This window comes from Poecile atricapillus, chromosome 6, assembly GCF_030490865.1.
Source record: "Poecile atricapillus isolate bPoeAtr1 chromosome 6, bPoeAtr1.hap1, whole genome shotgun sequence".
NCBI lineage: Eukaryota > Metazoa > Chordata > Aves > Passeriformes > Paridae > Poecile > Poecile atricapillus.
In genome coordinates, this window is record NC_081254.1 from 37,367,553 (window position 1) to 37,438,570 (window position 71,018).

Sequence of the window (71,018 nt, forward strand, 5' to 3'; positions counted from 1 at the left end):
CCCCCCCTTATTCTGAGTTTTTCCGGATTTTGTAGCAACAAGGGGTGATCAAACAGATTTACAATAGTCGGTGTTTATCACCCTTCCAGAGGCGTTAAGTGGCTATAAATGCATATGAAATATCTGTGGTGGATCCCTCGCCTGCTCAGCAATGTGTTCTTCCTACGTTCCTAATTGCTAGCAGGAAAAATAGGAGGAATTTGTTTACCAGCTTCCTGCATAATATTCAGACATCTGGAGCTGCGAGGTCTGGATGGCGTTCCTGGGGGACAGAAAATCCATCAAGGACAATTAGACAAGCGGGGAGCTGCAGCCGTCAGGGAATTTCCCATCCATGGGAAAGGGCTCCGAGCAAGCCCCGGCACCCACCCACCCTCCCTGGGCTCCCCTGCTCTTCCTCCTCTCCCTGACAAGTTTTTCCCTGCTCCTTTTATCATCCTGGCAGTGCTGGGAATGGTTTGACTCCATGATCTTAGAGGGTTTTTTTTTTTGTGGAATGATTTCCTGACCTGCTGGTTTCCATGGTCTGCATTGTCCCCATCCCTGTCCCATTCCTGGGTGAATTGTCCCAAAGCAGGGATGGCACCCTCAGGAAAATCAATTTTTTTTTGTGGATTTAATTGCTGTCTGTGCCTCTTTAGGGTGATTCAGGCTCTTTTTAGGGGGTGTAAATACCTGGTGGCCACCCTGTCCCTGGCTCCTGTCACACCCCTGAGGGGACAAACCCCTCTGGGCTCCTGCCATCCCTCAAAAATCCAGATATTGCCATATGAGAACCAGGGAGCAACAGTCCCCGTGGGGCTGCTCCTCATCTGTGACACAGATGGGTTATTGATGATTTTCTGTTTCTTATTTAACAGCTTGAGATCAGCAGAGAGAGACTGTGTGCTTTGATTGAAATCAGCCAAGGAACTGCTTTTAATCACGATTTCAATAAAAAAAAAGAAAAGAAAAGAAAAAAAAGGTGAGAAACGTTGGTTTAAGTAATTGATTTTTAAATTTGCTTTGCATTTGGGCTTTTTCTGTTGCCTAAATAAAGGTCTGTCCCCTTTGGTGGTGTCCTGGAACCAAAATTCTCTTTTTAGCACATTAGGGCCAAAGACTACATGGTTCCCACTTGTGTATTTTGTGAATTTACTTTAATTTTTATACAAAACCCACTCCTCTGCTGTATTTTTATTCCTTTCTCTGTTGCCTGTGTTTTATAATTCCTGGTACCAGGCTATGCAGGAGGTGACGGGAAGGCAGCCAAGGGTCACTTTTTCCTGGAGATAATACTTTTCCTTCAACACAGACATGAGAAAAGATGTTTAAATATATTTGGCAGCCTGACCCGAGGCTGGGGCAGCCTTTGGGAGCGCTCAGGTGTGCCCAGGGGGGGTTTGGGAATGGATGGGGGTCCCTGGCAGCCCCAGGAACCCCCCAGGATCTCCCCTGACCTTCTGCTTGGTAGAATCAGCAGATCTCATCCTCTCACGTCTTTGGGCAAAGATGGGTGCCCAAATCCTGCCCAAATTTGGTGCCCAAATCCAGCTTGGACAGGGCTTGGAGCAGCAGGGGACAGGGGAAGGTGTCCCTGTCACAGCAGGGGTGGCACTGGCTGGGATTTAAGGTCCCTTCCCACCCAAACCAGGCTGGGATTCAGTGGAACCACGAGCAACAGGGAGGGGAAGCACAAGGGGACCCCTCGGAGCACCCACAGATTGTTAATTTAGGGCTAATTGCATTTCATTGATCCCCTTCCATTTCTGAGCAGTCCTTGGGGCCAGGCTGGGTCAGGCTGGGTTGGGCTGGGTCGGGTTGGGTTTTGGGGCAGGCTGGGTTTTGGGGCAGGCTGGTTTGGGCTGGGTTTTGGGGCAGGCTGGGTTTTGGGGCCAGGCTGAGTTGGGCTGGGTTTTGGGGCCAGGCTGGGTTGGGCTGGGTTTTGGGTCAGGCTGGGTTTTGGGGCCAGGATGGGTTTTGGGGCAGACTGGTTTGGGCTGGGTTTTGGGGCCAGGCTGGTTTGGGCTGGGTTTTGGGGCAGGCTGGGTTTTGGGGCAGGCTGGGTTGGGCTGGGTTTTGGGCCAGGCTGGGTCAGGCTGGGTTTTGAGCCAGGCTGGGTTTTGGGGCAGGCTGGGTTTTGGGTCAGGCTGGGTTTTGGGGCCAGGCTGGGTTTTGGGTCAGGCTGGGTTTTGGGGCCAGGCTGGGTTTTGGGGCTGGGTTTTGGGGTCAGGCTGGGTCGGGCTGGGTTTTGGGGCCAGGCTGGGTTTTGGGTCAGGCTGGGTTTTGGGGCCAGGCTGGGTTTTGGGCCAGGCTGGGTTTTGGGCCAGGCTGGGTTTTGGGCCAGACTGGGTTTTGGGGCTGGGTTTTGGGGCCAGGCTGGGTTTTGGGCCAGGCTGGGTTTTGGGCCAGGCTGGGTTTTGGGGCTGGGTTTTGGGGCAGGCTGGGTTTTGGGGCAGGCTGGGTTTTTTGGCTGGGTTTTGGGCCAGGCTGGGTTGGGATGGGTTTTGGGCCAGGCTGGGTTTTGGGGCTGGGTTTTGGGCCAGGCTGGGTTTTGGGGCAGGCTGGGTTTTGGGGCAGGCTGGGTTTTGGGCCAGGCTGGGTTTTGGGGCCAGGCTGGGTTTTGGGTCAGGCTGGGTTTTGGGGCCAGGCTGGGTTTTGGGGCCAGGCTGGGTCGGGCTGGGTTTTGGGGCTGGGTTTTGGGCCAGGCTGGGTTTTGGGGCAGGCTGGGTTTTGGGGCCAGGCTGGGTCGGGCTGGGTTTTGGGGCCAGGCTGGTTTGGGCTGGGTTTTGGGGCAGGCTGGGTTTTGGGGCAGGCTGGGTTTTGGGGCCAGGCTGGGTTTTGGGTCAGGCTGGGTCGGGCTGGGTTTTGGGGCTGGGTTTTGGGCCAGGCTGGGTTTTGGGGCAGGCTGGGTTTTGGGGCCAGGCTGGGTCGGGCTGGGTTTTGGGGCCAGGCTGGGTTTTGGGGCCAGGCTGGGTTTTGGGGCAGGCTGGGTTTTGGGTCGGGCTGGGTTTTGGGCCAGGCTGGGTTTTGGGCCAGGCTGGGTTTTGGGGCAGACTGGGTCAGGCTGGGTTTTGGGGCAGGCTGGGTTTTGGGGCAGGCTGGGTTTTGGGGCTGGGTTTTGGGGCAGGCTGGGTTTTGGGGCAGGCTGGGTTTTGGGGCAGGCTGGGTTTTGGGGCAGGCTGGGTTTTGGGGCTGGGTTTTGGGGCAGGCTGGGTTTTGGGGCAGGCTCCATGGATGGTTTGCCCGTGGATATTCCCAGTGGGGGTGAGAAGCTGAGCTCCTGCAGAGGCCGGGAGAAGCGATGGAGCTGATTCCAGCCCGGCTGCCGCTGCTCCTCTCCTGGACACTTCTGGAACGCTGGAGTCTCCATCCCTGGAGGTGTTTAAGGAAGGGCTGGAGGCAGCACTCGGTGCCGTGGTTGGGCTGAGCTGCTGCGAGGGCACGGCTTGGATCCATCACCCCAAAAGTCTCTTCCAACCTGGGGATTTGGGGAATTTCCCCAGATGAATCCACTGAGGATTCATCCGGCGGCACCGCCCGGGTGAGGCTGGAGCCGTGCCAGGAGCTGTCCCTGCTTCTCTGGAGGGGTGATGGATATCGGAGCTCACCCTGCACACACAACACAACACCATGTCCTCTTCGGACGGGCCAGAACCAAATCCCGGCAGTGACACCCGCCGGGACACCCGCAGGCAGCTCCGGAGCGGGGTCTGGAGCAGCCGAGGTTTGGAGCAGCATCCCGAGCATCCCGGGAGGAGCAGCCAGGGATGCTCGGGAGAGCGATCGGAGCTCCAGGAGCGGTGCTGGAGCTCCTTCCTGTGGCGGCAGGGATGAGCTACGGCTCAGCCGGCATCGCTGGGCTTCGGATAGGAATGATCCAGCCGGGGATGCTCCAGCCGGGGATGGTTCAGCCCGGGATGCTCCAGCCGGGGATGCCCCAGCCCGGGATGCTCCAGCCGGGGATGCTCCAGCCGGGGATGGTTCAGCCGGGGATGGTTCAGCCGGGGATGCTCCAGCCGGGGATGGTTCAGCCGGGGATGCCCCAGCCGGGGATGATCCAGCCCGGGGATGTTCCAGCCGGGGATGATCCAGCCCGGGGATGCCCCAGCCGGGGATGGTTCAGCCGGGGATGGTTCAGCCGGGGCTGCTCCAGCCCGGGATGCTCCAGCCGGGGATGATCCAGCCGGGGATGCTCCAGCGGGGGATGCTCCAGCCCGGGATGCTCCAGCCGGGGATGGTTCAGCCAGGGATGGTTCAGCCGGGGATGCTCCAGCCGGGGATGCTCCAGCAGGGGATGGTTCAGCCGGGGATGCTCCAGCCGGGGCTCAGCCCTGCTCTCACCCAAATAACGCCGTGTCCTTGGGGACAGGGTTCAGCACTCACCTTCCCAGCCGGGAATGGGCAGGGATGGGGGAGAGGAGCAGGACACACCCAGAGGACAGCCCGAGGAGCTGGGGGGCTCTGGGGAGCTGTGCCCGGGTGTTGGGAAGGTAGAATTAGAAAGAAATTAAAAATATGACTCTTTAGCCAGAAAGGCTAAGGAAGAAATACAAATGAAAGCACGGTTTGAATAATTCAAATAGACCAGTCTGATATGCCAGAACACATTCTGTCCCCCAATAAAACCAGGCTGAGACCCCTCATCCCAGCCTCATAAGGAAAGGTCTGAAGGACCCTGAGATAACTAAAAATATGCAAAAATAGCGATTTCTATAGGTCACACACAAATGTTACTGTATTAGTATAGTTAGAAAGATTGGTTAGTGAAGGAATAGAATATTCAATGTATAGGTTATATAAGTAATTGTAAAAGAGAACTCTCTCTCTTGCTACTCTCTTGCTATGCTCTCTTAGTTCTCTTGTTTTCTCTTGTCTCTCTTACTACGTTCTCTTGCTGCTCTTTCCTGCTCCTCTTTAGCTCTTTTTCCCTGGCTCTCTCACTTCTGTTCTGTTCCTCTCTTTCTTAGCAATTTTAAGTCTTAATCTCATATATTCATATTTTACTCTCTTTTGTATTGTTCCCTCTGAGCCCGCTTTGAGCTCTATCTGCTGGCTCATAGCAGAGCTCCCTCTCTCTCTCTCTCTATCCCATGCCCTGAAATAAACTCCTAACCCCTAACTCGATTATAGAGGTCTCTGCCGTGTCTCAGACTGTCCCCAGAAAGTGGGAAACACCAGGAAGGGTCTCCTACAGCCGGGGGTGCTGCCCGCTGCCCTGGCTCAGGGACAGCAGCAGAGATGGGCAGGTGGAGCCTGCTGATCTTCAGGAGAACAAAATTCGGCCCTTAATGTTCTTCTGATGTGTGTTTTGTATGCAAATAAGGTTTAATTTGGGAACTTTGAACAGTTTGCAGAAGAGTTTATCAGAGTGTTGTGTTATTAAATTGATGCTCCCGGGGTCAGAGCCAGGAATTGGGAGAGCACAGCAAACATTATTTATATAGTTAAACAAAGTCAAGGAACTCAGGCATTCACCAGGAAAACAGACAATCAAAGCAAAGCCATATTTGTAATCATACTCAGTAGTCTTTTTAGGAGAAGTAATTACTAAAATAATTGGCAGACATGGATGGGATTTTTAATGCCAGTGACAGCCTGGAATATCCAGGAATATCCAGGAATATCCAGGAATATCCCACCTTGCAGAGAGCAGCTGGGGGTGGAATGAGCAGCTCTGGGGCTGTGGAATGGCAGAGCTCACACCTGGAATTTGTTGTCTCAGCTGAGGGGAGCAGGAACAGCCCCGCTGGGGATTCTGAACCCAGCCCTTTCCTATCCCCAGCACTGATTTTGCTCTTTCTGCTCTGAAGAAACTAAATGTAAGTTATTAATAAATTCCTTTTAATATGAGCATTTATGTGGGTGGAGCTGGGTGAAATGGGAGCTCAGGTGGAAACATCCAGGCTGCATTAGGGTGGGGATGGGACACTGGGGAGGGAGGGAGGGAGGGAGGCCAGTGGGAGCCTGCACTTCCCTGGGGCCAGGCTGGCATCAGTGCCTGGGTGGACGGGGCTTGGAGCAGCCTGGGGTAGTGGGAAGTGTCCCTGCCCATGGCAGGGGTTGGAACTGGATGGGTTTGGAGCTCCTTTTCCAGTCAAACCCTTCTGGGATTCTGTGATGTCTGTGGTGATGCTCCTGCTGCTCTGCAGAGCTTCCCCAGCCCCATGTGCTGAGCTGGGGAGGTACAAACCTGCTGCAGAGAGAAAACAGAGCTGCTGGGGCACACCAGGTCCAGCTGCAGCTCCCTGAACCCCCCTGGATCCTCATTCAGGGCAAGGCTCTGCGCTGGGAGCCAAGGGAGGAGAGCAGGACGGGGAGGAGGTGGGAGCAAACCCCTTCCACGCTTCTGGAACGGGAGCAGCGGGAATAAAATGCCACTTTTCTGGCACTAATGAACGTGTGGCAGTGCAGGAATAGCTCTGTGCCCATAGGAAGTCTGGGTTTTCAGCTACTGTTTAAGTTCCTTTTCTTCTAAAAGTGCTGGTGAGGCTCAGTCCTGTCATCCACTTCCTCTTACAACCACCGCCGACTTCAAAGGAAATCCTGCTGGCAAAATAGCTACAGAATTGTGTCAGGAGTTTATTTGCTCCCAAGATTAGATAATTAATGAAGATAGAATATTAAAATTGCATTTACATAAAGCTAAGGGTAATCTTAAAGCGTTCTATTATTTTGTAAATGACCTGAAGTTTGTAACACATTTATAATGATGAATCAGGAGACGAGGCCTTTCAAATGAGGAAATACGATTTATAATCTCACTTTCCTTCATTATTTATTCATCCTGCTGTTGAATCATCTGCTCTTCAAAACCTGAAAAGCCACGGAGCTCCCTTTACCTGCCACTGTTATTCCAGGAGGAAACCAAGTTTGTGTTTGAGTCAGTCCCAATCACATCGTGAAGGGAGCTCCACATGGATCCTTTCCTTGGGCCCAGTCAGTCTGAAATTCAGACAATTCCAGCCTGGTTTGGGCTGGAAGTGACCTTAAAGCTCTTCTTGTTCCCATCCATGGCAGGGACACCTTCCCCTGTCCCAGCTGCTCCAGCCCCAATGTCCAGCCTGGCCTTGGGCACTGCCAGGGATCCAGGGGCAGCCCCAGCTGCTCTGGGAATTCCATCCCAGCCCCTGCCCACCCTGCCAGGAACAATTCCTGCCCAAAATCCCATCTAAATCTCCCCTCCTTCAGCTGAAGGCCACGAATTCCACAGAACTTCTGCTGTCTGGCTTTGCCTTCAGGCCCAGACTTTGCTACACCTGAATTACTGAAGATGTAGTGATGGTAAAACCAGACATTTTCTATTTTCAGCATAAACCCACGGAAATATCGATTCCTTTCCACTCTGGTCCTGTATTTGTGGCAGTGCCCTGAACGATTGCCACTGTATGAACTCCTTGTTCTGCTCCTTTCAAGCAAGCCCCTCACCCAGCAGAGCTTCATTTAAACCCTTGAACCTGACCCTTTGCCCATTCTGGGAAATTGCAGCAATTTCCCAACCCTCAAACCAAGGAGGAACTTTCAGACACAAACTGGGCTGCCCTGGATCCCTGGCAGTGCCCAAGGCCAGGCTGGAGCAGCTGGGACAGGGGAAGGTGGGATTTGGGTGGGATTTGGGGTCCCTTCCCACCCAAACCAATTTGGGATTCCAGGTAATGAAGAGGTAAATGTTAATGGTTGGAGGAGGAAAAGCTTCCCAAGGAGCTGGGTGGAGTTTGAGCACGGCTGGAAGTGGAACAAGCAGAAAGGGGAAGGAACGAGGTGTCCAAATCCCGATAGAATTTCACTCATCAGTGACCTCAGTGCCTGCTCAGAGCCATCAGAGGCCAGCACGAGGTGACAGCACAGCTGGTGGAGAGGGATTCCACGCTTGGAATTCCATGGAATCTGCAGGTGGGGAAGCCTCAGGTCGATTCCACAGCTCTGGCTCCACAGATGAGGAAAAACCTTGGTGTTCCTGTAGGCCCATGCTCCATCTGCAGCCCTCCTGAAACCTCACAGGCCTCTCACTGTGCAATTACTGGAGGATTTTAGTCTGATTATACATTAAAAACTCCCCTCTCCAAAGAAACTCAAAGATCAGAGACATTTCCTTTCAAGTATTACACTGAAATTTGAACGCTCCTGCTGCTTATTACAAAATGTTTCTGCAAGGCACTGTGGAACTCTTAGAGTTGATACTTTTATTGTTAGAATTGTTTTCTTTTCCCTATAAATCCCAGCATTTCGCTTCCATCCACTTCTTTTTTACAGAAATGTTGTTAGGGAAGTTTTAGTCACAGCTTGAGCAGGATGCACAGTCACAAGCCACTGCTGTGGGTACATTAACAGGACCACAAGAATCACAACCAAACACAAAATAAATGACATGTTTGTCCTTTAGCTGGGTGAAAATGGGAATGCAAAGTCTAGAGTCTTATTTTTCCTGATCCCCACGATTCTCTAATCTTATCAAATACACATTCCCGTATTCCAAGGCAGCCTGATAAAGCAGCTTGCTAGAAATAAGTTGCATTAGATTGTGCAGAGCACATTTTCCTAGGAAATCCAATTTCACAATCATGTTCTGGTGACATTTAGCCATTGCTTAGTACAGCAAGGGTTCCTTGGATATTTGAAACGCTGAGTCCTGTGGCAGCAGGAGCAGGGCAGGGATTGTCCCCCTGTGCCACCACAGGGACCTCGAGGGCTCACTCCAGCTCTGGGTCCTCACCCCAGGAGAGCCCTGGAGGGGCTGGAGCGTGGCCAGGGCAGGGAATGGAGCTGGGAAAGGGCTGGAGAATTCCTGAGGGAGCTGGGAAGGGGCTGGAGAATTCCTGAGGGAGCTGGGAAGGGGCTGGAGAATTCCTGAGGAGCTGGGAAGGGGCTGGAGAATTCCTGAGGGAGCTGGGAAGGGGCTGGAGAATTCCTGAGGGAGCTGGGAAGGGGCTGGAGAATTCCTGAGGAGCTGGGAAGGGGCTCAGGCTGGAGCAAAGGAGGCTCAGGGGGAATTTCTGGCTCTGCACAAGTCCCTGGCAGGAGGGGACAGCCGGGGGGATTTGGGATCTGCTCCCAGGAACAGGGACAGGAGGAGAGGGAACGGGCTCAGGATGCCCAGGGCAGGCTCAGGGGGGACAGCAGCAGGAATTTCCCCATGGAAAGGGAGCTCAGGCCTTGGCAGTGCCCAGGGAGGGTTCAGTGCCCATCCCTGGAGGTGTCCCAGGAATTGCTGGAGGTGGCACTCAGGGCTCTGGGTGGGGACACGCTGGGGATGGGGCAGGGCTGGGAGTCCCTGGGCTGGGAGGGATTTTCCAGCCCCAGGGATCCTGCCCATCCTTTCCCCCATTCCTGCTCTTCCCTGGCTCTGCAGCACGCTCCCTGCTCACCCTCTGGAGGGATCACTCCCCACTCCCAGCCCAGATTCCCAGCGAATCCCAGATTCCAGAGGCTGCCTGGCCAGGCACAGCTGCAGAGGGAGCCGTGGCTGTCCCTGTTTGTCTGGGAGTGGAGGTGCCTCCAGGTTCATAAATCTGTATGCAGTGGTAGGGGTTCTCTACCAGCAATTCATTTTAATTATGTGAGACATAAAAAGACCACCTACAGATGAGACAATACAGCTGTAAGATTCTCAAGGTTACTACGGGGAATACTTCATAACTGAAGTGTGTTTTCCCCGAGGAATTTGACTACCATTTGATTTAATTTTTAATTTTTACATTTTAATCAAAAATAGATCAAATGGTGGTGTTCTCCCCTGGGAACCATACTTCAGACACGAAGCAGTCCATGTTCCTTTTAAATATGTAAAGCTGCCATTTATGTATAACTCATGAATGACACCCTGTGTTGTAAGCAAGGATCAGGTGGTGATTTGGGGGTTGTGGCAGCACCACCACCATCACCACACAGAGATACCCACCTGGGGAGGGCCTGGGAGCTGTCCTGCCCATCCTGAGGGGAAGGAAGAGCCCCAGGGATGGATGGAGGATGCCCAGGGATGGATGGATGGATGATGGATGGATGGATGGATGGATGGATGGATGGATGGATGATGGATGGATGGATGGATGGATGGATGGATGGATGGATGGATGGATGGATGGATGGAGGATTCTCAGGGATGAATGGAGGATTCTCAGGGATGGATGGAGGATGCCCAGGGATGGATGGATGGATGATGGATGGATGATGGATGATGGATGGATGATGGATGATGGATGGATGGATGGATGGATGGATGATGGATGGATGGATGGATGGATGGATGGATGGATGGATGGATGGATGGATGGAGGATTCCCCAGGGATGGATGGAGGATGCCCCAGGGATGGAGGATGCCCAGGGATGGATGGAGGATGCCCAGGGATGGATGGAGGATGCCCAGGGATGGATGGAGGATGCCCAGGGATGGAGGATGCCCAGGGATGGATGGAGGATGCCCCAAGGATGGATGGATGTGCTGATCCCACGTCCTGTGAACCAGGGGAGGAGCTGGGTTTGGCAAGGCAGGGTCAGGAACAGAGTTTGGAACATCAGAGCCAAGCATGGACTGCAGAAAACCTTTGCCTGAGGATTCTGTGAGCTCCAGGCTTGGGAGGAGGCTGGACAGGGACTGGGGACAAGGGATGGAGGGACAGGACACAGGGAATGGCTCCCAGTGCCAGGGGGCAGGGCTGGATGGGATTTTGGGCAGGAATTCCTGGCTGTGAGGATGGGGAGGGGCTGGGATGGAATTCCCAGAGCAGCTGGGGCTGTCCCTGGATCCCTGGCAGTGCCAGGCTGGACACTGGGACAGGGGAGGGTCCCTGTCCATGGCACTGAACAGGCTTTAGGGTCCTTCCAGCCCAAACCATTCTGGAATTCTGCGACAAGAAACAGCCTCAGGGGCAGGCTCAGGGTGGATATTGGGAAAATTCCTTCCCAAAAAGGGCTGTCAGCCCTGGGAGGGCAGGAGTGCCCATCCCTGGAGGGATTCCCAGCCCTGTGGCACTCAGGGACAGGGGCAGGGGTGGCCTGGGCTGGGCTGGGCTCGATGGTCTGAGAGCCTTTAACAACCTAAACAATTCTGTGATCCTGTTGCACCTTCCTGGGATTCTTTATTTTTCTGTGTTTTTAACCACTGTGATCACTGCTGGTTTGGAGTGCTGATGTCCCCAGGGCAGGGGCAGCTGCTGGCCAAGCCACTTGTCACCTCTGGGAAATGTGGGAGAGAGGGAACAAACCCTGAATTCCCAGGAAAAGTCACTTTGCTCAAAGCTCCATCCCCAGCCCAGTGGCCACACAGAGTTTGATGTGGAAAATGCCCAGTGTGAGCGTTAATTTGGGAATTATCTGCAGCAATCAGGGCAAGCACAGAGTTATTTATGTGTGCCTACAAGTCTGCTAACACAGGGTATCACACCACGCTCCCAGGGGAGTTGCAGAGGCTTTAAGCAGCTAATTTAGACATAAACACCACGGATTTTAAATCTATTCAATAAATCATAATATTTAAAATAAACAAAAATAAATTTAAATATATTAACTGTATTCATTTCAACACATAAGTCTTGGCTTGTCAGAATCCAGGTTGTCTTTAAACCCCACTTATCCCAGTATTTTGATTTTCCACCTTTTTTTGGCAGTCAAGATGCCAAGTGGACTTGTAATTACCAGCAAATAAATAAAGTGAGCAACTAAACCTGCTACAAAGATTTTACACGACAGAAATAATGAATTTCTTCTCCTCATCAGAGGTTTTATTTACCTTTATTCCTCAGCATCCTCAGAGATCATCCCTGGAATAACACAACCAGACAATTCCATGCTGCAGCCAAAGTGCTGTTTAATGCTTCTGCTTTTGTAAGGAACAATTTACAAAACACAAAGTTAAAAATAAGAATTAGATCCTTTAAACCTGAATTAAAAACAGGCCAGGGGCCTTTCTCTCTATGTACAGGTAAATAAAGCATCACTCTGGTTATTCTGTGTACAAACCACAGCAGTAGGAAATAGAAACTTTCTCTATTTTTTCATCAAGAAAACAAAATTTCAGAGTTCTACAAGGCATAGAAAAATATCTCTGTGGTTCCACTGCAGATTTGACACAAATCTGCTTTAAAGGAATATTCACTGCCCCAGCCTGTGCCAGCTTTATGATCCTGGAAAATCCCAAAATAAATTACAAACGCATCTATTTAAAAAAATATCACCATTAAAAGCCTTCAGTGGAGCAGACAATTAAACCCCAATTTGTTTCCAGCCTGACTGGTTTGAAAAAAGCTCTCCTTGCCCTGCTGGAAAACACGGAGCAAGGAATCACATCCAGGAGGAAAAGTTGGCTTTGGAATTTATCCAGGAGCGTCTGATTCCCATTTGGGACAAAACTGGGGGAGAATGAGGTGTCTGTGAGAGTTAAATGTGGTTTTTATTCAGCTGGAGAGGCCAGGGCAGCTGTGGGAACAGCTGGATGTGAATGCAGGGAGCAGCTCCAGGGGTTCCACCCGGGGCTGATTCCCACAGAACGGGGCTGAAATGTGAATTTCTGCAGGTGCAGGGTGGGCAGAGCCTGGCACAGGTGCCCAGAGCAGCCCCTGGATCCCTGGCAGTGCCCAGGGCCAGGCTGGACACTGGGGCTGGAGCAGCTGGGACAGGGGAAGGTGCCCCAGGTGGAGCTGCTGGAACAGCTTTAATTCCCAATCCAGGCTGGAATTCTGCAAGGAAGAGGTGATTGGGATGGCTGGAGATGAGGGCAGTTCCCTTTCCACTGGCTGATCCCCTTTTTGCAGCTCCTTCCCAACACAGATGGGATTAGTAGAATAGATTTCATGAATTCAAATTTCATGAATTCAAATTTCATGAATTCAAATTTCATTAATTCAAATTTCAGCATAGGCTTGCTGTGCTTTCCCCTGTTCCTGGGAGAGAACCCTGCTTGGGATCACTGCCCTCAGGGGGAAACATCTGTCTGGAAAACACCTTCAGGAATTCCCAAATCCAGCCATCCCAGCTGCAGGTGGCATTTGGGATGGCTGGAGGATGTCCCTGCTCACCTGCAGAGCCAAAGGCAGGACCCAGAGCTCCTGAATTCCAGAATTCCTGATTCCAGAGCTCAGGAATCCCCAGTGCCCACTGCCAGTGGGAAAAGTGACCCCAAAAATCCCATTAAAATCCCCCAGCAGCTGGGACCAGCCCTGGGATTCAGCACCACATCTAAAAAATGCTGTAAAAGCAGGAGGATTTAAAAGAACGTGGCACCAACCCCAGCAGGAGCAGGAGGAAAAGCAGGAAGGATCCAGCTGGCTCCTGGCTTGACCCCAGGGCAGAGCAGATTCAAGTTTAAAGCAGAGGAAATATTGACACAGGTACCTGTGAACCCCTGAACACGATAAAAATGGAGTTCTTGAAGGAAAAAACACTTCTTTGGTTTGACAATCCAGCTGCTCCCTGCGTTCTCAGCTTGATCCCACACTTTGGCCTGATGAGTTCTGGCAGAAAAATCTCCTGTCACAGAATCTGAGCCCAGTTTTGGGATTCCCCTCTCTGAAAACCTGAAATTTTAACTATTTTTGACCAAATTTTGACTATTTTTTACCCAATTTTGACTATTTTTGACCCAATTTTGACTATTTTTGACCAAATTTTGACCAGTCCTAATTGTTACTCGTCACACTTGAGATTCTGAGTGATTTTGCAGGAACTAAACCCATTTAGCACTTCACATTCAATCAGATATTTCAGCTTTTGCAGCACAGAAACTGCTGTTTATCCACCTTTTCTTTTAAATACTGCTTTGATTTTAAAAAAGGCAAAGGAAAAAAAAAAATTAAAAGGCAAAGGTTAAATGTAAAAATGTAAATTTTACATTGTAAAAATGTAATGTAAAACAGGGATGTAAAAATGAATTCCCCACGAATTCTGACCCACCAGATCTTGGTATTTATTTATTTGTTATAATAAATAATATTTATATATTATAAATAAATAAATAAATATTTATTATAAATAAATATTTATTTATTTATTATAAATATTTATTCTTAATTTAACTAAAATTTTTATTGGCTTGGAGGAAAGTTATTTATTTTAACCAAAACCTGAATGCCAATTAAGTGCAGATTGGACTAATTTCCTTATGTGTTACTTAATTAAATTCAGTATTGATGTGATATTCCTTTATTTAATGAGAATATCTCCTTAAGAACACAACTCAGAGCCAGCTCCAGCTGCACACACAACATGGGAAGGATTCAAGGACTGGAAAAAAAACCTTTGCCTGAGGATTCTGCAGCCTGATAACCCCCAAAATTCACCTTTCAGAGGTTAATTAAGCTGTCATTAAATGTGTGCCAATAAAAACCTGCTGGATCATGAGGTCAAGCCTTTTTAAACAGATTTTTTTGGGGAATTTAAATGTGAGATTCAATGGGATTTTTCCTGGATTTCACAGCTGCAAAGCCACTTAAAAACTAAAATTTGTGTCCTCCCATTCCTGCCTGTGGCCCTGCACAAGGAGGGTTTTCCAAAGGAGCATTTTGTTCCTTTTTAGACAATTCTGAGCTATCTAAACATGAAATCAGCCTTTTTTTGTTCCTTTTTAGACAATTCTGAGCTATCTAAACATGAAATCAGCCTTTTTTAAATCCTTTTTAGGCAATTCTGAGCTACCTAAATAATGAAATCAGCCTTTTTTTGTCCTTTTTAAACAAAATCTGAGCTATCTAAACGTGAAATCAGCCTTTTTTGTTCTTTTTAGACAATTCTGAGCTACCTAAACATGAAATCAGCCTTCCTTGTCCTTTTTAGAGAATTCTGAGCTACCTAAACATGAAATCAGCCTTTTTTTGTTCCTTTTTAGGCAATTCTGAGCTATCTAAACATGAAATCAGCCTTTTTTTGTTCCTTTTTAGGCAATTCTGAGCTATCTAAACATGAAATCAGCCTTTTTTTCTCCTTTTTAAAGAAAATCTGAGCTATCTAAACATGAAATCAGCCTTCCTTGTCCTTTTTAGACAAATTCTGAGCAACCTAAATAATGAAATCAGCCTTTTTTTGTCCTTTTTAGAGAATTCTGAGCTACCTAAACATGAAATCAGCCTTCCTTGTCCTTTTTAGACAAATTCTGAGCTACCTAAATAATGAAATCAGACTTTTTTTGTCCTTTTTAAAGAAAATCTGAGCTACCTAAACATGAAATCAGCTTTCCTTGTCCTTTTTAGACAATTCTGAGCTATCTAAACACGAAACCAGCCATTTTTTTGTCCTTTTTAGACAAATTCTGAGCTCCCTGAGGAGCAGCAGAGTTTTGAACAGGTGTAAAATATCAGCTGAAGGAGGCCTGAGCGTCCCCAGGGCAGGATCCAGGATCCAGCTGCATCCTCAGGCTCCCAGCAGGAATTCAGGGCTGCTCCTCTTCCTCATCTCCGTTTCTAGAAGCCCAGGATGTGACTGAAGTGGCCCTGCAATGACAACATTTCAGGTCACTGCTAAGGAGTTTCAGTCTTCATTTCCAAATTTTTATTTTATTTTATTTTTTAAATGTTGATTTTTTTAATTTATTTATTTTTGCAAGTATTTATTTTATTTTAAAATTTCAACTCCGTAATACGAAATTAATTAAGGAAAAATTTAAGGGAGGAAGTTCAACAAGGGCTCCAGATTTTTGTGGTCCTGCCCTGAGTTTTTAAATTGAAAGCACTGAGCACTCAAAGTGCAAATCTTTAATTTTGATGTTCCACTTGTTTTCATTGTTTTTCACAGGAAAACATTTCAAAGTGAATAAAAGAGGTCCCAGACAGCCCCAAACTCCACAGATCAATGTTCTGGAAAAGGTCAGTGTTACCTCCTCCAGTTTTTATCCAAGTTCCTCATCAGACCAGAGTTAAAAACCTGATTTTAGTCAGGCTGATGTGCCTTGGACTGGAAATGGTGTTACTTTAATTTATTATTATTATTATTATTATTATTATTATTATTATTATTATTATTATTATTATTATTATTATTATTATTATTATATTTATATTTATATTTATAATCTTTATCATTGTTATTATTATCATTATTATTATTATTATTTATTATTATAATTATTATTATATTTATCGTTATCTTTATTATCTTTATAATTATTATCTTTATCATTATTATTATTATCATCATTATTGTAATAATAATAATAATAATAATAATAATAATAATAATAATAATTATTATTATTATTATTATTATTATTATTATTAAGATTTGTATTCAGGCTCAATAATTCCAAATGAAGTGGGCACTAACACAGCAGAATTTACCAACTCTGCTGTCCCTGTAATTCTGGCATGAGAGGTGCCAATTTTGGGGTTTAATCCCCAAATATTCCTTCTTTTTCTTTGGGTCTGAATCCCTGAGATGAGAAATGTGTGGAAATTTCCAACTGGAAAACCCCAGAGAGTGGTTTCCATATTCCCACAGTCTGCCCTGGCTCTGATTTCTATTTTAATTTGAAATATTAGCAGAAATAAATGAATCAATTCTGTTTTTCCTGATGGAAACTTTGCCTTAAATTCCATAAATCAGATTTTGCAGTGAATATCCAGCATTTCCTCACAGCTCTCCTCATTCTGGCTCTGGAAGGAGCAATGTTAATGCTGTAGTTATTCCTTAGAAAGGAAATATCCAATTACAGAAAAAAAAAAATGAGATAGAATGACTTTCCTGAATATTTAGTTATGATCCAGTAAATAAAGGACAACTAAAATTGGGGTAGAGGAAATGTTATGTCATTGTTTCTTTCTTCTTCTTCTTTATTTACTTTGTTTAATTTGTTTATTATTTTATTTTCTTGTTTATTTTCCTGTTTATTTTCTTGTTTATTTTGTTTATTTTCTTGTTTATTTTCTTGTTTATTTTGTTTATTTTCTTGTTTATTTTGTTTATTTTCTTGTTTATTTTCTTGTTTATTTTGTTTATTTTCTTGTTTATTTTCTTGTTTATTTTGTTTATTTTCTTGTTTATTTTGTTTATTTTATTGTTTATTTTCTTGTTTATTTTATTGTTTATTTTGTTTATTTTCTTGTTTATTTTGTTTATTTTCTTGTTTTTTTTATTTTCTTGTTTATTTTCTTGTTTATTTACTTCCCAAATTCTGCTTTTTCAGAGAGAATTTGAAAAATGTGTTGAGCATCTCCAGATTCTCCAGCTGCTGCTGGAAATATTCATTTCTGCTCTGCTGAAATGCTAAATCCATCTCCTTTACTTTGAATTTCCAGCCTTTATTCCTGAGCAGAGCACTTGTGGAGGTTGATAACTTCATGTTTTATGGTTTTAATTCTGAGGAAGAAGTCCCAGCCTTTTTTAGCCCCAAAAAGCAGATTCCCACACTCACAGATTCTCCAGCAACACATCTCGGGCAGGGCTGGGAAATGCCTCTGTTCCCATGATTTTCCAAAATCTGAGGAATAAAACCAGACACAAATTCAGCCAAAAATTAAAACAACAAAAAGAATAATAATAATAATAAAAAAAAGGGCAATTATTTACAATTATTATAAAATGTATTTTATATAATATAAAAATATATATTATTATATATATTTTTATATATAATGTAATGTAATATAATATAATGTAATGTACTATAATGTAAAATAATGTAATATAATGTAAAATAATGTAATGCAATATAATTTAATGTAATACAATATAATGGAATGTAATGCCATATAATATAATATAATGCCATATTACATTATTATAATATTATTGTATTATTACATATTATAATTATATATAATATATATATAATATATAATATAATGCCATATAATATAATATAATGCCATATAATATAATGCCATATAATATAATGCCATATAATATAATATAATATAATATAATATAATATAATATAATATAATATAATATAATGTAATGTAATGTAATGTAATAAATATAATATAATATAATATAAGATAATATAATATAATACAATATAATATAATATAATGCCGTATAATATAATATAATATAATATAATGCCATATAATGCCATATAATGCCATATAATGCCATATAATATAATGCAATATAATGCCATATAATGCCATATAATATAATGCTATATAATATAATGCCATATAATATAATATAATATAATGCTATATAATGCCATATAATATAATGTAATGTAATGTAATGTAATATAATATAATGCCATATAATATAATATAATATAATATAATATAATATAATATAATATAATATAATATAATATAATATAATATAATATAATATAATATAATATAATATAATATAATATAATATAATATAATATAATATAATATAATATAACATAGTATAATATATATAATATTTAATATATTATTATAAAATGCATTTGTAAAGTGATTAAAGTGACAGTGGGTACTCACTGTGGAATTCTGCTTTGTCTTTGCAGCCCAGGGAGCAGAGGCAGGGAGGAATTTCTGCCTGGAATCCAGATCCATGGCACAGTCCATGAGCTGGGCAGCAGCCTCCCGTGGGATGGTGTCCAGCAGTCTGCACACTCGCTTCTGGAACACCCAAAAGCAATATTTACATCTCACTGCAAGGCACAGGACCCCAATATTTGGATTTTCCTGCTTCCCAAGGATCCCACATCCACTGGAACAACACCAGGTGGATAATGGCCATGAGGCATCGGGCCACAACCCCAAGATTTTGGATTTCCCGGTGCCCCTGGTGCTGAGAGCAGGAATTGTGCATCTCCCACCTCTCTGTGCCTCCTTCCACGAAATCCTGCTGGGAAAAGGCATCCCTCAGCCTGATGGGCTTCAGCAGGGGAGCAGGGGAGCTGTGAGCAGGGAGTCATTAACCCAGGAGAGTTGTTTAATTAATTAAAGCTGTCGCTCCTGAGCACTGGCACAGGACGAGGGATGTCCGTGTGTCCCGGGAACCCAAGGGCTGAGCGAGCCCTCACAGGAGCATCCCAAAAACACTGCCCTGGGAATGGGGGAGCTGAGCTGAGAATCCAGGGAAAACCAACTGGAAACCTTCAGAATATCCTGTGACTCCATGGAAAGGGAGGCTGTCCCAAATCCCAGGGTTCCTTGGAATAACACAACCATGGGCATTACAAACCTGACACAGATTTACAGCCTGAATTCCCAACAGATACTCACACACCTGGGATATTTTTCCCAAACAAACTTTGCTTAAGGAATCCCAAGATTCCTTCTCTTTCTCCAGCATGTGATTTCCCAGGAAGATGTGCTGGCACAGAACTAGCAGACTACTGAAGCACAGAAATGAAATTTAAACTTGGGATAAGTTATGAGAAACCAAAAATGGATCAATGCACCAGGAACCTCAGGGGAAACAGCTGGGATGGGATCACCAGGAAAGGAGGCAGGATATCGGGGTGGGAAGGGAATCCAAAAGTGAAATATGCACTGTGGTAAGAAAGGAATAATGGAATAAAAGTCTGGGGAGATCCTCCAGATCCCTGAGATTGCCTCCCACTGGGAAAATGTCCTCTGCTGCTGGAGAACTCCTCCTTTACTGCAGGGAAAGGCAAATTGCAGCAGAAAACTGGGAATATGTGTGAAATGAGAGGGAAGAGGGAAAAATGACTCAATGGCACACACCAGAAGGAATTTGGTTAAAAATAAAATTAAAAATAAACTCCAGGTATTGTTCTGGGGGACACTGCTTGGTGTCAGGAATTCAGTGAAACTCATCACACCAATGCCACCCTGGGGGAGCTTCCTGCTCCAGGGAAAACCCCAGGCTCTGGAATTCTCTCTGAGGGAAGAAGGAATCTCTGCATCCAGGATCCAGGGAGCCTGTGATGGGCAGGGATCACCGAGCTCCCTGCTCCAAAGGCAGGCAGGGATTGCATCCAAGGCTCTGCTCCTCTTAGGGAATGATCCAGAAGCTCAGGGGGATGAGCAGGGGACAAGCAGCAGGCAGGGAGCAGATCTTTCTGCAGGGAAGCCTCTCACTTTCCTGTCCAGCTGGGAAATAAAGAGCTCAGGGATGACACCAAGCTGCTGCCAAACCCAGCTCCACTGGACACCCACCCTGAAGGAGCTGGAGGAAAAGTTCTGCTCGTTTGTTGGGGTGTTTTGGGTACAATTTTAAAGATTTCCTCCGAGGTTTAAATGTTCTTGTCATGCATTTTCTGCTTTTTCAGCCTGTTTTTAAAGCCAGGCTGCCCCACAGGTCTCCACAGAGCCCAGCTCTCCTTGGATCAGCCCCACTGGATTCCCTGTGGAATGATGGCCCTGTGGAGATGCTCCTTGCTTTTCTCCCTATGGAAAGGTGGCTCTGTTTGGGAAAGCAGAGGGAATGTGAGATCCATGCAGATCCACCTGGGAAACTCTACCTGAAGATCAGTCCAAACCACACTGGGAGCTCTGGCCTGGAAAATCTGATACTCCTCTAAGTCCAAAAGCCTTAAAATCCAACTTTCCAACCCAAACCAGGCTGGGATTCTGATTCCTCTCTGTCATCTTGGAGCCAGAAGAGCAGATATAGATGGAATTAGTGAGGCCGCCTGGTAAAGAGGGTTTCAGCCAGAAAGAAAGAAAAATTAAAAAAGGAAAAAGAAAAAAGGAACAAAAAAGGGAAAAGAAAAAAACAAAGGAGGGAGAAAAAAGGGAAAAGAAAAACAAAGAGGGGGAAAGGGAAAAGAAAAAGGGAAAGGAAAGAAGGGGAAAACAGGTGAAAAGAAAAAAAGGGAAAGAAAAAAGGGAAAGAGTAATAAAAAGGAATAAAGGAAAAGGGAGAAAGAAAAAAGGGGAAAAAACAAAAAATTCAAAAGGAAAAAAGGAATTAAGACATTAAAAAAAAAAAAAAAAAAAGAAGAAAAAGAAAACGGGGAAGAGAACACGTGGAAAAAGAAAAGATGGAAAACAGAAAAAAAGAGAAAAAGCCCCAAAGCCTGTTGAGCTCCGTCCCCGAACCGGCACCAGCCGCGACACGGCCCGGGCGGCGAGAGGAGCCGGGTCCCGGTCCCATTCCCGGTCCCGATCCTGGTTCCATTCCCGAATCCCGGTCCCTGTCCTGGTCCTGATTCCCATTCCCGGTCCCGATTCTTGGTCCCATTCCCGAATCCCGGTCCCTGTCCTGGTCCTGATTCCCATTCCCGGTCCCGATTCCTGGTCCCATTCCCGAATCCCGGTCCCTGTCCTGGTCCTGATTCCCATTCCCGGTCCCGATCCTGGTTCCATTCCCGAATCCCGGTCCCTGTCTTGGTCCCGGTTCCCATTCCCGGTCCCGATTCCCGGTCCCATTCCCGAATCCCGGTCCCTGTCTTGGTCCCGGTTCCCATTCCCGGTCCCATTCCCGAATCCCGGTCCCTGTCCTGGTCCTGATTCCCATTCCCGGTCCCATTCCCATTCCCGGTCCCGACTCACACATTCCGGCTCCCCGGTTCCCCCCGGCCCGAGCGCCCCGCGCCGGCCCCGCAGCGGCACCGCGGCCATGGCAGCACCGGCACCGCCCCGGAACCGCCCCGGAACCGGGATCCGTCCCTGGAACCGCCCCGGAACCGCCCCGGGATCCGGGATCCGCCCCGGAACGGGACCTGGAACCGGGATCCGTCCCTGGAACCGCCCCGGAACCGGCCCTGGAACCGGGATCCGTCCCTGGAACCGCCCCGGAACCGCCCCGGGATCCGGGATCCGCCCCAGAACGGGACCTGGAATTGGGATCCGGCCCCGGAACCGCCCCTGGAACCGCCCCTGGAACCGCCCCTGGAACCGCCCCTGGAACCGCCCCTGGAACCGCCCCTGGAACCGCCCCTGGAACCGCCCCTGGAACCGGGATCCGCCCCTGGAACTGGCACCTCCCCGGAACCGGCCCTGGAACCGGGATCCGCCCCGGAACAGCCCCGGAACCGTCCCGGGATCCGCCCCTGGATCCACCCATGGAACCGGGACCCGGCCCGGAACCGGCCCTGGAACGCGGCACCGGGCTGCGCTCCTGGAACCGCCCCTGGATCCACCCCCGGAACCGGGATCCTCCCCTGGACCCTCCCTCTGGATCCAGCCCCGGAACCGGGATCCTCCCCTGGACCCTCCCTCTGGATCCAGCCCCGGAACCGGGATCCTCCCCTGGACACCCCCTCTGGATCCACCCCCGGAACCGGGATCCTCCCCTGGACCCTCCCTCTGGATCCAGCCCCGGAACCGGGATCCTCCCCTGGACCCTCCCTCTGGATCCAGCCCCGGAACCGGGATCCTCCCCTGGACCCTCCCTCTGGATCCAGCCCCGGAACCGGGATCCTCCCCTGGACCCTCCCTCTGGATCCAGCCCCGGAACCGGGATCCTCCCCTGGACCCTCCCTCTGGATCCAGCCCCGGAACCGGGATCCTCCCCTGGACACCCCCTCTGGATCCACCCCCGGAACCGGGATCCGTCCCGGATCCGCCCCGGATCCGCCCACGGAACGTTCCCCCAAAACCCATCCAGCCCCTGGGCACTGCCAGGGATCCAGGAACAATTCCTGCCCAAAATCCCACCTAAATCTACCCACTTTCACCCTAAAGCCATTCCCGGGGTCCTGTCCCTCCATCCATCCATCCATCCATCCATCCATCCATCCATCCATCCCTCCATCCATCCATCCATCCATCCATCCATCCATCCATCCATCCATCCATCCATCATCCATCCATCCATCCATCATCCATCCATCCATCCATCATCCATCCATCCATCCATCCATCCATCCATCCATCCATCCCTCCATCCATCCATCCATCCATCCATCCATCCATCATCCATCCATCCATCCATCCATCCATCCATCATCCATCCATCCATCATCCATCCATCCATCCATCCATCCATCCATCCATCCCTCCATCCATCCATCCCTCCATCCATCCATCCATCCATCCATCCATCCATCCATCCATCCATCATCCATCATCCATCCATCCATCATCCATCATCCATCATCCATCATCCATCCATCCATCATCCATCCATCCATCCATCCATCCATCCATCCATCATCCATCATCCATCCATCATCCATCCATCATCCATCATCCATCATCCATCCATCCATCCATCCATCATCCATCCATCATCCATCATCCATCCATCCATCCATCCATCCATCCATCCATCCATCCATCCATCATCCATCATCCATCCATCATCCATCATCCATCCATCATCCATCCATCCATCATCCATCCATCCATCATCCATCCATCATCCATCCATCATCCATCCATCATCCATCATCCATCCCTCCATCCATCCATCCATCCATCCATCATCCATCATCCATCCATCCATCCATCCATCCATCCATCATCCATCCATCATCCATCATCCATCCATCATCCATCATCCATCCCTCCATCCATCCATCCATCCATCATCCATCATCCATCCATCATCCATCCCTCCATCCATCCATCCATCCATCCATCATCCATCATCCATCCATCCATCCATCCATCATCCATCCATCATCCATCATCCATCCATCATCCATCATCCATCCCTCCATCCATCCATCCATCCATCCATCATCCATCATCCATCCATCCATCCATCCATCCATCATCCATCATCCATCCATCCATCCATCATCCATCCATCATCCATCCATCCATCCATCCATCATCCATCCATCATCCATCCATCATCCATCATCCATCATCCATCCATCCATCCATCCATCATCCATCCATCATCCATCCATCATCCATCCATCCATCATCCATCCATCCATCATCCATCCATCATCCATCCATCATCCATCCATCATCCATCATCCATCCATCATCCATCCATCATCCATCCATCATCCATCCATCCATCAATCATCCATCCATCATCCATCATCCATCCCTCCATCCCTCCATCCCATCCCTCCATCCCTCCTTCCCTCCATCTCTCCATCCCTCCATCCCATCCCTCCATCCCTCCATCTCTCCATCTCTCCATCCCTCCATCTCTCCATCCCTCCATCTCTCCATCTCTCCATCCCTCCATCCCTCCTTCCCTCCATCTCTCCATCTCTGTGACATCTGACCAGGAAAACTGCTGACCTGCCAGAGCTTTTTCCCAGTGCTCTTCAGTAAATGTTTTAAAATTTCACTTCATTTCTTCATTTTGTTTCTTTATTTAATTTCTTCATTTAATATCAATTCTATTTCAGTATCAGAATAATAATAATGCTGGAATAAGAAAGGATGTAGCCACATAAGAAAAAGGTTGCTGGGTGTATTCTGAAGTTTCTATTTTTTATTTGACACTGAATAAAAAAATCCTATATATAATAAATAATAATAGTAATAAATAATAAATAATAAATAGTAATAAATAAATAAATCCTATTTCTGGATCAAAACAGAGTGTGGATATATCCCAAATACTTGGCAAGTTCCAGCTACTTCCAAGTGGAATTCCAGTCTCTTTCCTGTTATGCCTTTGCCTATAATAATAATGGAATTAAGCACCAGGAACTTTTCTGCCATGCAAGAAATCGTGGGATCAGGCTAGAAGGGGAATTAGGTTAAAACATCAACATTTCAGGGAATTCCCAGCTGGAACGTGTCAGGCTAACCCCGTGTCCATAGGGAAGCTGCTGGCACTCCTCCAGCAGGGCACTAAAATGTGGGAATTAGCAGAGGATTCTTTGGGAAAGCCGCTGGAAAAGCGCTGTGGGATTTGGGAGCAGCCAAACCTCTTCCCTTGGGGGTTTTCAGCTGGATTTGGGGCTCCACATCCATTTCCTGGGAGCTGCAGGGTGTCACTCTATTGGGAACGGTGAGGGGAACGACACAGACTCTCTCAGGAGTCGATCAGGAGAATTTTTCTCAGTTTATTACTTCAGGTCTTTTTTATAGACGGATAGGTGGAAAATACAGAAAGGAAACTCTTATTGGTCAGTGAACTAACACATCACCATCATTGATCAGTGGGGTTCACCACCCCCTGACTTTCTCCTGCAAAGAAAACAAGGAACAGACAAACAGCACCTGCAAGGCTGTTCTCTGTCCCTGAGGATTGTTTTAATTCCTCCTCATGATTTCCCAGGCCACTTTCCCAGGCAGGACTGCGAAAGCTGTGTGCCTGCAGTTTCACATACTCTCTGTTTCAGAGTTAGCATCCATAGCAGGGCATCACTTGGCACTGTCCAGGTTCATTTGTACCCTGCCTGCTCCACCCTGAGTCCTTGACGCTTCCCCGGGACGCTCCTGCCAAGGCTCCATATGGGATCCCAGAAATACAGCCAGAGGGGAGGGAGATTTAGCTCTTCCCTGTCTCCGTGGGCCAATCCATTTGGAGCAGCAATCCTCGGCTCTCCCTTCCCAAGGAACCTGGAAAAGGTCTCGGGGAGCTCTCTCAAGGCTCAGGGTTTGATTTACGGGGCAGGGATGGGGTTGGTGTCGGCCACGGAGGGAAGCGATTTATTTCCAGGGCTTCCATCTGTCCCACGCCTCATTCCAAGAGCCTCGGCCTCCATCCCATAATGTCTGGAGCCAGAGCCTTGGGATTCCCTCTGCTGAATTCCTTCAGAGCCCAAATTCACCTCTGTTTGTCAGAGCTCATCAGGAACAGGACTGGAATTCCAGCCTTTTCCACGGAAACCTGGCTGCAATATTCCCACAGCAAAATTGTATTTGGTACAGAACTCCAAAGGCAAAAGGATTTCCCTTGGAAAATTGGAAAACTGGAACTCCAAAGGCAAAATTGATTTCCTCTTGGAAAATTGGAATTCCAAAGGCAAAAGGATTTCCCCTTGGAAAATTGGAATTCCAAAGGCAAAAGGATTTCTCCTTGGAAAATTGGAACTCCAAAGGCAAAAGGATTTCTCCTTGGAAAGTTGGAATTCCAAAGGCAAAAGGATTTCCCCTTGGAAAACTGGAATTCCAAAGGCAAAAGGATTTCCCCTGGAAAATTGTTTTGTTTGTGGAATTCCCTGATTTAACCTCACTAATGGCACAGTGCCGTGTCCAGCCTGTTTTCCCTGTTATTCCCTGTGGGATTTTATTTGATATGAGCTGGAATCTAAAATAAAATTGGGCAAGCCTATTGGTAACACAAGAATTCAGGATTTAAATGAAATTATTTTCTTCAAAACAAATATTTTATGGGGGGAAAACCCCACGTTTTTTCCTTGCTTTGTGAGAGAGGGACAATAAATTTTAAAAGCTCTGAAACTCAGAAAAACAGGGGATAAAATAATATTAATTAAATATTAAATATTAATATTAATGTATTATATAGTATAAATAATATATAATAATATATAATATAATATATTATATATTATATAAGAATAATATATTATATTAATAATATTAATATTAAATACTTATTAAATATTAATTAAATTAATAAATTAAATAAATTAAAAATAATTAAATATTAATTAATATTAAATAAAGAATTAAGCTTTCTTTCCTCCACTCACACAGTTTGTATTAGCTAGAATGTATTTATGGAAAATATGTAGTTTTAAGTATTTTTTTTTTGTTTTCTTCAGAAGTATTTTAGTCTATAGGAAAAGACAATAAACAGAGATATTAATAGTTTATTTTGCATTAATTTGCTTTTTTGAGAATTCAGATAAAACATTGTTGATTCACGTGTCAAAATTTTACATGAAATTTATCCAAGCAGTGACATTTCAGGCTGTTTCATGCCCATCTTCTTTAACAGCACACAGATCAGAGTGGTTTGGATTAATTTTTGTCTCTTTCTGCATCAGGAGGATTATTGGACAGACCAAAATAAATATTCTCTGCTCTTCTCCACGCTGCAATTCCCATCGCTGGGGTAATCCTGCTCCCAGATTTATGGGCAGCGAGCTCCAGGCTGAGAATCTCGTTTCACCTTGACAACGTGCCGGGCTCTTTTCCATGGAATATCCTGGCAAACACAAAGGAAAATGGGAATTTAATGCAAAGGAAAATGGGAATTTAACACAAAGGAAAATGGGAATTTGTCACCCTGAGCAGCAGCCTGGTGCTGCAGAGGGCTCCGGGTGCAGGGAGCAGTGGCTGCACTGGGAGCGGTGACACCGAGGAGATGCAGGGACAGGACACAGGGAATGGATTTAAGGTGAAAGTGGGGAAATTTCAATGGGATATCAGGCAGGAATTGTTCCCTGGGAGGGTGCTGAAGGTCTGGGATGGAATTCCAGAGTTGGATCCCTGGCAGTGTTATCCCAAGTGGGTTTTTCCCCGTGGTGTGGAAAAACCCAATCCCCACACAGAGTTTTGGGATTTATTCCCAGCTCTGCACAAAAAGGGCCTGGGCTGATCCCCCAAGCCAGCACACAATTCCCACAACCTGTCACTTGTGAAAAACGAGGTTCACATAACTTTTATAGAATTTAAAAGTTTAATAAAAAACAATTAGGAGAAAAAAATAAAGTATCCAGATAGGGCCGGGTGTCTCTGCATTCACCTCACTGACAAAGGATTGTCCCTTAAAAACAGAACCCTGCTACATATCCATAAACTCTCATCCATATCCATAAATTCTCATTCATATCCATAAATTCTCACACATATTCAGACATTCTTCTTAAGATCTTTGGGGTTCTTCTCTTTAGTTTTCTCTTGCCCCCTTTCCAATAGATCAATCCACTTGGTGCCATCGAGATTTACATTCTCTGATAACAGAAATGCAATAAATTCCTCCCCCAGAGTTCTGCTCACTGCTGTCTTCATCTGGATAAGAGAGTTTACAAATGCAGGAGTTCTCCAGCTATTTTTTTTTTCAGTCTTTGGGTTATACAAACAAAAGCAGTTTTTATTTTAATACTATGCCATAGCCTAACATATATGTATTATACCACTATTTCTCAGTTTCATCAATAACAGAAATAAAGCAAACTATATAATACAACAAAATTTCTCATTCTTATACACATAACATTCATTTTAATATTTGTGAAAAGCCAACAATATAAAAGGTATCTATAACATACTGTTTATAATTTCACCAAACAAAGGCACAAAGGTTCACCTGCTGACATTCCACATCCCCTTATTAATTAACGTTCCACCTTAATGTTTCTCCTCCTTCTCACACCGATTCCTGCTGTTCCTCTCTTTTTGGGGTTTCTCGGCTCGCTGGTGGCCACCGGCCCCCCTGGAATCCCCTCCTTTCCCAGGGATCCAGCACAGCTGGCCAGCTGTTTTTATCGGCTTCTTCCTTATCTTGCCACTTCTGCCAAATGTCCTTGTGGCCGGCAAATTCTGTATTCCCTGTATGGGTGGGAATCCTCAAATCGCGTTATCCTCCCCTTGGCCTGGGACCGCTGTCCAGCCCTGAACGCGAACCAGGCGATTCCAGCGCTGCCATTCCAGGAGCGGGACATCCCCTGGAGCTCATCCCTTAAATCCGGCTGGGCCACCGACAGGCCCGGGACATCCCGGAGCCGCCGCTTTTAGCAGGATTTTACAGTGGGTTTAGCAGGACTTTACAGTGGGTTTAGCAGGATTTTACACTGCATTTAGCAGGATTTTACACTGCGTTTAGCAGGATTTTATATCTCGGAGTCTCCTCAGGAGCGCTCCGGGCCGGGCTGAAGGACAGCGGCAGCGTCCCGAGCCGTGAGGCGAGCCACGTGACACGGGGAACACGTGACACTGGACACGTGACACAGGACTCACACGTGATACAGGGAGGACACGTGACACGGGAGGAAGCGCGTGACCGGCGGGTGACACCACGTGACCGGCGGGTGACACCACGTGTCCCTCCCTCAGCCCGGCCATGGCGGGCGCGGTGGCGGCCGCGGGCTCCGCCGAGCAGTTCCAGCAGCTGCTGCAGCGCCCGGACAGGTGAGGGGACAGCGGGGGAGGCTCCGTTCCTCTGGCCCTTCCCGGTGTCCCGTCCCTCGGTGCCATCCGGGTGTCCCCTCCCGGTGTCCCCTCCCGGGTCCCCCAGCTCGGGAGGGGCCGGTGCTGCCGCAGCGCTCGGTGAAACCTGCGCGGGGGAGATGAAAAACCCCAAAACCGAGACACAGCGAGCCGCAGACTGCGCAAGGGCCCGGCCTGGGCTCGGGGTTTGGGCTCGGTTTTGGCCCGGCCTGGCCTCGGTTTGGGCTCGGTTTGGGCCCGGCCTGGGCTCGGGGTTTGGGCTCGGTTTTGGCCCGGCCTGGGCCCGGCCTGGGCTCGGGGTTTGGGCTCGGGATTTGGGCCCGGCCTGGGCTCGGTTCGGGCCTGGCCTGGGCTCGGGGTTTGGGCTCAGTTTGGGCCCGGCCTGGATTCGGTTTGGGCCCGGCCTGGGCTCGGTTTGGGTCCCGCCTGGGCTCGGTTTGGGCCCGGCCTGGACTCGGTTTGGACCCGGCCTGGGCTCGGTTTGGGCTCGGGGTTTGGCAGCCCCGCGTTCCCCTGGCTCAGCAGCCGGAGGTGCCGCCCTGCAGCAGCTCCTGCCGCAGGGAATTTGGGGCCAAATTGGGCGAATTGGCTGAAAAATCCCACAAACCTGAGCTGCCCTGCGAGCTGGGATTGTCCTGCAGCCCTGGAGGTGTCAGCAAAACCACCGGGACATTTCAATGGGAACAACAGTGACATTTCAGTGGGAACAGCAGTGACATTTCAATGGGAACAACAGTGACATTTCAATGGGAACAACAGTGACATTTCAATGGGAACAGCAGCGTTTGGGTGTTACTGACACAGAAGTGACTCTGAATTATTCATCTCCTGCTCAGGGTTCTCATTAATCTGCTTTTGTATCTGATGATTAATGACAGGGCTCTGCTTTTCCTCCAGGCACAGCGTGGTTTGGGAGCTGAACGCCCACCCAGGGACACTTTCCATGTCCCAGCCATGTCCATCCTGTCCTGGAACAATCCCAGTGCTTTTATTCCAGTGTTCCATGCACGTGTTTAACTTTGGGAGGGAAGAGCTGCATTAATCACCTCTGTAATTAGAGATTTACAGGTGATTAAAAGTGTGGTGCAGTGCCAGCATCAGTTCTTGCAGACAGCAGCAGGAAATGCTGTTAAATGATGGTTCCAGGAAAAAGGAATGGAATTTCTCCCAAACTTCCCCTCCTGGAGTTGTCCTTCAGCTGGATTATTTTGTAGGGACATCACAGAAGAAACTCAAGTGTCCAAATGAAAATGGAATTAAGGATATTTAAAAAACCCCACCAGTAATTTTCTCATTGCCTCTGTCACAGAACATCAATCAGTTTTCTGTCTAAAGGAATTGATCCTTTTATTTTATCCATGTTCTTGGAGCCAAGATGAGTTGATAATTCTGATAACTCTTCCTCTGCTTCTCTTGAAAACAGCATTTATAATTACACGTTAATTTCATAGGATTTGTTGTTTCAGAAAATTAATGTTTCTTGCATCGGGGTATCAGTAAGTTTGTGTTGTAGAATAAGTGTAAATGTTGACATTTAAAGAGAAAATTGGGGATTTGTCATAACCTTTTTGTCCTTGCCCTATTTAATAGTGGATCTTTATTTTTTATCCTTGGTTGAATGCAAGGAGCTCTTTGTTTACAATCACTTAAGTGTTTCATTTTGCCAAGTCTTCATCTTTCTTAATGTTTTCAGTTACTCTGGCTTTTTTAAGGTGAAATTGAAGTGCTCAGAGAGCAGTTCCATTGCAAAATTTGAATTGTTCTGTGAATGAATTAAAAAAAAATAATCAAAAAACCAAAACATCTCCAAAATAGTGCAAATTAATTTAAAATATGTTCTTCCTGGAGATAAAAATGAATATATTGCAGGAATCTTGTGCTTCCCATGCAGCTGTTCCAATTTCCAGTGAACTTCCATTATTTAGGAATAAAAGGCATGAAGTGGCTTAGAAGTTTTCTAAGTAAATTCATATTAATACACTGTATCTTTAATTCCTTATTCCCACTCTCAGGTGGGTTTGAGCTCTACAAACACAGAGAACAGAACTGAAAATTCCAATGTCTTGTCAGTGTTGTCATCCCAGGTGTTTTAGCCCCTGGGAGCTGGTACCCAGTGCAGTGGGATTTCTGCTCACACCTTTGAGAGCTGTGTCCCAATCCCAGACATCCCAGAAAACCTGCAATAAGAACTTGGAGCTAATGAAAGCAGGAAAATACCATTCCATGGGTTTTGTGCTGCATCATTTGTCGGGATGTTCCCTGGGAAAGGAAAAGTCCTGGCTGTGCTTTAAAGGTTTTTGGTTTTTTATCTCAGGAAGGCGGCGGGGGTGAGTTTTTACAGAGTGTCCAAGGAATTCCTGGAGGTGGCACTCGGGGCTCAGGTGGGCAGGGAGCAGCTGGCTGGTGATGCTGGGGCCATTCCCAGGCTCTGTGGCTCCAGGATGCCGGAGGTGTTGGTGTTTTCCCAGCAGTGCTGTTTGTCCCCAGGTCCCTGGTGGTTGTGCACTTCTGGGCGCCCTGGGCTCCGCAGTGCGCGCAGATGAACGAGGTGATGGCAGCGCTGGCACGGGAGCACAGCCACGTGGCCTTCGTGCAGGTGAGCCCCTCACAGGGACAGCCCTGGGGAGGGAAATACTCCAGAGGAGGGGGGAGGCTCCTCCTGGAGAGCCTGGATGGCCCATTTCAAATGCCCCTCACATCTGTTATCCCAGAGGTGCTGCTGCCATCGGGGAGTCCTGGGGTGCTTTGGGTGGGAAGGTACATGAGAGCCCATCCAGTGTTCTCCCAGAGGTTCTGCTGCTGTCAGGGAATCCTGGAGTTCTTTGTTTAGGAAAGGACCTGAGAGCCCATCCAGTGTTATCCCAGAGGTGCTGCTCCCATCAGGGATGAGCTCAGACAGGGAATCCTGGAGTTCTTTGGGTGGGAAAGGACCTCAAAGCCCATCCAGTGCCACACCTGCCATGAGCAGAGACACCTTCCCCTGTCCCAGGGGATTCAGCCTCGGTGATGTCGCTGGTTCAGGGATTTTGGGATTCCCAGAGGGACCCTTCAGGAAGCTGAATTCAGCCCCTGCAGTGTTGTCACTCTGCTTTGTGAGACCCTCATCCCCATCCAGGGGAAGGAAAAAGGAATTCACTTCATCCACGTGCTGTTGGTTTTAAAGCAGATTTCTCTGGTTAATGAGACACTTGTGGGATGATGAGGGCAGGGAGCAATGGAGCAGCCAGCTGTGTGTGAGCATTTTAATGTGATTTTTACAGCCTTTAGGATGTGTGTCTGGTTTTTTTTTAATGATTCCTCTCAGCTGGTATTTGTAAAACAGGACAGAATTATTTTAGTGGTATTTTATGACTTACAGCTTCAAAAGACTAATTTTCAACATATTGCAAATTCAAGATGCTTAAATTTACCTAGAGTTTAGTAGCTTTTACTCAGCCCAACTAAGTCTGAAATCTCTCAGTTGCCTTTTTATTATTCCTATATTATTTATTTATGACCTTTATTATTCAGCTGTAATTTATTTTTTAATAACAAGGTTCCAAAGTCATCCAGGGCTGCAAAACCAAGACAGTGGCACCCCCTTAACTTCCCTCCTCCCAGTAATTTTAGTAATTTTAGTATTACTGGTGTTCTTGCTTAGAGAAAATAAGCTGATGAAAATTCTTGGGTGAATTTTACTGATACATTTTGGAGGGAGGAGCTCCTCAAGAGGAATATATGATATAATATATATGTTTCATTTTGGCAGTTCCTGGTGGGATTTTTGTATTCCAGAATATCCAGCCTGCCTTTGAGTTGGCCAGCACCTGTTACCTCCTCAGATGTGTGGTTGGAATCAGTGTGTTCACATCCCAGAATACTCACAAACAACATTTTGGGAAGCTGTGCCACTAAGAGCAAGTTCCTGACATACAAAGTGAAATCTGTTCTGTGTCATGTGGAGCATAAATATCCAAGCAGAAAGTTTTGCTGGGAAAGAAAATGAGTATTAGAGGTGGAAGTCATCATTTACCCCTGGAAAAAGAATCAATAATTGGAATTATCTGTTCTCTTTTAATTATATATAATTTTTCAGTTCAATTTCAGTTGAATGCAAGTTTTCATTTTCCAGCTGTGGTTTCAGAGCTGATTCTGAGTGGTGATTTGCAGGGGCTCAGTTCTGCTGCTCCTGCTTTGCGTCTCTAATTAGTGGGTTCATTAAGAGCCTGTGTAGCTCAGAATCTGAACCAGTGGAGATAAATGTTCATAGCAAATCCCTGCATGATGAAAGTGGGAGCAGTAATCCCAGGCTGGGCACTCAGCAGCCTCGCAGGAGTTAAACATCAAGTTCAGCCTCGTTTTTCCTCGGAGTTTGCAGGAGGCTGCAGATGTCAGGGGTGATGTAGAGCCCCCCAAAGGGGCACAAAGGAACCTCTGTGATGGTGACAAAACTGGGGCCGGTGATTTATGGATTCCAATATAGCAGGAGCTGCACAGGATTGAAAATTTACTACATCAGGAGTGCACCAAAAATTTTATTCGCAGCCTCCGGGCATCTTTTGAAATGTGCAACAAAGTAAAAACCTCTGAACCTGTTTTGACACCGTGGAGGTTCTGTGGCAGCCCAGAGAGTCTCATTTAAATGCAAATGTCCTACAAACTTCAGCAGCAGATCCTGTTTAAATGGATAAAATGCCAGGGAGAACATTCCAGGATTGACACTCACGGTGAAACTTTAAAGAGGATTATGAAAATAATCCAGGGTTGGGGTTTTTTTGGTTTGTTTTTTAGCTGGAAGCTGAGGCTGTGCCTGAAGTGTCTGAAAAATATGGAATTAGTTCTGTTCCAACGTTCTTGTTCTTTAAGGTAAGTGGAAATGGATTTAGGAGGAAATGAATTTAAGAGAAAATGGATTTAAGAGAAAATAGAATCCATGTGGACTCTTAATACTTATATTTTTGTAATACTCTAGCAGAACTGTAGGAGCTTTCTCAGTGAGGAAACACCTCTGGAACTGATTGAAGTCTATCCAGTGGAACCTAAAAATGGAGATAGAAATGGTTTTTGCACTTTGTATGGAATATTTCAGGACTTCCTTAAGTGCTTTGGGATTCACATATAGTTTTTATTTTAGTTGTTGTACTTGGGTTAAAAAGTTTACAGCAATATTTCTTTGTGTTGTAGTTGGGAAAATCCCCAAGTAAATACAGTAATAATAGAAATAACAATTCTGTTTGGGTGCTATTTGCCTGTGATGACAAAATTGATAATATTTTCTTTAGTAAGTATTTCTAGAGGCAAACTTGCTGCTGTTACTGATGGAGTGGCTCCCTAGAACAGAGGCCAGAGCAGATTAAAAGAACAAAGTGGGTATTTATTAAAGGCCTTCAATAGCTGCACCTTGGGCAGTCAGAAGCCTCTGAGGGGCTGCACCCAAGCTGGACAATGGTCATGTTTCTCACACAATTACAAGTTTGGTCCATTTACACATCAGGGGTTAATGCTCCAATTCCAGCTTCAGCTAATGAAATCATTTACCCCCAGTTTGCTCCCCTAAAATTCACTTGTGTTTATACTTGGGGGCCTGAGGCTGTGGGGTGTGCTTGAGTTTCAGGCCTAGAGGGGTTGTTTTGTCTGCCCAAAATGTGAGGACAGGTAAGAACTCTGTCAGGAGCCCAGAGTTGGGCACTAATACAGCCCAGAAAGGCCCTGGGAACGCAGACCTTCCCTGGAAAGCCGGGCTTTTCCTGGTGCCTTTTCCTGGTGCCTTTTCCCGGTGCCTTTTCCCAGGTGCCTTTTCCCAGGTGCCTTTTCCCGGTGCCTTTTCCCAGGTGCCTTTTCCCAGGTGCCTTTTCCCGGTGCCTTTTCCCAGGTGCCTTTTCCCAGGTGCCTTTTCCCAGGTGCCTTTTCCCGGTGCCTTTTCCCAGGTGCCTTTTCCCAGGTGCCTTTTCCCAGGTGCCTTTTCCCAGGTGCCTTTTCCCAGGTGCCTTTTCCCAGGTGCCTTTTCCCAGGTGCCTTTCCCTGGGCTCCTTTTCCCTGGGCTCCTTTTCCCTGGGCTCCTTTTCCCTGGGCTCCTTTTCCCTGGGCTCCTTTTCCCTGGGCTCCTTTTCCCTGGGCTCCTTTTCCCTGGGCTCCTTTTCCCTGGGCTCCTTTTCCCTGGGCTCCTTTTCCCGGCGCCTTTTCCCGGCTGCCTTTTCCTGGTGCCTTTCCCTGAATGCCTTTTCCAGGTTCCCTTCCCTGGGCACCTTTTCCAGGTTCCTTTGCCATGTTTTCAGTCCCTCCCATGCTGAAGGCTGTGTTTTTCCCTGCAGAATTCCCAGAAGGTGGACAGGCTGGACGGCGCGCACGCTCCGGAGCTGGCGCAGAAGGTTCAGCGGCACGCGGCCGGTGCTGCCCCCGCCGCCGGCCCCGCCGCCTCCGCCCAGGAGCAGCTCCACGCCCGCCTGAGGAAACTCATCAACGCTGCCCCCTGCATGCTCTTCATGAAGGGCTCTCCCAAAGAGCCTCGCTGCGGTGAGATTCTGCTGGGGTCTCTGGGATTCCATGGTTCCATGGCTCTGGGATTCCATGGTTCCATGGTTCTGTGATTCCATGGTTCCATGGCTCTGTGATTCCATGGCTCTGTGGTTCCATGGTTCCATGGCTCTGTGGTTCCATGGTTCCATGGCTCTGGGATTCCATGGTTCCATGGCTCTGGGATTCCATGGTTCCATGGCTCTGGGATTCCATGGTTCCATGGCTCTGGGATTCCATGGTTCCATGGCTCTGGGATTCCATGGCTCTGTGATTCCATGGCTCTGTAATTCCATGGTTCCATGGTTCTGTGGTTCCATGGCTCTGTGATTCCATGGCTCTGTGATTCCATGGCCCTGTGATTCCATGGCTCTGTGGTTCCATGGCTCTGTGGTTCCATGGCTCCGTGATTCCATGGCTCTGTGATTCCATGGTTCCATGGCTCTGTGATTCCATGGTTCCATGGCTCTGTGATTCCATGATTCCATGGCTCTGTGATTCCATGATTCCATGGTTCTGTGATTCCATGGCTCTGTAATTCCATGGTTCCATGGCTCTGTGATTCCATGGCTCTGTGATTCCATGGCTCTGTGATTCCATGGTTCCATGGCTCTGTGATTCCATGGTTCCATGGCTCTGTGATTCCATGGCTCTGTGATTCCATGGTTCCATGGCTCTGTGATTCCATGGTTCCATGGCTCTGTGATTCCATGGCTCTGTGATTCCATGGCTCTGTGATTCCATGGCTCCATGGCTCTGTGATTCCATGGCTCTGTGATTCCATGGCTCTGTGATTCCATGGCTCTGTGATTCCATGGTTCCATGGCTCTGTGGTTCCATGGCTCTGTGATTCCATGGTTCCATGGTTCTGTGGTTCCATGGCTCTGTGATTCCATGGCTCTGTGATTCCATGGCTGTGTGATTCCATGGTTCCATGGTTCTGTTGGTTCCATGGCTCTGTGATTCCATGGTTCCATGGCTCTGTGATTCCATGGTTCCATGGCTCTGTGATTCCATGGTTCCATGGTTCCATGGCTCTGTTGGTTCCATGGTTCCATAAAAGCCCCTGAGAGAGGCCGGGCAGAGCCAGGGAGGGAAGGAGCTGCAGAGCTGAGGCTGATCCATCCCAAACCCAAGGGCACTTCCATCCTTGCCCCACATAAACATTGATTTTTTATTCTTTTATTCCAGCCTTTAAGCCTTGTCTCCTTCTCTCTCTTTTTAATTTAACATTTGTGTAAAGGTTTCCATTTACACAGCATTTGGGGGAATTCTTGGAGGGAATTGGAAGGGTTGCAGACCTGGCAAAGATACAAAACCTGATTATTGTGTTGATTGAGGGGCAAATTCTGCTGGATCCTCTCTGTGAACCATGTGATTGTGTTGTCTGGGAGGTGGAAAAAGATGACTCAAAATTTAATAATATTAAACTTGCCATACCTACAACTCTTTACAAATAACGTGGCAATTTTCTCAGGGAAAAAGATGCTTAGTTACAAAAAAGGGAGAAACTTTTCTCTAACTTCTAAACACATAAAATCTTGTAAAATCAGAATATTCAGTGCTAAATACACTGCTGAGGGTGTTGATATGAAAATCTGTCAGAAAGGAAAATAAAACATGCTATGAAGGTGTCACAGGGGTGGTAAAAGAGCATTAAATACTCAGGAGAACATAAAAAATATAAAGAAATAAAAAGGAATTTGCCTTGTAGGTGAAGTAGGGAAGGATCCTCCTAAAGTAGAATAGTAGAAAATATAAACAAATATAAATGTAATAAATACATATATAATGTAATATAATGTAATATAATGTAATGTAATATAATGTAATATAATGTAATACAATGTAATATATAATTAATATGCTGTAATTAATATGCTATAATATTCTATAATATAATATACTATAGTATACTAGAGTATAATATATATTATATATAATATAAAACATATAATATATCATCTATAATATAACAAATATATATAATAGAAATATAAATAAATAAAATTCAAGTTTTTAAGCTAAACTAGTAGGAACATTAATAAATAATATATAAACCAATAGTAATAAATACCTAAACAGAAATGGTATTAAATGGTATTTTCCAGATCTTAAATAGCTTTTTTTTGCCCTTTTATCTTGTTTGAAGCTGTCAATAAACCAGAATAACACCCAGAGGTGTTTTGATCCCATTTAATTCCCTTTTTTTCAGGCTTCAGCAAGCAGATGGTGGAAATCCTGACCAAGCACGGCGTCGCCTTCAGCAGCTTCGATATTTTCTCAGACGAGGAGGTTCGGCAGGGGCTGAAAACTTTCTCCAACTGGCCAACCTACCCTCAGCTCTACGTGTCTGGGGAGCTCATCGGGGGCCTGGACATCATCAAGGTCACTCTGCAATTCTCTCACCTTTCTGGATTGTCTTAAATGCCTTTTTATTGCTTTTCAAGGTCACTCACTGCAATTCTCTCACCTTTCTGGATTGCTATAAATGCCTTTTTCTTGCTTTTCAATGTCACTCACTGCAATTCTCTCACCTTTCTGGATTGTCTTAAATGCCTTGTTCTTGCTTTTCAATGTCACTCTGCAATTCTCTCACCTTTCTGCATTCCATAAATGCCTTTTTCTGGCTTTTCAATGTCACTCTGCAATTCTCTCACTTTCTGGATTCCATAAATGCCTTTTTCTTGCTTTTCAATGTCACTGCGATTCTCTCACCTTTCTGCATTGCCATAAATGCCTTGTTCTTGCTTTTCAATGTCACTGCGATTCTCTCACCTTTCTGCATTCCATAAATGCCTTGTTCTTGCTTTTCAATGTCACTGCGATTCTCTCACCTTTCTGCATTGCCATAAATGCCTTGTTCTTGCTTTTCAATGTCACTCACTGCAATTCTCTCACCTTTATGGATTGCCATAAATGCCTTTTTCTTGCTTTTCAAGGTCACTCTGTGCAATTCTCTCACCTTTCTGCATTCCATAAATGCCTTTTTCTTGCTTTTCAAGGTCACTCTGTGCAATTCTCTCACCTTTCTGCATTGCCATAAATGCCTTTTTCTGGTTTTTCAATGTCACTGCAATTCTCTCACCTTTCTGCATTCTATAAATGCCTTTTTCTTGCTTTTCAATGTCTGTACAATTCTCTCACCTTTCTGCATTGCCATAAATGCCTTTTTCTTGCTTTTCATGTCACTCTGTGCAATTCTCTCACCTTTCTGGATTTCATAAATGCCTTTTTCTGGTTTTTCAATGTCACTCTGTGCAATTCTCTCACCTTTCTGGATTGCCATAAATGCCTTGTTCTTGCTTTTCAATGTCACTCTGTGCAATTCTCTCACCTTTCTGCATTCCATAAATGCCTTTTTCTTGCTTTTCAAGGTCACTCACTGCAATTCTCTCACCTTTCTGGATTTCATAAATGCCTTTTTCTTGCTTTTCAATGTCACTGCAATTCTCTCACCTTTCTGCATTCCATAAATGCCTTTTTCTTGCTTTTCAATGTCTGTACAATTCTCTCACCTTTCTGCATTGCCATAAATGCCTTTTTCATGTTTTTTCCACCTCATTTTTTGGCTTTCCCCCCCCTCTAATTTCCTCAGGAGCTCGAGGCGTCAGGAGAGCTGGACACAATCTGCCCAAAGGCCCAGAAGTTGGAGGACAGGTGGGTGAATTATAACAATTTTTAAGTTTTTTTTAAATTATGTTCAGATAGGAGAAACCCCCTGGAAATTCCTACTTTATTGGAAACACCTCAAGAATTTATTGACTTACAGAATTCCTGCAGTTTTTCAATGTCTCTTGGGGTTTGTGGATTTAAATCCAAGAGTCTTTACTTATATTTGTGGTTTAATTTCTGCTTATCTATTTATATATTTAAATATATAAACTTTCCAAATAAATTTTATAAATATATATCTATTTTTATATTTATATATTTATACATCTGTTTTTATATGTATGTATCTATTTATATATCTATAGATGCCTGTTTATATATCTAGTTATATATTTATTTTAAGTATTAGCTATTTGCATAGTCATAAATTATCTGTATTTATATATAGCTACTTATATATCTATTTCTATATTTTATATCTATATATCTATATTGCTATAAGTATACATTTATATACTTATTTCTAGAGTGATATAAATTTTTGTATCTATATAAATATATATTAATATTATATTGACATACATTACATTGCATTACATTACATTATAATTTTTGTATCTATATATTTCTATTTATATATCTGTTTATATATGTGTACATTTATTTATATATCTATTTATATAACTGTATCCACATATTTATAAATCTACATTTATATTTCTATGTATTTTTAAATCTATATGTTTCTACGTATATATCTGTATATATTTACTTAAATATATATAGATATAGATAGATTTATATATAGATATAGATAGATTCCTTCTTGTCTCATTTTAAGAATTTATTCTTTAAGAATAACTGGGAAAATCACCTTTTTAAGCTTTTTCCAGCTTTATTTGCCACTGATTTCCCAGCTCTGCTGTCCCTGCCGGGTTCTTCCACCTCCTCAGTGCAGAAAGAATTTAATAAATCTCATTTAAAAGTGGTGATTAATAATAATCCCATCATTCTAAATTTTAGGGATTTATTCATTCCTTCCAAATTTGTCCTGTGCCTTGGGTTCCTTTCCTTTGCAATTCTTCCCCTGAGGGCACAAACCCCAATTAATGCTTTTAGCAGAGATTAAATTGGAGATAAAGATGAAGATGGGCTCATCTTTAAAAACTTACTTTTTGTGGCCTTTAAAAACTTATTTTTTTAAAGCCTTTTAGCCCCTTCCTGTGCTGTTTAAGGATTTTATTAAGAAATTCAACATTTTCTGGCCAGTTCTGGATGGAAGTTTGCAAATTGCACAAGCAGTAACTCCATTTAAATGGAATTTTTTTGCTCTGCACAAACTTTTTAGGGAAAGAAGGGAATGGGAAATGTTCCTCTGCTTCCCAAAGGGTTTTAAGGGTCCCTTAAAAAAACCTTCCCAAGTTTTTTTTAGGTTAAAAATGTGAAATGTGAGATGTGAAATCCATGAAATGTGTTTTTAAGGAGCAGCTTGGGGAAGTTTTAGGGATGTTTTTAACCAACCTGAGATGGATTCCTGCTGGGAATGGGATTCTCTCCTGACCCATCCAGTGGGGAATTCTTGGAGATTCATCCATTTATTCATTTCCATTTCTGCATTTCGTTTGGGGTGATAACCAAGGTGTTTTCTGTCTTTTTGTAGGCTTAAATCCTTGATAAACAAAGCTCCTGTCATGCTCTTTATGAAGGGAAACAAACAGGTAACGTGGAGTGCTCCAGGAAATATTGAATTTTCACCTTGTTCTTCCTTGATTCAAATCACTGCTGCTTTTATTTGGTGCTTCTATAAATCATAGAACAGCCCCTGTTTTTATTATTGCTGAATAGTATCTAAATATTAGATATTTCTAATAATATCTATTAATATAGATAATAACACCTGTTAATATCTAAAAATTGCTGGGTGGTTTTTTTCCTTCTGTGAAGAGTTGGCAGAGGATGTTAATTATTCATTATAATTAATTATAATGATAATAAATAGAACAAGCTGCTGTTTTGTTTGTTAATTTATTGTTGTGGTGAATCAAGGCAGTGATGCCTCAAAATAAAGCAGATTTATTCTCATAAATCCATAAAAATCAGGAGATAAAGGATGGAAAAGGGATTAAGGAATGGCTCATCCAGCAAAAAAATTGGGAATTGCTGTAGTGTAGCTGGAATTCCATGGATTAAAAAAAAAGAAGAGATCTTTGAACATTTGTATTTTACATTTTAGATGGCAAAATGTGGCTTCAGCAAGCAAATCCTAGAAATCATGAATAACACTGGGTAGGTCACGGGCTTTGAGTTTGGGGTTCAAAACTGCATTTTATGGCAAATATATTAGAAAATGTTTGTGGAATTATTCCTCAAATGTAAGTTTTTCTTTTTAAATAAAATTGAAGGGTTTTCTGAGAATTTTAATGGGTTTTTTTATAAATTATTGAGGAGTTTTTTGAGAATTTTGAGGGTTCTTTCAAGATTTTTTTGAGAATTTTGAAGGGATCTTGACAATTTTGAGGGGTTCTGTTGGAATTTGGAGGAATTTTTGAAAATTTTTGAGCATTTTTGGTGAGAATTTTGAGTGTTTTTCAAGATTTTTGAGTGTTTTTGCAAGATTTTGGGGTTTGTGAGAATTTTGAGGGTTTTTTTGGGGGAATTTTCAGGTTTTTTTGTGAAAATTTTGAGGTTTTTTTGGGGGGGATTTTCAGGGTTTTTTTCTGAGGGTTTTTTGAGAGGTTTTGCATATTTTTAAGGTCTTTAAAAAATCTTGAGGTTTTGAGATTCTTGAGGGTTTTTTTTGAGAATTTTTAGGGTTTTTTTGAGAATTTTGAGAGTTTTTAAAAAACCTTGACATTTTAGAACTTGGGGTGGTAATTTGAGTATTTTGAAGGTTCTTTGAGAACTTTTTGAGCATTTTGGGGATTTTTTAAAAAAATCTTGAGGCTTTAGAAATTTTCTTGGAGCATTTTGGAGTTTTCTTGGAGCATTTTGAGGCGTTCCTTTGCAAATTTGGGGTTTTTTTTTGCTGTTTTTTTGAGCATTTCTTCACATCTCCCCTGTCAATAATGTGAATATTCCCATTTTTTCCCCTCTCCCCAGCGTGGATTACGAGACTTTTGACATCCTGGAGGATGAGGAGGTAACAGAACCTCCCCAGCCCTGGGGGTTCGTTTCCCTGCTGCCTTTTCCTGAGCTGAAATTCCCAATTCCCAATTCCCCTTTCATTTTCCAGGTGCGCCAAGGCCTGAAATCCTTTTCCAACTGGCCCACGTACCCTCAGCTCTACGTCAAGGGGGAGCTGGTTGGGGGGCTGGACATTGTCAAGGTAGGAATTGGATTTATTTGCAATAAAAACTCAATTTATAGGAATTTTCCTGCCTGTCTCCCACTGAATTCCTGAGCTTTTCCAGGAAAAAGTCCATTTTTACCCCTTTTTTTTTGCGCTTTTCTCGTCTTTAATCTTGCTCCTGATGTTGGTATTTTTTTCCCAGAAAACATTCCTGGGAAAAAGGAAATTTTATTGGAATTGTTGGAGCAGCCCCAGAGTTCCCAAATCCTCCTGAGCCCATTCCTGCCTGAAGGCTCAATCAATAAATCCCATTTAATTCTAAAAAATACTGGTACCACTTAAATTCTGGAGATTTGTTTGATTTATTTCAGAAGTGTGAGGATTGTTTCAATTCCATAGACTCATTTTATTTATGTAGATTAATGTTACTTAAAGTTTATGGATTAATTTTATTTACAAAGATTAATTTTACTTAAATTACATAATTTTCTTTATTTATAAAAAATTACTTCAATTACATAGATTCATTTTACTTATATAAATTAATTTTACTTAAAGTAAATAGATTTTTATTTATTTAATAATTGTAGGGATTGCTTCAATTATTATATCAATTTATTATTTAAATTATTATATTAAATTATTATATTAATAAATAATAATTTTATTTATATAGATTATTTTTACCTAAATTATATAGATTAAATTTATGTATATAGATTAATTTAAATGATATAGATTAATTCTGTTTCTATAGATAAATTTCACTTCAAGTATGCAGGTTAATTTTATTTATTTAAGAAGTGTAGGGATTGCTTTACTTATATGGATTAATTTTATTTATAGAGATTAATTTTATTTATAGAGATTAATTTTATTTATATATAGATTAATTTTATTTATATATAGATTAATTTTATTTATAGAGATTAATTTTATTTATAGAGATTAATTTTATTTATAGAGATTAATTTTATTTATATATAGATTAATTTTATTTATAGAGATTAATTTTACTTAAAGTATATAGATTAATTCTCTTTATTTAACAAGTGTAGGGATTGCTTCAATTACACAGATTAATTTTGCTTACATTTTATAGATTAACTTAATTTATAGATTTATTTTAGTTATTTATTTATTGGATTAAATAAATAAAATTAGATGATTGCAGAAGTGAGGGGGCTTTTTGGGTGCTCAGGAAGGGGAGATGTTGTAAAATCCTATTTTCTCTGGTATTCCAGTGTAGTTCCTCCCTTTGCATCCTTGTGCTGTTTGAATTCACCCTGATGCACAGGAATGCTGTCACTGGTTTAAATCTCATTTTTTAATAGGGAATAAAAGGAGGGAGAGTTGTTTATTCCAAGGTGTGGGAAAAGGAGAATATCCCTCCTTGTTTTCCAGGCGTTTCCTGCTGTTCCTTGGCCAGTTCCCAGCCCTGTAATTTGAATTTCAGTCCCCAGGATGTGCTGGGCAGGCACCTCTTGCTCAGAATCCACAGGAAATTTTATTTTCTGGTTGGGTTTTATGGATGGGAGGCACAAAATCCATCCAGGGGTGGCGTTTCCTCCTTTGGGGTGTTGGAAAGTTTTGTGGGAGCCTGGAATGGGTCTGGAATTCCACCTGGGAGGAGATCCAGGGATTCCAACCACAGCTTTCAACGTGGCATTTTCCACTTCAGATTTTTGTCTTTTTTCCTAAATACACCCCAGCCAGAATTTAAATATCAATAAATATAATACATGAAATATAAATGTAATATAAATTACTTTATAAACCTCAGAGTGGTGGCCAAGAGGGACCTCTAGTGAGGCACCAATGCATTCCCTGCTGCCAGGGACTATTTCCTGATGGAATCCCGTTGGATAATCCCAAAAAACTCCGTAATTGCTGCATTTCTGTCTTGCAGGAGCTGAAGGAAAGTGGGGAATTGCTGCCTGTGCTGAAGGGGGAGAACTAATGGGGAGGACATCAGTGGGAAGAGAAATCCCTGGAAGAGCTTTCCAGTTGGAGATTGTCCTGGAGAAGCAACCTCAGCCCTGAGGAGCATCAGGAGGGAAAACAGACAGGAAATAAATATAAATATTCTCTGTATTTCACCTGTATGACAAAGGGTTTCGCTGGAGACACAAAAAGGTCAATTAAAATCTGGATCTCCAGGATTTGGGCTGTTGGGATTTCATTATTTGCACCCCAGAATTATTCTGTCCATCCCAGAATTACTGAAGGTGAAATTTGCAACTTGGGTTTTTTTGGACTGGGCTCTGACTGGGGGAATATTAATGGAGCATCATCTTTCCCTGCCCCTCTTAATTATCCCCATGTCTAATGAACAGGAAAATTACTCAACATTTTATTAATGAGCTGCAGCTCATTTGCCCTCTGCAAACTCGTTAATTGCTAATTTGGGGTGCTCAGGCATTTTGGGAATGTTTAGGTGGATTTTGGGAATGTTTAGGTGCATTTGGGGAATGTTTAGGTGGATTTTGGGAATGTTTAGGTGGATTTTGGGAATGTTTAGGTGCATTTTGGGAATGTTTAGGTGCATTTTGGGAATGTTTAGGTGCATTTGGGGAATGTTTAGGTGGTTTTTGGGAATGTTTAGGTGCATTTTGGGAATGTTTAGGTGGTTTTTGGGAATGTTTAGGTGGTTTTTGGGAATGTTTAGGTGGTTTTGGGAATGTTTAGGTGGATTTTGGGAATGTTTAGGTGCTTTTTGGGAATGTTTAGGTGGATTTTGGGAATGTTTAGGTGGTTTTTGGGAATGTTTAGGTGCATTTTGGGGATGTTTAGGTGCATTTTGGGGATGTTTAGGTGCATTTTGGGAATGTTTAGGTGGATTTTGGGAATGTTTAGGTGCATTTGGGGAATGTTTAGGTGCATTTTGGGAATGTTTAGGTGGTTTTTGGGAATGTTTAGGTGGATTTTGGGAATGTTTAGGTGTTTTTGGGAATGTTTAGGTGGTTTTTGGGAATGTTTAGGTGGATTTTGGGAATGTTTAGGTGTTTTTGGGAATGTTTAGGTGCATTTTGGGAGTGTTTAGGTGCATTTTGGGAATGTTTAGGTGGTTTTTGGGAATGTTTAGGTGCATTTGGGGAATGTTTAGGTGGATTTTGGGAATGTTTAGGTGGATTTTGGGAATGTTTAGATGGTTTTTGGGAATGTTTAGGTGCATTTTGGGAATGTTTAGGTGGTTTTTGGGAATGTTTAGGTGCATTTGGGGAATGTTTAGGTGCATTTTGGGAATGTTTGTTTAGGTGCATTTTGGGAATGTTTAGGTGGTTTTGGAAGGGTTGGGGAATCCTCAGGGATCCTGCAGGGATGTGGAAAGGTTTCCTGGGATCCTTCCTGCATCCAGGGGTTTTAATTTGGTTTCAGTCCTCGTTTGAGCCCCCGAGGCTGGGTAAAGTCCAAGGGCACAAAATCCTTGGAGAAGTCTGTCCTTGTCCTTGTCCTTGGCTGACTTTTCCAGGAGTGCCTGGAGGAAGAGGTGACATCGAGCTGCTGAGCTTCAGGCAGCAGCTTGGAAATTTTGCGGGCAACTCTGGGCTTTTTCCCCCCTAAATTCTAAATTATGAATTCTAAATTAAGTCTTAGAACCTAAAGTGAAATTGGTGTTGAGGCTCCTCCCAACCTGGAGAAGGTTGGATGAGGGAAGCAGGACCTGCCACGTGTTAGAGGATTCCTAGGGATGGATATTAAATTTTCTAGGATTAGTTTCAATAATTGCTATCAAATATATGTTATAACTTTAAACCCGATTTTAATTGCTCCAAAAAAAAAAAATCCTTGTCATGAAAACAAGCCTTAATTAATCCTCTTAAGTGAATTGCAAATGCATTCAGGTAGTTGTCAGTAGGAAAAGAATAATTTATTACAGCAAAACGTAGCATCCCTGTGGTGAAATAAGGAGTTAGAAACTTTAATTAAATACTAAATACCAAATGCTATTTAGTTTTCTTTCAGAATTCAGTGTAGTGGAATTTATTTGGGCTTTATGGAGTCCTGTTAATGGATTTATAGACAACAGAGCAGCAGGGAATAGCAGCTGATTGCTGACAATTTATATTTTTATTTATTCCAGGAGTGGATTTGGGCAGGAATTGTTCCCTGGGAGGGAGGTGAGGGCCTGGCACGGGGTTCCTGGAGCTGTGTTTGTATTTCCCAACTTATTCTGCAATATTTCCCTTGTTTGTCCCAACTTTTCAGCTGGATTATTTTTTCCCTGCACTTCAATGTTGGAATATTAGGAAAAAAAACCCCAAACTATTCCTGAGGGTGATGAAGAGAGGGAGGAACAGTCAGTGCTTAAACCCCGTGTGCTACTAAATAAATTAAATAACTTCATTTGTCACCTCAATAAAAAATCCCTTCAAACCTCCATGAAATATTCCAGGTTTTAGAGGGAAGTGTCACCTGGCTGAGGTCAGGGATGCAATACCTGGGATTTAAATGAAAATTTAAATTTAATTTAAATTAACCTGCCTGAGTGTGAACATCCATAGAGGGCTTCTGCTGGGCCAAGGAGAAATTAGGATTAGATAATGATGTTAATTAGGGGAGCATTTTGTGGGGAAATGTTTTTAATAGTAATTATGTTAATTAGGGGAGCATTTTGTGGGGAAATGTTTTTAATAGTAATTAGGTTAATTAGGGGGGCATTTCGTGGGGAAATGTTTTTAATAGTAATTATGTTAATTAGGGGGGCATTTCGTGGGGAAATTTGGATTAGTTAATGATGTTAATTAGGGGGGAATTTCATGGGGAAATTTGGGGATTTCATTTCATGGGGCTGAGACAAAAGGGGAGGAAAAAGGGATTTGTTTTTCCTTCAAGTTGTAGTTCCAGATGAGATCTGGGAGATGTGAAGGATGGTCAGGGGGACATGGGGTTAAAGGAGCTTTTTTGGGGGGTTAAAGGAACTTTATTGGGGTTAAAGGAGCTTTTTTGGGGTTAAAGGAGCTTTTTTGAGGTCAAAGGAACTTTATTGGAGATTAAAGGAACTTTATTGAAGGTTAAAGGAACTTTATTGGGGGTTAAAGGAACTTTATTGGGGTTAAAGGAGCTTTTTTGGGGGTTAAAGGAGCTTTTTTGGGGGATAAAGGAACTTTTTTGGGGTTAAAGGAACTATTGGGGGTTAAAGGAACTTTATTGAGGGTTAAAGGAGTTTTTGGGGGGGGGTTAAAGGAGCTTTTTGGGGGGGTTAAAGGAGCTTTTTTGGGGGTTAAAGGAGCATTTTTGGGGGTTAAAGGAGCATTTTTTGGCTCATCTGTGACTCCCTCGTCCCCAGGGGTGTCCCCGGTGTCACTGGGGCAGGTCCCTGTCCCCTCCCGAGCCGGGAAAACTCCTGTAAGAGAATTAAAAACGCGAGGAGAGGGGAGACACAGGTGTCAGCACAGTCCCCACATCCTTCATGGGAAACACCACTTTTCCCAAAAATCCCGGAATTCCTGGAGCTTCTCCAGGGAGGAGCCGCTCGTGAGCGGCCAGCAGGGAATTCCAGCCGGGAATACTGAGCAGGGAGCCGGGATCCGGAGGGGAACCCGCCCTGCTCCCGGGGAGGCCGGGGGAAGGCAGGGACGGGATGGAGTTCGGGATTTGGGGAGGAAATTCCATCCCGGGGATTTGGGGAGAAAATTCCATCCCGGGGATTTGGGGAGAAAATTCCATCCCGGGGATTTGGGGAGAAAATTCCATCCCGGGGATTTGGGGAGAAAATTCCATCCCGGGGATTTTCCTGCCGGGAGCAGCGCCGGGAACGGCCACGGGGCGGTGCTGGGTACCAGGGAGAGAGGGATGGAGGGAGAGAGGGAGAGAGGGATAACGGGATGGAGGGATAACGGGATGGAGGGATAACGGGAGAGAGGGATGGAGGGAGAGAGGGATAGAGGGAGAGAGAGGGATGGAGGGATGGAGGGATAACGGGAGAGAGGGATAACGGGATGGAGGGATAACGGGAGAGAGGGATAACGGGATGGAGGGATAACGGGAGAGGGATGGAGGGATAACGGGAGAGAGGGATGGAGGAAGAGAGAGAGGGATAACGGGAGAGAGGGATGGAGGGATAACGGGAGAGAGGGATGGAGGGAGAGAGGGATAACGGGAGAGAGGGATGGAGGGATAAAGGGAGAGAGGGATAATGGGATAAAGGGATAACGAGAGAGGGTTAGAGGGAGAGCAGGATCATGGGATAATGCTATAGTGGAATAACGGGATAACAGGAGAGCAGGATAGCAGGATAATGGGAGAGCAGGATAATGGGCTAACGGGATAATGGGAGAGCAGGGCTGGGAATGCTGAGGGGGATAACGGGATAGGGGGATAATGGGATAGAGGGATAGCGGGGCTGGGAATGCTGAGGGGGATAACGGGGAGTATCAGGTGGAATAAGGAGGGAAATGCAGGAAGGGAAAGCTGAGGGCAGGATAACGGGACAGGGAATGCTGAGAGTGGGATAACGGGACAGGGAATGCTGAGGGCAGGATAACGGGACAGGGAATGCTGAGAGTGGGATAACGGGACAGGGAATGCTGCAGGGAGGGATAACGGGACAGGGAATGCTGCAGGGAGGGATAACGGGACAGGGAATGCTGCAGGGTGGGATAACGGGACAGGGAATGCTGCAGGGCAGGATAACGGGACAGGGAATGCTGCAGGATGGGATAATGGGACAGGGAATGCTGAGGGCAGGATAACGGGACAGGGAATGCTGAGGGTGGGATAACGGGACAGGGAATGCTGAGGGTGGGATAACAGGAATGCTGCAGGGTGGGATAACGGGACAGGGAATGCTGCAGGGTGGGATAACGGGACAGGGAATGCTGCAGGGTGGGATAACGGGACAGGGAATGCTGCAGGGTGGGATAACGGGACAGGGAAAGCTGAGGGCAGGATAACGGGACAGGGAATGCTGCAGGGTGGGATAACGGGACAGGGAATGCTGAGAGTGGGATAACGGGACAGGGAATGCTGCAGGGAGGGATAACGGGACAGGGAATGCTGCAGGGAGGGATAACGGGACAGGGAATGCTGCAGGGTGGGATAACGGGACAGGGAATGCTGCAGGGCAGGATAACGGGACAGGGAATGCTGCAGGGCAGGATAAGAGGGGACAAAATCCTGCCCAAAATCCCATCCAGCCCTGCCCTCTGGCACTGGGAGCCATTCCCTGTGTCCTGTCTCTTCCTTTTCCAAAGCCAGGATGGAAGATCTGGTCTCCACCTGCTTTGCAATTGCTTTGGACAGCAAAGCACGGTAGGAAAATCCTTTTTTTATCTTTTTTTTTTTTGGCCAGGGCATCTCAAAAACCCGCAGCAATTATTATCTACTGGCTTTCCTCTCTCTTTCCTGCTTTTTCCCGGGAATTGTGCCTGTGCGACACTAGATGGAGCCTTCTGTGCACGGGAGGAGTTCGGGGAGTTGGGAGCAGCGCCCTGGAAATCGTGTAAATCCCACTGGGAACAGGGATGGTGTTTGGTGGGAAAAACACGGTGGGAATGATTTCCTACACCTGCAGAGGGCAAAACTCACCTGGGGTTTCCCCTCTACGGCTGAAATGAGAGGTGGGATTGTACACAGCATTTTTAAAGAGGATTTGAAGGCTCCCTGCCTGCAGCAGGGGGTGGAACGAGGAGAGCTGGAAGGTCCCTTCCGACCCTGGCATTCCATGGTTTTGGGGGATGTGTAGAGGGAGAGTTGTGCTCGTGGCTTTGGCCACACGTAGGGATGTGCAGAACTTCCCGTCCCTCCAACACCCGCTGGCTGTCGCTGCCTTTCCCGGGAAAATCGTTCCCAGCGTGGTCACTGTTTGATGTGGTGGCTTTGGAGGTGCTGCTGTGGTGGGAAACCCTTCCCAGCCTTCTCCTTCCAGCAGCAGAGCTGTGTCACCATTCTGAGCACATCCTCAGCCTCGGAGAGCACCCAGAAAAGCAGATTCTGGAGCAGCGGTGTCAGAGGAGATGGAATCGCAGCACGGCTCTGGGACGAGCGTCTCGATGATTCTCACAATCTCACACCGAGCGTGAACAACTTGGACGCTTTGCTGGCACCCAGAATGATGGGAGGATAATGAGAAAATGCAATTACCAAACAAATTTGGGGCGTGATAGCTGTGTTTTTACTGAGGATGAGAACTGGGAGGGGAGTTCTTGTAGGAAGCCCTGCGAGAGGGATGCAGGGGGCTCACAGAGGGGAGATCTCTGCCCCAAGGGGCTGCCAAGGTTTCCAAAGTGCAGAAATGGATCTGCCCCATCCCAGGAGTGTCCAAGGCCACGTTGGACGGGCTTGGAACAAGCTGGGATAATGGAAATTGGGAGAGGGTGGATTTGATAGGATCACTTCATTCTGGTCTCTTGAGTGGGAGAACAGAAAATGAATTCAGCCCTTCACACTCCAAGGTGCCAGGACAGATCTTTAAAATGCCGAGGTTTAAGATTTGTTGTTTAGAAGAAGGAAAAAAATTGACATTTTCATCTTGAAGCTTTTTCCTGCCTGTGCTTGGCTTGTGAGGAGCTGAAATGTGTTATTGTGGAAGGGATGGAGAGGGAGAGGCCGCCCCCGTGTCCCTGGAATGTTCCCATTGTCCCTTTTAGGGAGAGACAATCTCTGCCTGCAGCCCCTGAAGCTTTTGCTTGATGGATTCCTGAAAGGAGCCGAGAGCTCGTCCTCGCTGTAACTCTGAATTCTGATCCCTGAGGGAGCCAGCAGGAGAAACTCACCGAGGATTTGGAGTTTGGATCCATGACAATTCCCTGGAGCGCCCCAGCTCACCTCTGCCTGCCCTCGGCTTTGGGATGGATCAGCCTCAGCTCTGCAGCTCCTTCCCTCCCTGGCTCTGCCCGGCCTCTCTCAGGGGCTTTTATGGAACCATGGAACCAACAGAGCCATGGAACCGTGGAACCATGGAATCACAGAGCCATGGAATCATGGAATCACAGAGCCATGGAATCACAGAGCCATGGAATCACAGAGCCATGGAACCATGGAATCACAGAGCCATGGAATCATGGAACCAACAGAGCCATGGAACCAACAGAACCATGGAACCAACAGAGCCATGGAACCATGGAATCACAGAGCCATGGAACCATGGAATCACAGAACCATGGGAATTACAGAGCCATGGAACCACAGAGCCATGGAATCACAGAGCCATGGGAATCACAGAGCCATGGGAATCACAGAGCCATGGAACCACGGAATCACAGAGCCATGGAATCATGGAGTCACAGATCCACAGAACCACAAAACCACGGACCACAGAGCCACAGAATTACAGACCCACGGAACCACAGAATCACAGAACCAGAGCCACAGAACCACAGAATCACCAGGTTGGAAGAGACCTCCAAGACCATCGAGTCCCACCCAGCCCCAGCACCTCAAGCAGCCCATGGCACCGAGTGTCACACCCAGATTGTTTTAACCACAGCCAGGGATGGTGACTCCAGCACTGCCCAGGAAGGCCATTCCAGTCCTTTATCCCCCTTTTAGGGGATGTCCAGGCTGGCAGAGCCATTCCCCAGGGCTGGCACCGATCCTCTGTGCCCTGAACCGCTCCCGGTGCTGCTCCAGCACAGGGGGCACAGCCAGCTCAGGAATTCTCTGTCCTTGCTCTAAAAGCTCTGCCAGGGGTACGGGGTGTGCTCCCAGCCCTGGGAATGCTGTCCATGCACGGGGAGCAGGGAATGGGCTGGAGCTGCAGCTGAACCAGCCACAGCCTCCAGCAGGGAGGCAGCTCCTCCAGGCACCTCCTTTTGGGATCTTTTCCTGCTCAGGCCGGGCAGGGTTTGCAGTCCTGTTTGCCCAGGGAGGGTTGCAGTGCCCACCCCGGAGATGGCCAAGGAATTCCTGGAGGTGGCACTCAGTGGATGGGCACAGCTCGGATCCTGGAGCTGTTTTCCCACCTGAATGATGCTGGGATTCCAGGATTCTGTGGCAGCTGCGTACCCGAGCAGACCTCATTAACTTCAGATCAAATGCAACACAATTTCATGCCCTGAAATGGTAATTTTCAAAACATGTTTTGTGTTAAAAGGGGTCTTTTTTCTCCTCGCTTCGCTTTCATCCGGAATTCATTTCCAGTCTCTCTGAGAACCAACCCCTGTGTTTCAGGAAATGTTTCCGAATTCCTGAGCTAAAAAAAACATTTGAAAACCTCATTTGAATTTTTAAACAGCTCTGCCTGCCCCAAATGGTTTTTGCCAAATGAAAGAGCTGCACCTGAAAAGTTTTTCCCAGCTCCAGGGGAGAGCTGGATCTGCATGTGGAAGCAGCTGGAATGCTGAGGGAGAACAGGGACAGAGAAACAGCACAATGGGAGGGAAGGATGTGGTTTACTATCAGTGAAACCTCCACCTTCACTTTTAAAGCATAAATACACCACAACAGGCCTTTGGGATCAGCAAAATGTGGAATAGGAGCAGGAGGTTGGAATACAGGGATCACTGTCACCAGGATCCTGATTTCCTCTGCTCTGCTCAAGTCTGGGATTAAATCAGGATTTATTCCAGACCTCTAATGCTGTGGTCATTCATTGGTTATCTTGGGAAACCAGATAAGGTTTCCAGGAAAAGGGAAGGACTTCAAACTGAGTATTTTTAGATGGGATATTGGGCAGGAATTGTTCCTGGCAGGGTGGGCAGGGGCTGGGATGGAATTCCCAGAGCAGCTGGGGCTGCCCCTGGATCCCTGGCAGTGCCCAAGGCCAGGCTGGACATTGGGGCTGGAGCAGCTGGGACAGGGGAAGGTGTCCCTGCCATGGCTGGGGTGGGATGGGTGGGATTTGGGGTCCCTTCCCAGCCAGGCCAGGCTGGGGTTCTGTGAAAGCTGCTGTTGCTGTCTCAGGACAAAAGGCGTTGGAGTCATGGGATCTTCAAGAGCTGTAAAAGAATCAAATTCCCAGCAAATGTCCCTCTGTGTTGTTTGCTGCTCCCCTCTGAGGAATGCAGAGTCCAACAGTGGAACCCTGTGGGGTGACCTGACCTTGCACAGCCAGGAGAGCTCCCAGGTGAAGCTGGGGGTTTAATTCTCATTTTACACCATTTAAAATGCCTAAAAAGGTTCGGTGCAGGTGCAGCAGAGCAGCTGGGAAGCAATTCCAGTGTGGAGCTGCTGGTGGTGCAGGAGCAGGGCCAAGTCTCTGCCTGGGTGGGAGATGTCAGGGCTTTGGCCAAGCACAGAAAATGCAGAAGAAAATGGCAAAAGTCCCTTGGTTCCCCATGTTCAGGGGGCTCAGGAAATGACTGGCTGAAGGAAACACAATTGCAGGGCTCAGAGTGGCTGCTGGCACCCAGCATTTCCTGTGAACAGGATATTTCTGCTGGGCTCCATGCTGAGAGCTCCTTAAGATCTGATGTTAAACAATTAATGCTCCCAGGGACAAATTGGTTGATGTAGCAGACCTGGCTGTGGCCAGAGGAAAATCCAATATCCTGGGAAATGACAGGGCTTGTAATAACCTGGCTGCTCAGGATTCCCAGGGCTTCTGTCAGAATCCTGGTGCAGAGCTCCCAGGGGCTGCCTGCCCCTGGATCAGCTGGAAAATTCCCTCCTGGAAAGGGTTTCCAGCTTCCCAGGGTGGTTCTGGCATGGATGTCCCCGTGCCCCCATCCCTGGGACATTTCAAACCTTTGGATGTGGCCTTGGCAGTGCTCTGGAATCATTGGACTTGATGATTTTGGAGTTTATTTTGAGGTTTCAAAGATTCTGGGATTCTGGAATTCATGAAAACACCTTTAATGTCTTTGAAATCCTTCCCTCCCTGGCTATTTGCTGGATTTAGCTCCAAACATTACAAAGGAATTGCACCAGTGAATTTAATGACAATCCTATTTTGGATTGAACTCTTTTTTTTTTTCCCTGCTGCATCTTCATAATGGCAATAAAAATAATAACAAAATTCCCTGGGGGATAAAGCTGCTTCCCAGGGCTTGGGTTTGGGGTCATTACCCTCAGTCTGTGTGGGGGGAATATTCTTCATGCTGAAATCTCAGCCTTTTCCTGCCTCACCTCGTGCTCCTGACGGCTCCTCCTGAGCTGCAGCCACTTTAAAAAATGTTCCTGTGGATTCTGGATTTCCCCAGGGACACTGAAATCCCCTTCCACCAAATATTCTGGAATTTTGCAACTCCTGGGGATAGGAGCTGGGTGACACAGACCAGAGCACTTCTCCCTTTTTAATTTAATCTCTGAATTTAATGAGTGACCACTGAGGTATTTTTTTTTTCCTTGTAATTTTTAAGGAACTTAAAAACTTAACTTACTTAAGAACTTAACTTATTTTTCTATTATTTACTTGAATCAAAATGAAAATACTTTCCTCCTCTTTCCCTCCTGTTTTCCTCTTCTTTTCCTCCTCTCTTCCTCCTTTTCTTCCTCTTTCTCCTTTCCCCTCTTCTCCCTTTTCCTTTCCCCCCTCTTTACCTCTCCTTTCCCCCTTTTCTCCCTCCTTATTCTCATTATTTCTGTCCTCTGGGAATGTGCTGTATGAGGTTTTTGGGGATTTTTGGGGAGGCATTAAATCCTTATTCACCCCCTTTATTCCCCCCTCATTTCCCCCATTTTTCCCCCATTTTTCCCCCATTTTTCCCCCATTTTCCCCCCATTTTTTCCCCATTTTTTCCCCATTTCCCCCCATTTTCCCCCATTTCCCCCCGTTTTCCCCCATTTTCCCCCATTTTTTCCCCATTTCCCCCCATATTCCCCCATTTTTTCCCCATTTTCCCCATTTTTCCCCATTTTTTCCCCATTTTTTCCCCATATTTCCCCATTTTTTCCCCATTTCCCCCCATATTCCCCCATTTTTTCCCCGTTTTCCCCAATTTTTCCCCATTTTCCCCACATTTCCCCAGCCCTTGGCTCCAGCAGTGTCACACCAGAGCCCCCACGGGAATCTGAGGCTGCTCCACCCCTGCTCCCCTCACCCTTCCCACCCAGCCAGATGTTTCCAGATGTTTCCAGATGTTTCCAGAGGAGAACGTGAGGAACTTCCAGCCTTTTCCACGCTTTTCCTCAAAACCATTCCCAGTTCCCAACCTGCAGCTCTTCATTTCATCCAGTTTTGTATTTCCTTGCTTCCCTCAGAAAGCCAAGCTGGGTTTAGGGAGCCTCAAATTTATTTTATTTATTTATTTTATTTTATTTTATTTTATTTTATTTTATTTTATTTTATTTTATTATTATTTTATTTTATTTTATTTTATTTTATTTTATTTTATTTTATTTTATTTTATATTTTTTATTATTTTTTATTATTTTTTTTAATTTTTATTTTATTTTATTATTTTATTTTATTTTATTTTATTTTTTATTTTATTTTTTATTTTATTTTATGTTTTATTTTATTTTTTATTTTATTTTATTTTATTTTATATTTTTTATTATTTTTTATTTTTTTTTTAATTTTTATTTTATTTTATTTTATTATTTTATTTTATTTTATTTTATTTTATTTTTTATTTTATTTTTTATTTTATTTTATGTTTTATTTTATTTTTTATTTTATTTTATTTTATTTTATTATTTTATTTTATTTTATTTTATTTTATTTTATTATTTTCCCCCTTTTATGGACAGCATTTTAAGCTTCAGCATCTCCAACTTTTTTCTTCCTGAGAGCTTTGCAAAATCCTGATTTTTATCTCTGGAGAAGGATTTCCAGCTGGAAATGGATCTGATGGAGTTTGCAGGGCTGGGCTTGGTGGTGAGAGGGAAATCTGAATTTTCCATGGGAGGGTTTCTTTGCCCCAGGATTTCCCAGCCCCTCGGGAATGCTCTGGGGCAGGGCTGGGCGGGATTTTGGGGAGGAATTGTTCCCTGGGACTGGGGCAGGCCCTGCCACAGAGAGCTCACAAATAAAGAAGTTTTTCCTCACTCTCAGGTGGATTTTCCTGTGCATTCCTCTCTTCCCTGGTTTGTTCCCTTTCCAGGGCGTTCAGTGCCCAAATTCAATTTGTAAATCTGTATATTTGTAAATCAGTAAATTTGTAAATCTGTAAATGTGTAAATCTGTGAATTTGTAATTCTGTAAATTTGTAAATCTGTAAATTTGTAAATCAGTGAATTTGTAAATCAATGAATTTGTAAATCAGTGAATTTGTAAATCAGTGAATTTGGAAATCAGTGAATTTGGAAATCTGTATATTTGTAAATCTGTGAATTTGTAAATCTGTAAATTTGGAAATCAGTATATTTATAAATCTGTAAATTTGTAAATATCAATGAATTTGTAAATCAATGAATTTGTAAATCAATGAATTTGTAAATCAGTAAATTTGTAAATCAGTGAATTTGTAAATCAGTAAATTTGTAAATCAGTGAATGTGTAAATCAGTAAATCTGTAATTCTGTAAATGTGTAATTCTGTAAATTTGTAATTCTGTAAATGTGTAAATGTGTAAATCTGTAAATGTGTAAATCAGTAAATGTGTAAATCAGTAAATGTGTAAATCTGTAAATGTGTAAATCAGTAAATCAGTAAATCTGTAAATGTGTAAATCTGTAAATCTGTAATTCTGTAAATCTGTAAATGTGTAATTCTGTAAATGTGTAAATCTGTATATTTGTAAATCTGTAAATGTGTAAATCTGTAAATCTGTAAATGTGTAAATGTGTAAATCAGTAAATCTGTAAATCTGTAAATGTGTAAATTCTGTAAATGTGTAAATCAGTAAATCAGTAATTCTGTAAATGTGTAAATGTGTAAATGTGTAAATCAGTAAATCTGTAAATCTGTAAATGTGTAAATGTGTAAATGTGTAATTCTGTAAATGTGTAAATCTGTAAATGTGTAAATCAGTAAATCTGTAAATCTGTAAATGTGTAAATCTGTAAATGTGTAAATGTGTAAATCTGTAATTCTGTAAATGTGTAATTCTGTAAATGTGTAAATCAGTAAATGTGTAAATCTGTATATTTGTAAATCAGTGAACTTGTAAATCAGTGAATTTGTAAATCAGTAAATGTGTAAATCAGTAAATGTGTAAATCTGTAAATCTGTAATTCTGTAAATGTGTAAATGTGTAAATGTGTAAATCTGTAAATCTGTAATTCTGTAAATGTGTAAATCTGTAAATGTGTAAATGTGTAAATCAGTAATTCTGTAAATGTGTAATTCTGTAAATCAGTAATTCTGTAAATGTGTAAATCTGTAAATGTGTAATTCTGTAAATCAGTAATTCTGTAAATGTGTAAATCAGTAAATCTGTAAATGTGTAAATCAGTATATGTGTAAATGTGTAAATCTGTGCTCAGAGGCTCAGCAGATTTTGGCTCCAAGCCTGCACAGCTGCTGGCAGATTTTGGCACCTCCAGCTGTAACCCAGGCACGGATTTCTGGATTTTCATTCCTCCTGCCACAGGGTGAAGGGAAAATACATTTAATCTGTCATCCCAATTTTTAATTCCTTTTTTTTCCTTCCTGTAGACATCCCACAAAGCTCATTTATGGGAGCAGCTTGGGTTGGGAGCGTCTGCTTTAAATATTTTAGTTTCCATTTTATTACCTGCAGCTCCAATCAAGCTTTGCACGGTGCTGAGTCTGATCACAAATAATTTTGCTGCCAGACATCTTTAGTCCCAAAAAAAATGACTTTGAGAAAATGAGAAGTGACTCATTAAAATGCATTTTACAGAGGAATTATCTTTATATGCTTTGTTGCTTTTTTTTTTTTGTTTTGTTTTGTTTTGGTTTTTTTTTTGGTAAAAAATACAGTTGCTGCAAAAGCACAAAAACACCAAAAAACATCTGCCACACTTGGAAAAAGGATTTGCAAAATATCCCCGTGAATGTCTCGGAATCATGAATGGATTTTAATAACCACCACATCGATGAGGGCACGCTGCAGACACTGATTAATTATTAACATGTTTACAACAATTTTGCAAATAATGGGCTAATCACTGCAATTATGTTTTTTTTTTTTTTTCCAAGTGTGCTCCCAGGAAATCCTGGAAAACGCCGTGTCCACGGCTCTGCTTCCCAAGGTGCTGTTTATTTTTGTGGGCTATTGATTTCCTGCCAGGATGAAGTGGATTTAATTTTAACTGATAGTCCAGTGGTTCATTCCAGCTTTAAATTATTGGCGAGGCTCATGTTTGCAGCATTCCAGTGCCTGGGAAGGGAGGGGATTCCTTACAAATACCTGGGAAAAGTATTTAAAAAATAAAAGTATTGAGCAGGGAAAGTGAAATATTTCCCTGTGGGATTCCTGGACTGCTGCAGGGTAAAGGAGCCCGGGGAAGTAACTCAAATGATGGATAAATGGAGACATAAATCCTGCTGTAAATAGGGAAAGAGCCCAGGGAGAGGTGGATTTCTCACCTTTTCAACTCCTTTTGTTTGGTCCTGCAGGCCAGGAGCAGCACAGGAGCCCAGAAGGGTTTGGGTGGGAAGGAACCTGCAAACATCTCATCCCAAACCCCTGGGACACCTTCCAGCAGAGGCTGGGAATGTTCCAGAGGCTCTGGACACGATCCTGGGCCAGCTGGAACCACTGGGGTCTCTTCCAAGCTGGCCCAGTCTGGGATCTGCTGGTTCTGGTCTGGGTGTGGAGGTGCTGAGGGAATGATGGTTTTGTGTCCTGGGTGTGGAAGTGATGAGGGAACGGTGATTTTGTGTCCTGTTCTGGAGGGAATGGTGATTTTGTGTCCTGGGTGTGGAGGTGCTGAGGGAACGGTGATTTTGTGTTCTGGTTGTGGAGATGCTGTGGGAATGGTGATTTTGTGTTTTGGATGTGGAGGTGCTGAGGGAACGGTGATTTTGTGTCCTGGATGTTGAACTGTTGAGGGAACAGTGATTTTGTGTCCTGTTCTGGATTTGGAGGTGCTGAGGGAACGGTGATTTTTTGTTCTGGATTTGGAAGTGCTGAGAGAACGGTGATTTTTTGTCCTGTTCTGGGTGTGGATGTGCTGAGGGAACGGTGATTTTGTGTTCTGGGTTTGGAAGTGCTGTAGGAACGGTGATTTTGTGTCCTGTTCTGGATTTGGAGGTGCTGTGGGAACGGTGATTTTGTGTTCTGGGTTTGGATGTGGAGCTGCTGAGGGAACAGTGATTTTGTGTCCTGTTCTGGAGGGAATGGTGATTTTGTGTCCTGTTCTGGATTTGGAGGTGCTGAGGGAACGGTGATTTTTTGTTCTGGATTTGGAAGTGCTGAGGGAACGGTGATTTTTTGTCCTGTTCTGGGTGTGGATGTGCTGAGGGAACGATGATTTTGTGTCCTGGGTGTGGAAGTGCTGAGGGAATGGTGATTTTGTGTCCTGTTCTGGATTTGGAGGTTCTGAGGGAATGGTGATTTTGTGTCCTGGATTTGGAACTGCTGAGAGAACGATGATTTTGTGTCCTGTTCTGGAGGTGGAGGTTCTGAGGGAACGGTGATTTTGTGTTCTGGGTGTGGAGGTGCTGAGGGAATGGTGATTTTGTGTCCTGTTCTGGAGGGAACGGTGATTTTGTGTCCTGTTCTGGATTTGGAGGTGCTGTGGGAACGGTGATTTTGTGTCCTGGGTTTGGATGTGGAGCTGCTGAGGGAACGGTGATTTTGTGTCCTGTTCTGGAGGGAATGGTGATTTTGTGTCCTGGGTGTGGAAGTGATGAGGGAACGGTGATTTTGTGTCCTGTTCTGGATTTGGAGGTGCTGAGGGAACGGTGATTTTTTGTTCTGGATTTGGAAGTGCTGAGGGAACGGTGATTTTGTGTTTTAGATGTGGAGGTGCTGAGGGAACGGTGATTTTTTGTTCTGGATTTGGAACTGCTGAGAGAACGGTGATTTTGTGTCCTGGATTTGGAAGTGCTGAGGGAACGGTGATTTTGTGTCCTGTTCTGGGTGTGGAGGTGCTGAGAGAACGGTGATTTTGTGTCCTGTTCTGGAGGGAACGGTGATTTTGTGTCCTGGATGTGGATGTGAAGGTGCTGTGGGAATGGTGATTTTGTGTTTTGGATGTGGAGGTGTTGAGGGAACGGTGATTTTGTGTCCTGGGTGTGGATGTGCTGAGGGAACGGTGATTTTGTGTTCCGGATGTGGAGGTTCTGAGGGAACGGTGATTTTGTGTCCTGTTCTGGATTTGGAAGTGCTGAGGGAACGGTGATTTTGTGTTCTGGATTTGGAGGTTCTGAGGGAACGGTGATTTTGTGTTCTGGATTTGGAAGTGCTGAGGGAACGGTGATTTTGTGTCCTGGATTTGGAACTGCTGAGAGAACGGTGATTTTGTGTCCTGTTCTGGGTGTGGATGTGGAAGTGCTGAGGGAACAGTGATTTTTTGTTCTGGATTTGGAAGTGCTGAGGGAACGGTGATTTTCTGTCCCTTGGGAATGTGCTGTATGAGATTTTCTGTCCCTTGGGAATGTGCTGCATGAGGTTTTCTGGGGTTTTCTGGGGGATTTTTGGGGAGGTGTTAAATCCTGAGCAGCCTTTTCCATTATGCACCCAATCCTGACCCAAAACCCCTCTCCCCACCCCTGAAATTTGCTGGAATTCCACAGAGCCCCGACGCCACCTCCCCAATCCCTTAAAACAGGATTATTGCCAAGCACACAAGCAGCATAATGAGCTGTGTGTTGTAAAGGCTGATTAGAGGCTGGATTTAGGGCTGGAGCAGCATTAATGCACAGCTACAATGTAACTGGGTTAATAACAATCAACTGATTAATGTCCTACATCTCCTGGCAGCCTGAGGAGCGGGCTGGGCTGATTAGCAGGGATGCAAACATGCAGGGGAGCTCAGATCAGGGTGATCAGAGCCCAGAGAGGTGTTTGGGGCAGGAAAATTGGGAATTGACCCGGTGAGAACAGGCTGGGAGCTGCAGCAAACCTCAGGGGTTTGTGGTTCCGAGCACTCCTGGCTGCTGGGAGGGAAATGTTCCTCAGGGAAGGGCACAGGAGGTGTCAGAATCACAGAGTCATGGAATTACAGAGGCTGGAAAAGCCCTCCAGGATCACCAAGTCCAAGTTGTGGCTGATTCCCACCTTGTCCCCAGCTCAGAGCACTGAGTGGCACCGCCAGGAATTCCCTGGGCACCTCCACCGCCTCCTTCCAGTGTTTAACAATCCTTTCCACGGAGAAATTCCTCCATCAGGGCAGGATTAGGTTGATAGCAGGGCAAATTCCTTCATGGAAAGTGTTGGATGTCCCTGGAGGGATTTAGAGGCCGTGTAAAGGTGGGGACAGGGGTCAGGGGTGGCCTTGGCAGTGGTGTTTATATCCCATATAAAGAAACTCCCTGACATCAGTCTTCCAAAGCACCAGGGAAGAAGTTCTGGGCTACAATGGCACAATCCCAACTTTATGAGACAGAGGAATAAAAGGTTCATGTGACAAGGCTGAACCTGCAATAATAAATGAACAAAGCGCAGTGAACAAAAGGAAGGAGAGACTTAAAAGAAGTGTGCAGGTTTTAAAACTCTAAATAGAGCTGCAGAAGTCAAATTGCCACAGCAAACAGAGCTCCCATCACCCGTGGGGAACATGAAGAAAAAGTCAGCTTGTGCCTGGGCTGGGGGCTGAGGAGGGGAATAATCAGTGTGTGGTTGTGGTCCAGAGCTGGAGGTGTTGCATGAAGGAAGGAGGAACCACCTGTGCACCTGTGCAGGAAATATTTCTGTGCTGCTGAGCTGTCTGGGGCAATCTCTGCAGTCCCCTCCACCTCCCAGGCTGTGGGCTGAGCACAGCCAGGCTGATTTCTCATTTCTCCTGCCATTTCCTATCTTTGAAGGCATTACAAAACAATCTGAGCAAGTTATTTTTAGCCAGGCTTGAAAGCACCTATTTTTTATTTTTCATTTTTTCCCAGGCCTGATTCTTGAGGGGCAGCTTTGATTCTGCTTCCTTTTGTTTCTGTCCTCAATTCTGGCTGCCTTAAAGTGCAGCTTTCCTTTGGCCACGAGGTCCCTGTGGGCAGGGACCCTTCCCTGAGCACTGCCCCTGCTGCTGCTCCAATTCCAGGCACACCTGGGACCCACAGCCGAGATCCAAAGGTGCTTTTCAGCTTCCAGGAGCAGCCAAAGGCAAGAATTTGGTTTCAGCTGCAGGGAAAATGCTGGAACAAAGGACAAGCTGTGTCTGGAAAGGAAAATATCAGGCAATAATCGTGATCTCGTCAGTTCTGATGGAATTGTAACAGGAATGTTGGAATTGTCACTGAGCTGAGTGGTTTCACCTCTGGCCTGTGGAGGTCTGAGCTGATCCTCTTTGCTTGGGCTCACATTTATGCAAGGGGGTGAATAAACCTGGAGAAGTCATTGCCAGCCTTGCTCTGTGCTTGTAACTGGTGCCACTGGTTTGACTGGTGCTCCCTCTGGGGCAGCTGATCTCTCCTCCCCCAGTGCTTGACCCCACCATGTTTGGATTCCTCTTTTCCATTTCCCTCCCATCCTTTGTCCTGAGATGCAAGGACCCATCTCAAAGGCTCTTTAGGTATTCCCAATCATTAGGAAAATGAAATTCAGTTTCTCTAAACTCTTTGTGTCTTTGTTTCATGGCTTAATCTTCCTCCTCCCACCGACACTCATCAATCCTGGAGTCTCTGTAATTCCCTCCAGCTCAGTGAACTCCTCCACGTGTTCTCTGGTTTCTCATCTCCATCCATTTCCCATCTCCAGGGCTCCTGTAACCGGATCCCAGGCAGCATCAGGAGTGATCTGTCTCCTTCCCCAGCCCCCAGAGCAGCAGATCTCATTGTGGAGCGGGGCTGAGGAGCAGCTCCTCATTTGGAAGGATGATGGATGGGGGGCACAAAACGAGTTATCCATGGGAGATCTGATTCAGGGAGCTGATAAAGGGGCAATTTCCCATTTGGGGGGAAATGTGTGATTAGGCCTGGTGGAGAAATCCCAGGAATGCTTCAGACTGAGCTCTCTGTGCTTTTCCCTCTCCATGGTTTGCTCGGAGCAGGAGGGATTCTCCTCAGGTGTGCAGGGAATGCTGCTGCCTGTGCCAGGCAGGGGAACCTGGAGCAGGAGAAATCTCATCTGAGATTTCATTCCAGCTGGAAAAAATCCAGCTTCTCCTGTATCAGATTCCATCGTGTGGGAGGCCAGGAAGGGATAAACCGGGAAAGGATCAACTGGAAAGGGATAAACTGGGTCGGGATAAACTGGGTAAAGGATAAACTGGAAAGGGATAAACTGGGTAAAGGATAAACTGGGTAAAGATAAACTGGGTGAGGATAAACTGGGTGAGGATAAACTGGAAAGGGATAAACTGGGTGAGGATAAACTGGGTGAGGATAAACTGGGTAGGGATAAACTGGGTGAGGATCAACTGGAAAGGGATAAACTGGGTAAGGATAAACTGGGTGAGGATAAACTGGGTAGGGATAAACTGGGTAAAGGATCAACTGGGTAAAGGATAAACTGGAAAGGATAAACTGGAAAGGGATAAATTGGGTGAGGATAAACTGGGAAGGGATAAACTGGGTAAAGGATAAACTGGAAAGGGATAAACTGGAAAGGGATAAATTGGGTGAGGATAAACTGGAAAGGGATAAACTGGGTAAAGGATAAACTGGGTGAGGATGAACTGGGAAGCACCTGTTTCATTTTGGAATAAAGCTGATTAGGTTTGATTCATAGCTTTAGTACCCAAATGTGTGCAGCAAAAACCTCTGGTGAGTGATGCTGGTGGAAAGCACGAGCTGGGGGAATTATTGCTTTGGAAATTGATCTTTTTGGCTTTTTTTCCTCTTTGTTTCTGTGGCTGCCCCTGGATCCCTGGCAGTGCCCAAGGCCAGGCTGGACATTGGGGCTGGAGCAGCTGGGACAGGGGAAGGTGTCCCTGCCATGGCTGGGGTGGGATGGGTGGGATTTGGGGTCCCTTCCACCCCAAACCATTCTGGGAATCTCTGATTTTATAACAGGATAGCAGATTTTTTGAGGACAATCAGTGGTTCCCAATGGAGAACATCTCAAAACGATGGAAGGAGAATGATAATTTCTGGATCCCAATGAAACACGCTCAAGAGAAAGAAAATCTGTCGCTATTCTGAATTTCAAATGGAAATATTCATAATCTCTTTAAATGGATAATCAAAAATAAGGGAATCACAGAATGGTCTAGGTTGGGAAAGATCTCTAAGATCATTGAGTTCAAGAGCTGAAAAACAATGTCTTGACACGTCCAGCTGTGAAAAGCAGGAAAATGAGGTGGCAAGAAGTTGAAAAGGTGACAAACAAAGCATTTGTGGCCTCCCTTTAAAGGAGGTGGAGCAGCTGCAGGCAAAGCCAGGTGGATCAAAGCTCCAGCACAGCTCTGGCTTCTCCCCCTCCTCCTGCACTCCTGGATCTCCCCAAATCCATCCCCAAATCCCTGCCCAGGCTCCGGGAGCACCAGGCCCTTTCTGTGCTGGCTGCTGGAGCTTTGTGGGGCTGGTGGAAAACACCCAAAAATTCCTTTATTCCTCTCCTCTGCTGCATCCCTGGCTGCTCTTCCCTGCCCAATCCTTTCCTCCTGGTCAAGCAGTGTATTTTATATTAATTCCTCTGTTATTTTCCCCAGCTGGGGTTGCTGGAGAATGAGAACATTAATTTCCAGAGTAGCAGGGGTTTGCTCCAGATCGACGTCAGAGCCGGCTCGGAGCACTAAAAATCTCATTTCTTTCCCTCTGTTTTGGAAGGTTTGGATGCAAATTGAGAAAAATTGAGGCTGGAATTTGTAAGTGGGATGGCAGCAATAATGTCACACACGTCCTGCCCCGTGCTGAAGGCGCTGCTGGGACATCTGGGGCAATTCAGGATAAATCTCACCATTCCCACCTGGAACGATTGTGGAGGTTATTTAATCAGAAAAGTACGTGAGGAACAATTATTACCTGGGAAAACCGAGGGAAATTGGAGAAATACATCAATATTCCAAACCACAGGTTCTTGAAACGCAAAACCCAAATTCCCAGATGTGGCATTTGAACCCATTTCCTGACACGGAAAAACGCTGGCACCAATTCTGATTTGCATACTTGATGATGGAATAGAAAATTCAGGGAATGCTTTGCCATCAAGAGGAAATTTGGATTTTTTCCTGTGCTTAACTCCCGTGCCTGGAAAAGCAACGGAGGTGGGAATAGGTGGGATGGTACCAAACTCTTGGATGTACCCAAAATTAATAATAATTGGATATTCTTTCCTTTTAAAGTGGATAAAAGCTGCAGGAAGGACTTTGAGGAGGTCTCTGGGGTACAACCAACTGCTCAAGTGCCTGAGAAATTCCAAATTTTCCTTTCAGGGTGAGCTGAGAGGTCTCCTCCTTCCTTCAGTCTGGGTGCTGGGAAGGAGGGAGGAACAGGGGCTGAACTTGCTGTCAACCCTCTTAAAAGCTTTTTATTGTAGCTGGAATGTGTGATAATGGCCCCCAGAACCATCATTACAGTTAATTAAAGGTCTGTTTCTTTTTTCTGATGTGAGGGGTTTATTTGCTGCAGTTGATAACACAGCAATAAAACCTTGCTTTAGGCAAAATCTTGGTAGGCAAGGTCACAATTTAGAAGTAATTTGGAAATTGAAGGGAAAACCAGAAAGCAGCATCTGGTTCCTGTTATTTCTGAGTTGTGGAAGTCCAGAGGGAATGATTTAGAGTTAAAAGGAAAAGAAAAGAGGAATATCAGAGTCTGTGCACTGAGGGGATGGTCATGGGGAGGAGGTGACAGGAGGACAGGAAATTTGGGGTAAACATCTACTTAAACATGAAAATAATCAGATCTTGGTTTAACTTGGGTTGGGAAAGCAGAGCCTGCTTCCAGGGACAGGAAAAAGTCAGGATGAAGGCACAGAAATGTCAGGGTTTTGCTCCTTTTGTGTATTTTATACAAAAGTGGAGATTTGCATCTGTTGGGAGTGGAGCTGATGTGGGGCTGGGGTGCTGTGGGGAGCTGCCACATCCCAGAATTTGCCATCGAGGGTGAATCCATTCAGTGCTTGGAACCACCTGGGATCTCTTTACGGAGTTTTGTCTCAGAACTTGTGGGGTCTCCACCCTTGGAGATGCTCCAGCCCCCTGGAACAGCCCTGAGCTCTGGGGACCTGGGGAACTCAATCCTCTCACTGAATATCAAACCCAGACTATGGTTCCTCACTTTATGATTCAAAAAAACATTTCTGCACTTTCATTCCAGGACCAGCTGAGAAGCAGCAGGTGCTCAACTGGTCAAAAAAAAGTCATTTCCTGAGATAAGAAATGTAAACTAAGTGCCAGTGGTGGAGATTTAATTGCTGCAAATCTGTTGAGTGGAAGCTGAGCTTTCTGTTCTCCAAAATAATCACGTCCAGCTCCCAGCCAGCACAGCTGTGCTTCAGATGCCTTCAAGTCTGCAGTAAATTTGTTGTGGATATTAATTAAAAGGTTAATTATGGTGGAGATGTTCTGGTACTCAGGTTTGCTGATGCTGATGTGGAGAGTAAATGCTGCTCACCCCAAAACCAGAGGCACTGGAGGAAAAGGGGGAGGCTCTGGCAGATTATCCAGGGGAATATCCCAGATTATCCAGGGGTAATATCCCAGATTATCCAGGGGAATATCCCAGATTATCCAGGGGGAATATCCCAGATTATCCAGGGGTAATTAATATCCCAGATTATCCAGGGGAATATCCCAGATTATCCAGGGGAATATCCCAGATTATCCAGGGGTAATATCCCAGATTATCCAGGGGAATATCCCAGATTATCCAGGGGAATATCCCAGATTATCCAGGGGTAATATCCCAGATTATCCAGGGGAATATCCCAGATTATCCAGGGGAATATCCCAGATCATCCAGGGGTAATAACCCAGATTATCCAGGGCTAATTAATATCCCAGATATTATCCAGGGGTAATATCCCAGATCATCCAGGGGAATATCCCAGATTATCCAGGGGTAATTAATATCCCAGATTCCCAGAGCAGCTGGGGCTGCCCCTGGATCCCTGGCAGTGCCCAAGGCCAGGCTGGACATTGGGGCTGGAGCAGCTGGGACAGGGGAAGGTGTCCCTGCCATGGCTGGGGTGGGATGGGTGGGATTTGGGGTCCCTTCCATCCCAAACCAGTTTGGGAATCTGGGATTTGGGGCTGAACAAGGATGAGGTGGGAAGGGTTTGCTCTGTGTGTGGTGCTCCCAAAAATGTCTGATGTGACTCTGTCACTGTAAACTCCATGAGAAAGTAATCCCTGAAACACACAAGAAATTTTTTTTTTTTAAAAAGCAGGAAAAGGTGTCATCTGGTGATAAGAAATTTCCCACCTGGTGGCAGAAAAACTTTAATAGCGATTAATATTGAACCATGTAAAGGTTTGAAATGACTTCTGGAATTTATAAAGAGTAAACAAAACAGAGTCAAATCCCCAGAATTTAATCCTCAGAACTGCAGCTCTGCATCTCTGAGGTGGTGCCAGTGAGCTTGGACCCTGGCAGGGATTGGAAAATAAATTCCCCACTGGAAAATAAATTCCTTCAGCAGTGCGGGGTGCTGGAAAAGCCTCCTTGGTGCCACTAATGAATCTCTGGGGACCCTGCCTGTGGAGCTTGGAATGAGAAGCAAAATTAAGCTCTGGAGTTCTTTGAAGAGGAGCAGTGCCTATAAATAAGATGCACTTCTGGGATCCTGGTGGATAAAAGTGGATGAAAATGTGGGTTCCTGTGGAATCCAAGGAGTTCTGAGTGGTAACTCACTGCAGGCCGAGGTTTAAATGGGAGAAACTCTTTTTAGGGCCCCAGAGGTGCCTCATGGCCCAAAATCTCTTGAAATCTCCAACATCTGAGCACGTTAACAAACATTCCATCTTCTTTCCAGCAGGGCAGGAGCCAGGCTGCAGTGAATCCATGGAGTGGCTGGAAGGTCTGGGCTGCTGCTCATTCCAGAAAGGTTCTGTGGTGTCACTGCCCACCCTTGGGCTGTCCCAGGATGCTGCAGATCCCTGGGGCATCTTGGCAGTGTCCAAGTGACCCTGGAGCACCCAGGGCTGGGCTGGGCAGGGCTGGGAGCAGCCTGGGACAGTGGGACCTGTCCCAGCCCACGGCAGGGGTGGCACTGGGTGGCCTTTAGGGTCTCTTCCCATCAAACCAGTCTGGGATCCTGTGATTTTAGGATAAACACGACCTGACAGCAGGATTCACATTAACAGATCCAGTGTTCCCTCTCTGCAGCAAACCCCCACCCCCATCCCTCAGAATTTCGTTTTCAAGGCTTTTTCTGCCAAAATCTGGAGCCACAACAACCCTGACTAGAAAGACTCTTTCTTCTTGAGACAGAGCTTCAGAAGAGAGCAGAAGTTGCAGAGAGAACTGAGCAAGTTCTGGCCTTCAGGGTGCTTTTAAAATGCAGGAGTTGTGGGGTGCAGGGCTGGTTTAATGGGATATTTATCTCCCTTGGAGAAGTTTCTGCTGGCAACCTTGAAGTTGTTACAGGCTGCAGTAATAAGAGTTCACTATTCATTAAGAGATAACTTCTGGTTTTTCTTTTTTTTTTTTTTCTATCAGAGATTTGTTTCCTAAAACAGAGTCTTTTTTCTCTCCCCAATTTGCTAAATTTTCTAAGTTCATTGAAATGGATGGAAATAAATTTCAGACAGCAGCAGTGGAAGCCCGTTGGATTGCTCTGTTAGCATTCAGGAACACAGAATCACAGAATGGTTATATAAAGGTGCTTTATTTAAAGAGCTCTGGGTGTCAGGGGTGCACAGACCCAAACCTGACCCCATTTGGTTTTGAGTTGAACATATTTTATACTCTATCATTATATAATTTACATATTAATTATTAAACTTACATTGTTCTATTGTGTACATTGTTTTTACCCAAGCATGGATTTCTCGTAATCCCCCCCCAGCCCCCTAACATGGTTCCCCATGTTCTCTAAACAATAATTATATCTAATCACATCTAACAATTGTATCATTTATCATATACTGACTACACAGGTGCAGCTTGACCTGGTCTTTAGCAAGCACAAGGTCTGACATTTCCAGGGCCTGCTTTTCCCAGGGCTTTCCAAACCCAACTTTCTTTCAAAGTCTCTGAATTTTCTAAGATTTTAGAACCTTTTACTCTCAGTTCCATTTGTTCCTTCTCATGGCGGTGTCCCCCTGGAACACCCACACCTGGGATGAGCTGTGGTGCTCAGGGGGCACCAGGGAATGTTTGTGGGATCAGAGATTCCCACAGCCTCAGGCAGCTGTGTCTGCAAGTTCCAGGAGAGCTGAAGGATGCTCGGAGCTGGAATTCCCTCCCTGGAGCAGCCTCACCCTTGGATGTGTTGAAGAGCAATTTCACCGTGGTCTGTGAGTGTTCCAATATCATCCAAACCAGAGAACTGATGGGTTTAATTTAATTTTTCTCCCTCTCCTATAATTACTGATTAATTTTTAAGCCATCCTGCAGTGTGAGGGTTGTTTTAATTCACCTGTCCCACACGAGTGCCCGTCCCTGCTGGGCACGCAGCACCGGGATGCTCCCGGATTTCAGAGCTGTAGGAGACACTTTCTGGTGTTTCCCACTTTCTGGGGACAGTCTGAGACACAGCAGAGACCTCTATAATCGAGTTAGGGGTTAGGAGTTTATTTCAGGGCGTGGGATAGAGAGAGAGAGGGAGCTCTGCTATGAGCCAGCAGATAGAGCTCAAAGCGGGCTCAGAGGGAACAATACAAAAGGGGGTAAAATATGAATATATGAGTTCAAGACTTAAGATTGCTAAGAAAGAGAGGAACAGAACAGAAGTGAGAGAGATGGGGAAAAGAGAGATAGCTAAGAGACACTAAGAGTTAAGAGTGAAGAGTAAAGAGTTAAGAGTTAAGAGAGACTAAGAGAGCTGAGTTACGAGTGAAGAGAGACCAAGAGCTAAGAGTTAAGAGTGAAGAAGAGAGTGAATTCTCTCTTACAACCACTTATATAATCTATACATTGAATATTCTATTCCTTCACTAACCAATCTTTCTAAGTATACTAATACAGTAACATTTGGGTGTGACCTATAGAAATCGCTATTTTTGCATATTTTTAGTTATCTCAGGGTCCTTCAGACCTTTCCTTATGAGGCTGGGATGAGGGGTCTCAGCCTGGTTTTATTGGGGGACAGAATGTGTTCTGGCATATCAGACTGGTCAATTTGAATTATTCAAACCGTGCTTTCATTTGTATTTCTTCCTTAGCCTTTCTGGCTAAAGAGTCATATTTATAATTTCTTTCTAATTCTACCTTCCCAACACAGAGCTGCTTTACCCAGCCCAGATCTGTAACAAAACCCATCATAAATCTACATAATTCTGAGTGTTTGCTGCTCCTTAAGCCATTAAACAGAGAATATCCAGGGAAATCCATCACTGTCTTCCCACCCAAGTGCCGCAGCCGGCGGAGCGTCGGTGCTGACGGACTCCTCCGTGCTTTTCCTGAGAGGAGTAATTAATTCTGACTTTCCAACAGCAGAAGAGCTGGCTGAGCATCCACATCAATCTCCCTCAGGAAAGAACCACGTAAGGAATCGGTGTTGGGATCACAATGGAGTTTTTCCTTTTTTAGAACTGGGAAAAAAAAAGTGGGAGCTGGAGTAGAGGCGCCAGGGAAGTTCCAGCAGAGTTTTTGTCTCTGCCTTAATCCTCTCTGCTCTGGAGCTGCTCTGGAAATGGCTCCTCCCAGGAGTTTCCTCTCCAGATTGAGCTAGAGAAGGAATTATGTAAAATCAGAGACCAGGGGATGAAGCACAGCTGGACTTGGAGAGGGTACAGAGGAAAACCAGGGGTGCAAGTGAAAAACCAAACGGCTGTCGGGAAAAGAAGGAGTGGGAGCTTAGGGAAAAGATTCCCTGGCTCAGGATGAGTTGTTGGGGCAGGGATGGGAATGGAGAAGCACAAAAAAGCTCTTGGAAGTCAGTGT

General features: G+C 45.1%; 1 protein-coding gene and 3 long non-coding RNA genes across 4 annotated transcripts; 1 reads left to right on the plus strand and 3 right to left on the minus strand.

Annotated features, from left to right (window-relative positions):
- Positions 1-11,766: 11,766 nt before the first annotated feature.
- LOC131580506 (uncharacterized) lies at positions 11,767-15,362 on the minus strand. Its single transcript, XR_009277883.1, has 2 exons — positions 15,069-15,362; positions 11,767-15,017 (listed from the first exon to the last, which is right to left on the minus strand). It is a non-coding gene; the product is annotated as an uncharacterized LOC131580506 (long non-coding RNA).
- Positions 15,363-16,782: 1,420 nt separating this feature from the next.
- Positions 16,783-20,602, minus strand: LOC131580507 (uncharacterized). Its single transcript, XR_009277884.1, has 3 exons — positions 20,313-20,602; positions 18,358-18,498; positions 16,783-17,378 (listed from the first exon to the last, which is right to left on the minus strand). It is a non-coding gene; the product is annotated as an uncharacterized LOC131580507 (long non-coding RNA).
- A 5,879-nt stretch (positions 20,603-26,481) lies between these two features.
- On the minus strand, positions 26,482-28,534 carry LOC131580505 (uncharacterized). The gene is made up of 2 exons (XR_009277882.1): positions 27,938-28,534; positions 26,482-26,833 (listed from the first exon to the last, which is right to left on the minus strand). It is a non-coding gene; the product is annotated as an uncharacterized LOC131580505 (long non-coding RNA).
- Positions 28,535-28,601: 67 nt separating this feature from the next.
- Positions 28,602-44,355, plus strand: GLRX3 (glutaredoxin 3). The gene is made up of 11 exons (XM_058841812.1): positions 28,602-28,758; positions 31,285-31,393; positions 33,568-33,642; positions 35,088-35,289; positions 37,505-37,677; positions 38,888-38,949; positions 40,565-40,622; positions 41,138-41,190; positions 42,004-42,043; positions 42,137-42,229; positions 44,103-44,355. The coding sequence occupies exons 1-11, from the start codon at positions 28,691-28,693 to the stop codon at positions 44,151-44,153; spliced, it is 984 nt and encodes a 327-aa protein (XP_058697795.1). The 5' UTR covers positions 28,602-28,690; the 3' UTR covers positions 44,154-44,355.
- The last annotated feature ends 26,663 nt before the right edge of the window (positions 44,356-71,018 follow it).

Excerpts from the sequence above, each read along its gene's own strand:
- GLRX3 (XM_058841812.1), top strand. The coding sequence starts at position 28,691 with ATGGCGGGCGCGGTGGCGGCCGCGGGCTCCGCCGAGCAGTTCCAGCAG. Across the intron at positions 38,950-40,564 it reads GCCCAGAAGTTGGAGGACAG|GCTTAAATCCTTGATAAACA; the intron begins GTGGGTGAATTA and ends GTCTTTTTGTAG. Across the intron at positions 40,623-41,137 it reads TTATGAAGGGAAACAAACAG|ATGGCAAAATGTGGCTTCAG; the intron begins GTAACGTGGAGT and ends TTTACATTTTAG.